Source organism: Mytilus galloprovincialis, chromosome 14 (assembly GCF_965363235.1).
Source record: "Mytilus galloprovincialis chromosome 14, xbMytGall1.hap1.1, whole genome shotgun sequence".
NCBI classification, from domain to species: Eukaryota; Metazoa; Mollusca; class Bivalvia; order Mytilida; family Mytilidae; genus Mytilus; species Mytilus galloprovincialis.
In genome coordinates, this window is record NC_134851.1 from 37,531,716 (window position 1) to 37,603,804 (window position 72,089).

At 31.2% G+C, this 72,089-nt stretch overlaps 2 protein-coding genes across 2 annotated transcripts; one reads left to right on the forward strand and one right to left on the reverse strand.

Annotated features, from left to right (window-relative positions):
• Positions 1-11,973: 11,973 nt before the first annotated feature.
• LOC143058211 (green-sensitive opsin-like) lies at positions 11,974-20,206 on the forward strand. The gene is made up of 2 exons (XM_076231670.1): positions 11,974-12,067; positions 19,544-20,206. Exons 1-2 carry the CDS (start codon positions 12,028-12,030, stop codon positions 20,074-20,076), a joined length of 573 nt encoding a protein of 190 aa, XP_076087785.1. The 5' UTR covers positions 11,974-12,027; the 3' UTR covers positions 20,077-20,206.
• A 17,611-nt stretch (positions 20,207-37,817) lies between these two features.
• On the reverse strand, positions 37,818-49,270 carry LOC143059135 (uncharacterized). Its single transcript, XM_076232622.1, has 12 exons — positions 49,133-49,270; positions 48,873-48,981; positions 47,406-47,534; positions 46,729-46,847; positions 45,864-45,915; positions 44,917-45,234; positions 44,220-44,534; positions 43,305-43,379; positions 40,107-42,098; positions 39,273-39,378; positions 38,875-38,994; positions 37,818-38,472 (listed from the first exon to the last, which is right to left on the reverse strand). The coding sequence occupies exons 2-12, from the start codon at positions 48,970-48,972 to the stop codon at positions 38,289-38,291; spliced, it is 3,510 nt and encodes a 1,169-aa protein (XP_076088737.1). The 5' UTR covers positions 48,973-48,981; positions 49,133-49,270; the 3' UTR covers positions 37,818-38,288.
• Between the last annotated feature and the right edge of the window lie 22,819 nt (positions 49,271-72,089).

The window sequence follows — 72,089 nt, forward strand, 5'->3', positions numbered from 1 at the left end:
CGTACTTAGAAACTTTTTTAACGTTTTATCATAACTTACATTGGATTATACATCCCTTGTGAAGTTGCTTGAAAGTATAAAAATTGAAATTTTTGACTGTTTTACCGGCATTTTGAAACCGGAAGTCACCTTTAGTTTCATTAATGTATTGTCTAGTCGTAATTTAGGAACTGTCATTTACTTTTTATCAAATCTAACATTGGATTTTCATATAACACACCTTTTAAAAGATTAACGAATTATTGTCAATTTGTAATGACGCCATTTCCGAAATGTGTGGTGGCCATCTTGAAAAAATGATTTTTTTTCCTGGCCAGCAGCTGATTTTTTTTAAGTATCATTTAGTCAACCTTTATACCAAATTTCATGCTTGTATCACGATTTGCACAATTATGTCCATAATATCTCCCACTATAACATGAAATTATGTGAATTATAAAGATATTGAGATATTCATTCAACAAAAGGAATACCCTGACGAAATTCACAATTCCACAATTTAGCCTGACCTTCAATGCAGTGTTAAAAAAGTTCTAGCATTAAGATACATATATAACATAAGCCAATTCGTAGAGAGACAATTCAGACATTGGGATAGATGTATGACCTAAGGAAGTCTCTGACGGAATTATATATGCCACACTTTAGCTTGACTTTCAATATTGTGTTGAAACAACGCAGAAATTGAGATACATGTACGACACAAGGCACCCATTGACGAGATGATTCCTTAATCCACAATTTATGTTGACCTTGCATGTAGTGTCGAAATAAATAAATTGATTGATTGTCGTCCAGTGGCAAATATTTCATGCATATTCAGGACGAGAACAAATTAATGATAAATACAATAGGTAGGTTGTTATAATAGAGGATGGTGGTCGGGGAAATTTGGACTGCCACTGGAAAATGAGGGTATATTGGATAGGGACAGAAATTTTGCCTTGCAACAGGTCACCTACGGACCCCTCAAAGAGTTGTTGCAAGGGTTCCTAACGTGCAAAGAGCGTGGCACTCTCTTTACACGAAACATCGGATTTAACGTCCCCAATCTGACCGGACGTGACTGCGATACATCCCGCACAGCCAACGGACGCCCCACTTCGGCAAGCGTTTTACTGCCGGTTGGAAGAAGACCAAGTGACCATATTTCTATCCCCATTCACCCTTGGGGTCGAAATAAATAAAGACGTTACGCTAGATGTTGGTGTTACTTTTGGTAACGTCAAAATTACGTTATATTGACGTTTTGTTATATTTACGTCAATTATATTTGTTAAACACTTGGTTTTCTTTTAATAAAAGGAGGTATGGGTGTATGCCAGGTGGCCTCTAGACAAATAGAAATATAAGGAATACGTATGGCGTTCTGTGAAAGAACGGAAATGTGGAATATACACTACATTCAAGTCCACGCGTATGCATTCATGCACAATTTGTTTTAAAATAATGTTTTAACGGTCGAAAAAAAGCAAGATTGTTTTTTTTTATGAAAATCGTACTGATGAGGAGAAACGCCTTACACTTTTTAGATTTTTCTAATACTTGTACTTTTTCTTTTTAACTTTAAATATGGCTGTAGGAGGCCTGGTATATTTTTTTATGTCAACCTTTAACATATCATTTTTTGAGTACTTTCAATGATTGTAAGATTTTAAATGTCTGTCAAAATTCTATGATGACAATATATAATTGCCAAATTTGATTTTTTTGGGGAATGGGATGGTTGTAAAAGGCTCGCCTCAGGTTGAAAGAATTTCTCGCTGTATTGGCCTTCGGCTGTAGACTTCTCTTTAATTTGGTCGGGTTGTTGTCTTTTTGACACATTCCCCATTTCCATTCTCAATTTTATATTTTACGTTTTACTTTGTTCTGTATTTGTTTCGCTGTTATTTATTTTGTCATTTACCTGTTTTTGTCGTTGATGGTATCTTATTTAATTGTTTTTATTTCGTCGCATTTTTTATTTCTCAACGAAATGATTTTCTGTTCCTTAGAATACAATTTTAGTGATAAGTAATGATGTACTTTAGTGTCATTTGATTTTCTCCCGAGTAAAGTTTCTTAATTTTGCATTTCTCTACAATATCACAAACAAAATACTCATTGTATAATGCAAGATTTATCTAACAATTAACGTGTCATACATTTCTAAATCACTTTATTTAATATCAATTGGAGAAAGAAAATAATATTAAAAAAAAGAATCTTCACTGTAATAGATATCATTGCTATGGACAATATTGAATATCACTCCTAGTTTTTGGTGGGGTTCGTGTTGATTATTCTTTAGTTTTCTATGTTGTGTCATGTGTACTATTGTTTGTCTGTTTGTCGTTTTCATTTTTAGCCATGGCGTTGTCAGTTCATTTTCGATTTATAAGTTTGACTGTCCCTCTGGTATCTTTCGGCCCTCTTCTATATAGAAAAGCCATGTCAAATACAACCTGAAAGCATATTTAAATCTTATCAAGTCTGTGCAAATATGTAGACTACAATGTACATGAAAATTGAATTATTTATCTTCAAAGAGTAGAAGAGTCATATATATTTCTTCTCTATAAGACTCGTCAGTGACCAGACATACATTTCTTCTCCCTAAAACTTATCAGCGACACTTGAATCAAATCAGTTGGAAGGCTATATCAAAACGTCTACCAGGCAATAGAGCTCTTTCAATCAGCAAGGTATTAACCACCCTGAAGCAATTTTAAAAAGTGTTGAGCATGAAAAAAAAAATGACACTATTGTGTTATATAAATAGGCAGACAATTATTCTCTTAAAAATTGATATACACCAAATAATCACAAAATAAATTTCATCAAAGCTTATGGTTGTGTATGTCAGACATGCAGTTATTCCCTGTAAGACTTATCAACGACACTTGAATCAAATCATTAGAAGGTCAATTCTAAACGTCTACCACATATATTCCACAGGTCATCCAATCAGCATGGCATTCACCATCTTGAAGCAATTTAAAAAGTATTGTTACCTGAAAATAAATGACATGATTGTGTTAAATAAATAATCAGAAAATTAGTCTCTTAAAAATTGAAATTCACTAAATAATCACTTTGATTCTATTTAGTTTATAATCGAACATACGCCGTTTATAAATGACCTTAGTTCAGAATTTCCTATTAGAGTATAATTCACATTCACTATGTTGCTGATTTAAGTCCCATTTACCTGATTGACTTTTGATGAAATGTTCACAAAAGAAATGATAGATATAAGAAGATGTGTTATGAGTGCCAATTAGACATCTCTCCATCCAAGTCAAAATTTGTAAAAGTAAAACATTATAGGCCAAAGTACGGTCTTCAACACTGATCATTTGCTCAAACCGAACAGCAAGCTTTAAAGGGCCTCACTCATGACTAGTGTACAACCATTCAAAGGGGAAAACCAACGTTCTTACCTATAGTGAAAACGATGAACGAGAAACACTTATGAACCACATCAACAAATGACAATTACTGAACATCAGATTTCTGACGTAGAACAATGCAAACAAATGCAGCGGGTTTAAACGTTTTAACAGGTACATGTACCAATCGGCATCCTTATCTGAAACATTAGTGTAACAAACACAACATAGAAAATCACACTATAAAGTATCAATTGAAAGTGCTTTACTCAATCAAAATTCACTTTAACACTAGTGAACATTATTTTGCAAGGTTGTGAAGTTACACTTTTGTTTCAGAAAAAGCGAGAATCCCGCTGCAAATTGAATATGATGTACAGTAGTTGTCGTTTGTTTATGTCATTTATACCTGTTTTTCAATTCTCGTTTTTTTACATAGGTTAGACCGTTGGTTTTCCCGTTTGAATGGTTTTACACTAGTAATTTTGGGACCCTTTATAGCTTGTTGTTCGGTGTGAGCCAAGGCTCCGTGTTGAAGGCCATACATTGACCTATAATGGTTTGCTTTTATAAATTGTGACTTGGATGGAGAGTTGTCTCATTGGCACACATAACACATCTTCTTTTATCTATTAATAGGTACCCATGAAACGTCAATCAAAATTGATTCATTCATAATTGTTAGTAACATTTCCATGATTACCGTGTTGAACATTGTTAAAACAAACATCAATGTCAGTATTAGGTGCAGAAAAATGTAATGATAAGACGTGTTATCCCATTAACTGGAAAATTATGATTTTGTTAGTTTAAATGTCAACATGATCTTTCCTATTAATTCTGGTTACATCCTTGTATTTCGGATGACTTACAAGCAACCTTGACCTTTTCAGAAAAGTTCATGTCAATTTTATTCATAAAAATTCTCATTATTACTAGTACTATGGCATCATTTGCTTTAACCACTTGGGTTTTGTAGCGTTATCTCTTCTGATGAAGGCAAATCTAGAAATCGATTCCGACACAGGAAATTTATAAAATGTTATTTCCAGTATATATAGCGAAGGCATGCTACACCAAAAGTATTTGGGGGGAAAAATAAACTATCCATTATGAAATTTGTTATCGTTTTCCACTGACTCCTTGTTCAAGTTAGTTTGATTTTGAAGAGAATGCGAAAATATTTCATAGCTTTAAAGTTATTTGTGTAATACCAATTCAAAACACTACTTTTTGTCATAAAAACTTATAGAACGATCAAGGCTAAAACCGTCTTCTTATAGAGTATCATTATATTTTGTCACTCAAATCTACCTAATAAGTTGTTCTTCTTGACATGATTTTTGCGCATGGCCAAGACGTGTTCGTTGTTTAAGTTACAGCTAATAATTTTCAAAAGTTGAGGAAAACTAAACGCAAACAAAGAGACACTACAATTAACATGATTAACATGAAATGATGTGAGTTATTTAGATATTTAGATATTCATTCGACATAAGGCATATTCTTATGATATTCACAATTCCACAATTTAGCCCGATTCAGTGTTGACAAAGTTTGAGCATTAAGATACTTATACAAAATAAGACATTTCGTGGAGAGATTCCTCAATCCACATTTTAGATTGACCTTCAATATAGTATTGACACAATGCAGACATTGAGATACATATACGACACAAGACACCCAATGACGAGATTTATGTTGACCTTGCATGTAGTGTCGAAATAAATACTACATTGAAATACAAGTACGACATAAGACACCCACTCACGATTCCTTAATCCACAATTTATGTTGACCTTGAATGAAGTGTCGAAATAAATATAACATTGAGATACAAGTACGACATAAGACAGCCACTGACCAGTTTCCGTAATCCACAATTTAGCTAAACCTTCAATGTAGTGCCAAAATATTTAAAACATTTAGAAACATGTGTACTAATAGACAGTTCCTGACTTGATTACTTAATCCATAATTTAGTATAACCTTGAATGCATCCTGAAATATTTGAGACATTGGAATACATGTTCGACACATTACAGAACCTGTCAAGATTCATCAATACATAATTTAGATTGACACTTAATGTAGTGCTGAAATATTTAAGACATTGATATATATGTACGACACAAGACAGTTCTTGACGAGATTTGTTAATCCACAATTTATCTTGACCTTTAATGTAGTACTGAAATATATAAAACATTGCAATACATAACGACACGAAATAGTATCAGACGAGATTCCTAAATCCACAATTACGCTTGACCTTAAATTTATTGCTGAATATTTCAGTCATTTAAATGCATATACGACACATAACATGACCTGTCAAGACTCCTCAATACACAGTTTAGCTTGCCAAAGAATGTGGTAGTAGACTTTGATATTAATATTTGACATAAAAACAGTACCTTACTTTCCTCAATCACCAATTTAGCTTTACCTTGAATGTCGCGACGAAATCATTAAGACATTAAAATGCAGGTAAGACAAAAGACAGTTCTTGGTGAAATTGACTATTCCACAATTGAGCAAGGTCTCCAATGTAGTGTTTGAAAACTTCAAACATAAAGACTTGGGATTCATATACGACACACAACAGTACCTGACGAGATTCCTTAATCCACAATTTAATTTGACCTTGAATGTACATGTAGTGCTGAAATAATTTTTAGATTCAAGTTATTTATGATAGACCCACTGATCAGTAAAATTATTCTTTTCAACTATATGGCTAATTTAACGTTTTGGGTGCTGAAGAGTCTTTTGTGAACTAAAAAAGAGTCTTGCATACGAAATCTTTATTATGATTTCTATGATAAGTTTATCGGCCTTAGGTCTTCGAGAAAAATCAAGGACAAGGTATTGGCGGTATATAAAACATTATTATCTTCTGTCAACCATCGAGTTTTTAAGTTGTCAATATTTGAAATTTCATTATTTATCAATGTCATGATGAATTGCTAGAAATATAAAATGCGATAAGTATCTTGAAATAGCTTAATAAATTGTTTTGATGTTTGAGAATAAATAAAAAATGGAAATTGACTAAACATTAAGTTACAAATATATAAGAAGATGTGATATGAGTACCAATGAGACAACTTTCCATCGAAATTATAATTTGTAAAAGTAACTTATTTTAGGTCAAAGTACGGTCAAAAACACAACATAGAAAACACACTGTAAAATATCAATTGTAATTGTCTAACTTAATCAAAAGACATATTAGCACAAGTGGAGATGCCTATTTATTTATATATTTCAGTTTAAATGCTTGATTATAAAAAGGTAACACAAGCTTCCCCAAGGCAAAATAATGCGTCATACTTGTAGAAGTAAAAAAGTATCTGTAAATTCTGTACCAGATAACCCCCTCTCTAAGGCCCAGCCTCAAACGCGTAAATCCGCCTTAATCCGCAGAGACAATGTAACCAATTTTAACCTAGTAACGAGCAAAGTTCAAGTCACTTGAAATTTGACCTGAATTCCGCTTAAATAATGGTCTTTTATGATTCCATAAGCTCTCTCAGACTTCAATTTTTTATCAAATTATTATTGCGTATACGAATAATATAGGTTCAGGTGAAAGTTATCATGCTTGCATTAAAAAAGGCATGCCATCAAAACAGGATTTGTATCAGACCAAATCTAGTTCAATAGTTGGAAAATTGTGTTGTTCTTTGGAATACCATAGGTAAATTAGTTTAGATCTTGTAAAGAGATTTTTGTCTAATGTACAAATCAAGCGGCTCTTCATAGCTGTTTGGTGTGAGGGTCTAATTCAGGGGTTCTTTATTTTTATGTTAGGGTATTTTTATGTTTCTTTGATATAACGGTAGTTCTGTAAAATTCTTATGAAAACTACTTTACTATCAAATTGTTTTTTTTGTTATACGATTCTTTATACTGAGTATTTGATTTTGCAATTTGATAAGTGACTTTCCGTTTTGGATTTCTTGCAGTTTAATAATTTTGTTGTTAACTATATGTCTTCATGACAAAACTACTCCCATAAGAGTTATTACAATATAATATTAAATACACCTATAAATGACTACAGCAAATGAACAATATTGTGATACATATAAATCAAAGTTTCTACATAAGAGTGATAAACCTGTCTGACATGGGTATGTTGCTTCCTGTTCCAAAGACGGTTTAATAAAGACTCAAATATGACAAACAAGTTCAGGGGTGAGACTAAGGATGCGAATACATGTAATAAATGAATCAAGATATTTAAACAATGACGCGTTTATAAATGCTAGTTTTTTATTTATATTTTTTTGGAGGGAGGGGATCATTCATAAGTTTCTGAGCCACGGCTCCGTGTTGTAGACCGTACTTTGCCCTATAATGGTTTGCTGTTACAAATTGTGACTTGGATAGAGAGTTGTGGCATCTTCGTATATCTACAAATGTATATACTATAGAACCTTGCTTAACTGTCATAAAGATCAATTTCGTAAGCACAATGGTCGGGAGTACATATGAACTGCAATACGTGTGATCAACGTTTAACATGTCATCATTAGATCATTTAGCTATTGAAACACAATCATTTTAAGCCGATATTGACGACATTTGACCACATCTGAATTGTAACCTTACACCCGATTGAGGTATATAAAGTAGATTGAGAAGTATCGTTGTTTTAGATCCCAAAATTAGATTCTTTTATAACTGATATAAAGTCACCCCAAGACGACGGTCCGGGCACACAGTTATAGTTTTTTGATTCTCGATGCCTACAAATAGTGTCCTTAGAGTGAACATGGAATAATTTGCAATTTTTTCTCATAATCCCTCCAAATTAATTAATTAATACTTTAAACATAACATAGTAAATAGGGGGATAAAATTACAGGTAAATAACATTTGGGATATGCCTTTTAAGGTAAAGTAGTGATCTTTTTCTAATTTGAAAAAAAATAAACAATTAGCATGTTTTAAGCTGTCCAACTGAATAGCAGACCTCTTAACATAAACATGATAAAGTGATTCATATTTTGAGTTAGAACCAATACACTTTTCTATAATATTGATATAATGTTCCCTAAAATTGTACAGTACATAGTAAACAATCTTAGAGTAGATGCGATATTTTTAGTTATCATTTTTTGTCTAAATGAAATGCACTTGTAAATAACTGTGTTCTAGGGCCATTTTTCAGTATTTGAGAACAGCTGTATTACATGGTCGAACTTTAACCTTATTGACATACATAGTGTAGATGGAAAAATATCATTGTTTCATGTTCAAATTAAACATTTGATTCTTTAATAATTAAAAAACTATTTCTAACCAGTATAGCCAGTATTGAGCCACAGAGTTATTACGAAACTTCCAAATCATTACCAGATATAACTATATTGATGATTAAGATTATATATGGTAGTTTAATGATAAATTACAACTGAATTTAAAGTCAGTTGAAAATTAGCACCTTAGGCTAAATCAATGTGACGATTCGACAAGTTCTTCTAGATAAACAATCAATGAACTATCAAAAATGTTTGTGTATAGAAATAAGATAAGTTGATGTGAAAAACATCCGTTTAAAGTTAAATAGATTATGACAACACTAAAGAATGTTCATCAACCCAAATGAAGATTATTATTAAAAATTGTAGAGTTATTAGAGATCTGTTTTGCAGGTTAGATGAGATCCCATATAGGTAATTGATTGTTTAGACAAATTTATAATATTGTTCTCGGCTTTTTATCATGTGTCGCAATATTTATGGTTTTCTCTTTTTCGTATCAGTAAAACAGTCCCTGGAAGTCTTTGTTTAGCAACGTCTTTATTGCTATAGTAACTTCTGGATACTAAATAATTTTATCAAGCGGAAAAAAAATTATTAACAAATTTATTGAAACTTAGAATGTAAATGGTGAATATTTCAACAAGCCAACATCCCTGACAAGAAGCAAAACACAACGAAAGGCCATTGATATGTCTTCAAAACAGCGAGAAAATCCCGCACACTGAGTCAGGGTGCACTACTTGTATCGATGTTAAATCTGCAATTTATCTAAAATATTCAAATAAAGATACACAAAAATTTGAAAAACACATGGTGGAAACCAAGTTCGTCGACAGGAGAGTGTTTTCCTGCTTTGGATGCATCACTAGCTATGCAATGAAATGGGCTTATGAGACATCCAGGTGAAAGTATATCTGAAGTCAATAAAAGCATCGACTCACAAACAGTACGAGATTCGTACAAAAAAAGAAACAAATAGTTTTCAATCACACATTTTGATAAAAAGGCACTTTTTGGACATACTACAGAGTTTGGACTAATGTCATGTGCATTTATATAAATTTTACATTATATTTCTTTTGTTTCACGGATTTAAATGAATATTTCATACTTGCATGGAAGCAATCAATGTATGCCGTCATTGGAATCCTATCAAAAGCTATTACTGAATAACTATCTCATTGCGTTTCCACAATGCCACAATGTTTGACAGTTAATGTGAACTGTAATAAATATTATCATTGTTTCATAGGTCATCCATGTCATTATCAGATCCTTATTAATTGATGCGCAATGATCTCAACCCTATATTGACAGTTTTTGACCACTGCTTTTATTACTATGATTACGAAACCAATAATATCTAGATTGAAAGTAGAATATATATATATATATATATATATATATATATATATATATATTTCGATGAGTATATTTGTTTCATATTCCAACATTAGATCTGAAAATAATCGATGCGCAAATGATCTCCAAACTTCATTTTCAGTATTTGACATCCGCTGTATTACGAAACTACGCAATTTTCATTACCAATAGCAAATATATCAATATTTGGATAAGTTTCATTGTTTCATATTGCAATATTAGATTATAATCGAAAATAATCGATACGCAAATGATCTCAAAACGTTATTTTAAGTATTTAACCACAGTTTTATTACACACTAACACACTTATAAACACATATAACTAGATATTAAACTATGTATAGCAGATAATTAAATGGTTATGGTCAAACTAATTATGACAAACAATTTAAAGATAAATAATTATCTAGATAACAAACTGTATTACATTACAATAAATGATTATCAAGTTAAGTCAGCAGTTCTATGTTGACACGAATTCTCATTGGTACAGTTATATTTGTATCTTAACTGTTTACAACACTTTTAACTGTTTGAAATACTGCGGTTCCTACCCCATAAATAGATTACATAAGCTGCATTTGAAAATGACCTTAATTTTTTGTTCAACTTTTTTTATTTAAGAGTCCATTTTTAGTGTTTGTTTATGCTTACAAAACTTTTTGAAATTAACCCTGGCATAATGCGATTTTTAAACGAGACCATCGATGTCGAATGTTTCAGATGATAAATGAGGAAATACACAAACCTATCTTCTATCAATCGTAAAACCGAAATTGTTCCGTTTGATGAATAGCAGCTATCGGACTACTACAGCATTATTAAAACGACTAGAAGTTAAAAGATAAATGTATTATATAGACTATATAACTTAATGAATATACAATTAAGGTTGACACGAATCATCACCGATTGTGTCATAATAATTTATGAAGTGTTAAAAAAACTTAGAAATATTTGAAATACTGCGGTTCTATCCCATACATAGATAACCGGAGCTGTATTTGTATTTTTTTCTCTTTCAGAAATACGGATCTTTAATGCTATTTTTCTTCGTACCTTATTCTTAATTCATCTTTTTTAATTCGAACGTCCCAGGTAAGTCTTTTGAAAAAAGAATTACTGGAAACTTTGATAAGTTTTTAAAATAAACCATTGATAAAGATATTTGTACATGCGGTGTTTATGGTCCTGACATACAGAAATGTTGGAGATGCTAAACAAAGTACATGTATGACGACAATCCTATCTTATATCAATCATAAAATGATATTTGGTCCGTTTAAGGGGGTAGACCTTGGTTCAGGGAGATAACTCTTTAAATCATCTGTACGTTTGTAAAAGTCAAGTTCATCAAAGTATTTTAAGCATTTACCTGAAACAGATTGAAAATAATCTATGTAACCTAGAAGCTTAGAATATATTTAAAAAAATGGTTGACACAAACGTACTGATGATTTAAAGAGTTATTTCCCTTAACCTAGGTCTACCTCCTTAAGTTTGTATGAAGTAAATGTGACCACATGGCAGTGACCAGATTAGTAGGCATTTCTATGTTTCCTTTTGAATGGCAGGTATTCTATACTTGTCTATATTCCTTTCGATTTGCGATTTAAAAGAGACAATAATACCCAGACTGTCAACGCCATGACAAAAATTAATCAAAGTATAACAAAGAGTATACTAACCACTGTATAAAAAAAGAAAAGTGGAGCAATAAGAACCCGTAACAAAAACTGGGGGTGATCTCAGGAAATGTGAACATATCTTTCTCTAATATTGTGTCATTTTTTCTTCTTCCTTCAGATACGAGGCCATGATTTCTTGCATATAATTCTTCAGATACGAGGCCATGATTTCTTGCATATAATCCTTCAGTTCTATAAGATAATATTTTTTTTTTGTTTTTCTTTATTCGTGTAGATACGAAATGACTCCTTACAACGACGATATCGGTTGACAAGGCAATGCTGGAATAGAAGATCACACATGGAAAAAACAATTACTTTCACAATCATATTAATGATCGGTGAGTTTGATTTTAATTAAAGTTGTTGCATGTATAATATATGTTTACTCTCAATGCTTGAATGGTCGGTAGGTCAGATTAGATTTAAGTCTTTGCATGCTTAATATAGGAATCCATATAATATATGTCATCCTCATTGCTTGAATAGTTGGTAATTTAGAATTTATTTTAAGTTATTGAATGCATTACATCTGTTCCCTTTCAATTCTTAAATTATCGTTTAGTCAAATTTAAATTAAAGTAACAGCATGCATGATATTGGTCCTCAAAATTGCTTTACTAGTCGGTAATTATCATTTTTAAGTGGTTGTATACATTTCTTCTTTCATTTCTATTGCCGAGTTGGTTGGTTAGTAAGATTTAAATTATAGTGGTTGCATGATTATTATCCGCCCTCACAATTGCTTCAATAGTCGGTACTGACCATTTTAATCAATGTGGTTATATGTATTAATACTTTCCTTTCAATTGCTGAAACGGTCTGTAACTTCCGATTTTTATACGCCCTTCAAAATTTTGACGGGACGTATCATGGTATACAAATGTCCGGTGTCTGTCCGTCTGTCTGTCTGTCTGTCTGTCCGGCGTAAACATGTCGCACCGTAACTTGAGAACGACTTATCCGAATTTCATGAAACTTAATACAGTTGTTTCTTATGATGGTCAAATGATCTGTATACTTTTTGGTGAAAATAAGATTAATACTTTTTGAGTTACGACACTTTGTAACTAAAACAGGGGGGTGTTTTTTTTCACATGTCGTACTGCATCTCAAAAACGATTCGGGATTATGGCTTAAAACTTTAAACACTTCTTGGTTATATTAATCTTAATATCTGTATACTTTTTGGTGATGATTCAAAGTTCATTTTTGAGTTATTGAGTATTTTGTAAAAAAGGGGGAGGGTTTTTTTTTACATGTCGCGCCATATCTCAAAAACGATTGATGATTATTGCTTTAAACTTTACACATGTCTTTGTTATATTAATCTAAAGATCTGTATACTTTTTGGTGATGATTAAAAATTTCATTTTTGAGCTATTGAGTATTTTATAAAAAAGAGGGAGGGATTTTTTACATGTTGTGCCGTATCTCAAAAACAATTTATGATTATTGCTTAAAACTTTACACACTTCTTTGTTATATTAATATTAAGATCTGTATACTTTTTGGTTTTGATTCAAAATTTTATTTTAGTGATATTTAGGTTTTTGTAAAAAAAAAAACAGGGTGGGGGGTTTCACATGTCCCGCCGTGTCTCAAAAAGAATATATGGTTATTGCTTAAAACTTTCTCAGAAACTATTTATGATTATTGCATAAATATTCCACACAAGACGTCGGGCGTATCATGCGCTCATGGCGCAGTTGTTTATTATTTAAGTGGATGCAAGCATTTGTCTTCACAATTGCTTCAATGGTCAGTAGTCAGATTCCTATTTAGTGGTTGTATGCATTATATCTGTTCTTGCAATTGTTTAAATGGTCTGTTTTCAGATTTTATTTCAAATGGTTGCATGCATTAATTCTTTCCTTGAAATTGCTTAAATGGTCTGTAAGTCAGATTTTAATTTTAATGGTTGTCTGCATTAAAACGGTACTAGCAACTAATTAAGAAGTCGGTTATTCTGATTTTAATTCAATTGGTTGCATGTATTAATTCTTTCCTTGCACTTACATACATTATTTGTAAGTCAGATTTTAATTTTAGTGGTTGAATACATTATATCTGTCCTCGCAATTACTTAAAAAGTGAATTATTCAGATTTTGATATAAGTTGTTGCATGTATTAATTCTTTCCTTGCAATTACGTAAATGGTATGTAAGTCAGATTTTGATTTAAGTGGTTTGGTACATAATGTGTGCTTTCTTTTTTAATAATAATTGTTAATGGACATTTTAATTTAAGTTACTGTAGGCATACTATTTCGATAGTGGACAATGCGTTGGGAACCCATCTTAAATGGCTAGGATTGCCAGTTTACTCAGCGGTTCTTCCCGATGCTCTTCTATTAAACATGCCCCAATATATGATATACATATATATAGATTAAAATGACATTTAACACCAACTATCACACAATATGACAGTCATCAATTCGAAAGTTTGATTAAACTATTAGACGAAATAACGTTTCATTGTTTAGATGTATGAAATATTTAGTGTTGTAACACTATTTATTAAAAATTTGTAAATGGTCGCATCACTTTATAAATAAACTCATCATAGATACCAGGACTAAATTTTGTATATACGCCAGACGCGCGTTTCGTCTACAAAAGACTCATCAGTTGAAGAGCATTGAGGACCAAAATTCCAAAAAGTTTTGCAAAATACAGCTAACTTAAAGGTAATTTTCTTCTATCCTTAATAACTTTCTATATCTACCTTTATAAGAGACGATCACACCAAAACATTGGAATGTCAGGAATGTATTCAAAAGTAAGTTTAATCTAGTAGACTTCAAAAATAAAATTCCGTCAACGCTTTATGTTTATGTTAATATGTATATTCACATTCCTGATTTTAAGGTACTAATGACTAACTTTTCAAAACAATTATTTGTTATGAGTCAGTTCCTTTCTTGACTGAATAGTAACACCAAAGCACCACAAAAATGTTTCTTGATTCATTATTATTGTATGTCTCTTTTTTGTCATTGTACAGATGATAAATATGAAAATTTGTGTTTAAACCGGTGGGAACTAGTATCCCTGCTGAAGATTAATTCAAGTGAAAGTTTGTGCAAACAAGATGATATTTCTGAGATAAAAAAAACTTTGTTAAGAGTTTAGTATGACTTCCATTATTATTAAACTAGTATACTTATTTTCTTAGAGGCAAGCTGAAGAACGCCACCGGGTGCGGAAGTTTCTCACTGCATTGAAAACCTATCGGTGGCCTTCGGCTGTTGTCTGCTCTTTGTCGGTTGTTGTCTCTTTGACACATTCCCCATTTCCATTCTCAATTTGATTTGTTCTAGTAGAAAATATTCTAAAGCCATCAGACATATGTCTTTTCTAAAATATTATGATGTTGTCATGATTCCGTATATTAACTGGATATCCTGTCATTGGTTTCAATTCAACGTGTCCAAACCAATTTTATTTCGAATTAAGACTATACAGTCGTGACACTGTAGTAGTGTATGTGTTGTTCGTATAACATAATATTACCTTGTCATTGATTTTATGACAATATGATTTGAGGTGTTCGAGCTTCACCTCGCTTTAAGATGTTCTACAGTAGACAATCTATTTCTAACTAATGAATGTTCGTCTCGCCTCTATATATTATTTGGCACCCTATTAACCATGTATTCATTTGAGGTTATGTCGGGTGCACATACAGATAATGAAAGATGGTATTCTCGATCAGCTTCCATCTTCTACTCTATGTATTTTGTCAGATATCTTGTGTAATCTTTAAATGTAACCTTTACTGATTTTTCTTACCTTTTAAACATTTTTTTATTCGAGAGTCAGGAGGAGTTTTTTGTAGACGAAATGCGCTTCTTACGTAATTATGAAATTCCAGTCCTGGTATATATGATGAGTTTATTTGAATGTCACTTGCACAGGTGTGATAAATAAAGTGTCTGTGTAAAAAATTAAACTTGTGATACATTTGCAATTCTAATAAAGTCGATAAACTTACAGATAGATCATTTTTTAAGTTTGTTAAGTAGAATGTCTTAAAATGTGACACACGACATAGAACAGTATTGCTACATCACCAATAAACACTTTTATAACTGAAACAATTAGATATATCAACAATAGCTATTAAAACATTTTTGAATAATCAAAAGCAAGGTTCTTCATAAGACCTCATTATTATGTAGGCGTGGCAGTCTATCACTCTTATTCAACCAACTGTTATATATAACAAACATTGAAGTTTGATTGTAGTTATAAGACATATACATTTATGTATCAATGTTAACAGGAAATATACTTTAACGTGGAAATTGTGGACTATGTCTGTTTGGGTTTTTCACACATCGTTATCAATATAGTGGAATTTGATGAGACTGTCATACAAGTGAAAGGTCTCGCTAGTTGTAAGACCAGGTTTAAATTACCATTTTCTACATAAGAAAATACCTGCACCTAGTCAGGAATATAAGATTTGTTATCCATTCGTTTGATGTGTTCGTGCTTTTGATTTTGCCATTTGATAAGGGACTTTCCTATTTGAATTTTCCTTGGAGTTCAGGACTTACGTGATTTTACTTTCTACTGCTTTAATATAATGCTGATTACGACGAAGTATTATCTAACAACTGACACAAAGTCCTGAAAACATGTAAAGTGACTATGTGGAAATAGTTTTAGACAAAAGTAGTATACCGCTGTTCGAAAATCACAAATAGAAGAGGAACAAACCCGAGTTTCAAACTAAAACTGAGGAAATGTTTGTCTATAGGAAAAGTATTTTAACCGAGTATGTTCAGACTATCTAATTAAATTCCTTATCTAAAGGTATTTGTTCTGGTGCCGAATACTCTAGAACCATTAGTCATATGTCTTTCTTAGTCGTATAAGGTTGACGCACTTCCTTATCTAATTGACTTCTAATACACTTGACTCTGATTAAGTATATCTTTAGGCTAAACAGTTTAGATATATTCTCTCATTTTTCTTTTCGGTCAGTTTTGGTCGTGTATTCAAGGTCAACGAAACTAATTATTTTTTATTTATTGATGATTGCTAAACGTCCTCCATCATGACCAGTTAACCATATAAAAACACTTGTCATTATGTCGGTACAAATTTTCTGTAGTACTGGTACACCAAGGTCCAGAAGAGGTTTACATAATAAAACATAAAACAGTGCAGAATAAATGACAAAACGGTTTAATAATAAATAGATAAATATAAGGCCACCGAAAAAATATGATCTTAACCACAACATCCATTTTAAATATACAAATCAAGAGAAGGGCCATATGTAGATTGAACGATGGTAAAAAGTGGCTGACGATGCTAGGAGACATAAATGATAAGAAGAAGGCAAGACAAATAAGCAATGACAATGTTAACAAAAGTAATAGCAAATGACAGTAAAACAATCCAGTCCACCAAATATGTGTGCTACACAGAAAGTTATAACTACATGTATACACACCCAAACAAAGAATGGGGTGATATAATGTTTTTAAGCAAGTCCTGTTCCTATAATGTAACTCGTGATGTTTCGTATTGTAAATACACACTTATACTCATTCGTAGTGTCAAACAATCACAACTGAAGAAAAAAAGAAGAACGGATTGTGACAATTGACACTATATTGGTCATCTGTGACATACAGACTATTAGGGGAAATGTTTTGGTCAGTAAATTTTAAGATCTGATGACTACTCTTGCTGCTCTTCCTTTTTGAAAATTTTGTCAAAAATTCGGAATTATTTGTTATATAAATGTAAATCAAACATGATAAACGCTAACCCATACTTTTCTTTTCATTATTCAATGGCATATAAAGCAGGATCTTCGTATTGTTCCGTAGCACCTGGGATCACCCTCATTTTTAGATGGGGTTCCTTAATGTAATGTTGTGTTTTATGGGATGTTATTTTCTCCTATTTAATCCTAAGCATTGTCAATTTATTCTCGCCTTATGCGTTTGATAATTCGCCTCTCCCTATATGGTTAAAAAACTATATTTTCAAATTTGTTCGAATCTTTGATATTTTTTTTCATTGTTTTAAAGATAAAGAAAATAGGTGCTACTGTTAATTGCAAGATCAATCTGGAAAAATCTTGTCCACCCAAATGTTTAGTGTCGTGTTTCTCTGTGTTTTTTTTATTTCCGTTATTGAAATATACCCTATTAATGTATAGCAATCTTTTGAAAAACATGTTATTTGAAACAAAAACAGCAATAAAATGACTGGCTCTCATTACATATAATTAAGTCTTTCCACTTTTCGTGGAAAGACCTTTTGTTTTTCTTCTGATTATTTGTTTTTCTTCTGCCGTCTGAGATGCGTTTTTGTCTTACAACATATCGAATGGATTTTTTCGCCAATGATGCTGTACAGTAATGGGGGTTTCAAAACTCACCCTGTGTGACCGAACACTTATTCTTATAGGAGTTATCTCCCCTTTTATTTGTTATCGCTATATCTCTAAAACCGTAAAAGATTTTAACAAACTGTTTTCACCAAATTGTTCGTCTACTCTTTAGAATGATTTTGTTTATTTTGACTTGCATGATCGGAAGACATCTTATGGGAGTTATTTCCCTTTGAAAATTTAAGATAGCCGATTTGTTGAATAAATTCATACGTTATAAGTCGTAGAGGCCTACAGTCTTTTGATATGAAGTCCTTGGTCCATTTGAAGGAAATTGAGGTCAAGGTCAAAGGTCAAGGTTATGCTCTAAATTTTGAATTTTGCTTGTTATAGTTATTCCACAGAAACTGTGACAGTAAATAATATGATGTGTTTGCCAAATAACTGTTTACAATAAGGCTCAACTTCTACCTATTTCAGTCAAAGTGTTTTGGTTTACCCTTATAGGAGTTTCCTCCCCTTATGTATTTCAAATCAGTATTTCTCCACAACCATACAAGTGATTGACCTCCCGTCTTCCGTTTTGAGTTCACTGACCTATGACCTTGAAATTGAGATCAAGGTCGAAGGTCAAGGTCATGTTATAAATTTAGAATTTTGCTTGTTATCATTATTCAAAAGAAACTGTTACAGTTAATGATATGATTTGTTTGCCAAATTACTGATTACAGAAAAGCGCAACTTCAACCTATTTCAGTCGAAGTGTTTTGGTTAACCCTTATAGGAGTTGTCTCACCTTATATATTTGAAATCAGTATTTCTCCACAACCATACAAATGATTGACCTGGGGTCTTTTGATTGAGATCACTGACCTATGACCTTGAAATTGAGGTCAAGGTCAAAGGTCAATTTGACGTTCTAGATTTTGACCTTTGCTAAAAATTATTTTCTGTTCATAATAAAACAATTAAGTCTTCTTCATATACCTATTAATCTTATTTTTTTTATATCAATTTGAAGAATCAAATTACATCAACAAGGAGTGACATTTTCTAACATAGTTTTTTTAAATTTCATTCTTATTATCGAGGTGGACAGACCTTCAATTGTTCCCTGAAGAATTGGGTTTTAATTGTTTTTATATTACTGCCAGGTAGAGTGTTATTTTAAATGTCATTGTACATGTTACATGTAGTGTGTTTAAGGAATGCGTAGCAGGTTATTTCAAAGTATGCACCATATTTTTATGCTTTTTGGAATAGGCAGAAAAAATGTTACAGTCTTTTCTTATAATTTAATTTTAAATAAACCATGATAATGATGTCACATGACAAAATGATATATATGAGCTGATAAACATAACAACGTCAGCCAATCAGAAGACGCGTTACATCTAAAATTAAATTATGTAATGATATTTTTGCACTTTTAACATAATATTTGATATTTCAGGTGCGTTTTCCCTATCATGGTTTCCATACGCTATCGTCTGTCTTTGGAGTATTTTACAAAGTTCGGAAGACATTCCTGTTGGTCTTGCTGTTTTTCCAGCAATTATAGCTAAAGCATCCGTCGTGTGGAACCCATTGATCTATATTGCTAGAACAGATCAATTCAGATGTGCCATGGTGAACACAATTCCATGTTTGAGAGTCGTCTCTAATATTGTTTGTGATAACAATAACTTCGCAATAGAAGATATAGAAATACCAGCGAATAATGAAAACCGGATTACAGTTGTTAAATATTCGAATCAGTTTTCACCAGGAAAGGATATGCTAGAATATAAACTTGAACAACCTGGTCCTCCAAAAGTTGAAGTAAGAAGAAAAAATCAGAATGACTCAAAAAGTCCTAATTGTAGCCAAAACAATGGCGGCATGTCATTTTGCTCTCAATCAAATAATTCAGCAGACCAAAATAATGATGCCATTTCACAGTCGATTGAAAATTGTAATAAGGACAGGGACATCAAATCTGAATGAGGCACAGACAATTTTATAGTGTTTCATGTCAGTCATGTGTCTAACGAGAAAACGTCAACGATTGAAAGTTGTTTGTAGTAGAGTGAATGTAATTGTTTGTCTGAAGTTGTTCTGAAAAGTCATTACAATGAAAGCGATATTATCTTTAGAAAATTCTAAATTATATTAGTAGATAGAAAATTATAATTGGCGTAGGTAAATTTATTGAACTACATACTGTAAATTCAGAAATGATTGCATGCATTTTTTTTTTTGCGATTTTGTTATTTTACACTTAAAAGCAATTCTAATTTTTGAGAATTTGAGAAAAATCCTGTTTAATTAATGTATACAATTTCATAATGCGAGTTTAAATAATTGCGATTGCAACCCTGTCTCATGTGACGCCCAGATATAAAAATTCGAAAGTCAAAAAAAGGGGTACAAAGTTGTACAGCTCTGAGATTCAAAAGTTCAAAAAGGTTGTGCCAAATACGGCTAGGGTTTTCTGCTTGTGATAATAACATCCTTATTATTTAGAACAATTTATGCTATTGCAAAGAGAACAAAGGAAAATTACAACAATTATACAAAATCAACTCAAACCAAATCGACATAAAAGAGTCATCATAAAGAGACCAGGTTTGAAATGGGGTCTGCAGACGTGTGCATAAATATGAATTATACTTCACAAACCTTCAATTCGAGCAGTTAAAAGACTTATTCCAACTCCATTAACAATAAGCTGAGATATTTGCACAACTTCGTTTGATCGTGCCATTCAATTTCTTATTAACGAAATTAACGAAATGAAAATCATTATCAAATAATGCGGGTTATCTTTGAGGGTTACAAGAAAACAATGCTCTCGTGCAACTACAATGAAATCATGACTTTAAGTACAGAAAAGGAAATTCTTAATTGCTGACTGTTTAATAAAACGAATCTAAATATGGATATTCTTCAGGTCCATTTCATCAATATGCAAACTTTTGAATTAGATATTATAAAATTTGGGCTTGAGAATCACTGATGAGATTTTTATCCTGCATATTTTCAAATTAATACCGGTAATGTAATCGATTGTAGTATGATATTAAATTTACAATGTTTCGAAATGATTTCATACTATTATTATTTATTACCGTTATCATGTGCTCACTGTATATATCGTATGGACTTCGAAAAAGAATTTATTAAATCCCATCTTCAAGATAAATTCTAAAAATTGGATTTCATAAACTTACCATTCAAACACTCTCCTGTATAAATCAACAGAACAAACGTACGTATAATTGTTTGACTTGGTACATACAAGTTTTAAGAACTGAGACTAAGACGAGCTAATACTGGTTTAATATCGAGGTTAAACTCTAACTTGTATAAAAAAAAAAGACACGAAAGATGCCAAAGCTAAAATCAAACTCATCAGTCGAAGCCAAGGCGAAAAAATAAAAAAAAGATCAAGATACATATAACAGCACATAAAACATGTTAAACAAAGCAAACTCAAAAAGACATACTTGGTTAACATGGCATCATAACTGTGAAAAGAAACATCACAGACATACAAACTGTTTGAAAAATTAAAAACAAATCCAAAAATATATAACAAATATGAAACTATTCAACTTGTTTGAATTTTAAAGTACACTAGGTTTCGTTAAACTAATTTCCTTTTCTGTAGGTCAGAATGTCGTATGTTGATTGCTAAATTCAAGGCAGACAATTTACTTCATCGTATGGCAAGTACTCTTTTACCCTTCACGGAAATGCTTGATCAAATTATTAAACACGGGAAGTTGTTTTGTACAAAATAATATAGTTTATTACTTTGAATTTGAAATTTGAAATTTGACAGACAGTAATTAGAGAACATTCAGTTTAATAAATTAAATAACACATATTAGAGAGTGCGATCCCGTACGAAATATTTAGTAGGATTCCACCAAGACACTAGTAGGAATGAAGTAGGAATCTACCTAGAATCAAAGATTTCATATAGAAAGTAGGCGGACATGGAAAATGAAAAAAATTCTGATTGGATATTTTTATATTCCTACTACCAAAATCCTACTACCTAGGTGGAATCTTAAAAGTCTGTATGGATTTTTGTCTGTTTTGAAAATCTAATTAAATCATTTATTTTCCTACTACTTGTACAAGATTCCTACCAGAATCAATTTATAGATTCCTACCAGATAATCTTTTTACCTGGAATTATCTTGAACTGGATTCCTGTTTGCTATGTACACACATATTGCAGTGTTAAATGCAAGCAAGTTCAAATTCACAAATTCAAAAGTTGGAGGGGAAAAGAATGAAAAGTTGTGTTGGAACACAATGCTGCAAGCTAGGGTCACACAACTACAATATAGAAATGTAAGAACATATGGCTTATGAAGACTGAAGGTAATTCTTTTACATTCAAAATAAAAAAAATTATCTGCCTGCCAAAAATATTTAGTAATCAATTAATTCAACAAAAGTGCATAATTTTATACATTATTTATTCACTCTTAATTTCAACTAGGCATATTTTGGGCTTATCTTCATGTTTATGTATTACACAATTTCTAGCTTGCATATATTGCAGTTTCCTTATACATTTCAAAAGTCCATTTTTTCAAAATGAATTTATTCCATGAATTTCCTTAGTTCTTTGTTCATGTTTTGTTGAGATTCAAACTTAAATCATTGACCCAGTTGTGTATTTGTGAATAAACACTTACATTTTGTATATTTTTAGATTCCTACCAGAAAATATTTTTCTGGGTTGAATTTTGAAAAATTCATACTAGGTTTTCTAGTAGGAATTTTATTTTCATACCAAATTATTCCTGCAAATTTGCATATTCCAGGTAGGAATATATACAATATTCCTACTTAGAAATTCCTGCTAATTTAAATTTTTCGGCTATTTTCCGTGTGGATTCCTACTACTGTCTGACTGGAATATCACTATTTTCTGGTAGGAATTCAGAGCAATATTCCTACTATATTCCGTGTACATTCCACCTGGAATATTTCATACAGGAATTAAAACAGATTGATACTTCGCCTTACTTTGCAACACTTTGCCAATAAATTAGGAATTTCAAGTACAAGGACAAACAAGATAAAAACAAAACTATAAAAACCTCAATGTAGACATAGCTAGATTATCTATTTATCATAACCTCTTCCTTTCATGTTTTTTTCTTATTTTGAAAATCGTGCAATAATATTGGGTAATCCTGTCTGTTTATTTGTTTTATCAACTATACATGTAGCACGTGATTAAAAGGGAATCAGTAAATTGCAAAAATGTAAAGCAGTTTAATATTGATCAAGTGTTAATTCATAAATGTCTTCATTTTTTTTCAAATTCCAAAAATCTGTTTCATGTATTGAACACTTTCATTTGAAAATATTATTCTTACGTCATTTGGTCAGTGATAGATATTTGTCTCATTGAGATTCATAACATATATTCTTGTTTTTATCTTGTTGTCAATTACAGACACATTTCGGAACCATAAATCTAAAGCTTTAATTTGATAAGTGAATTCAATGGTTTTTTTTTATCTATAGACACTATTATTTGTATTTCATTGCCTTAAATTACTAACATCACGACACACTTTTATATTACAATTTTATTTAGTTCGACCATTGAAATGAAATCAAATTAATACAAGCAAAATGAATATTTAAAAAAGAAGATGTGGTGTGAATGCCGATGAGACAACTCTCCACAAAATACCGAATGTTATAGCAATTAACAGCTATGGGTAACCGTATAGCCTTTAACAATGAGCAAAGCCCATACCGCAAAGTCAAAAAAAGTCTTCTTTTACTCTGTATTTAGATTATTCTATACAAAAAAATAAAATATGGTTTGTTATTTCTGTTAAACAATAAATATATGTCAACTAACCAGCAACCTATCGAACAGATATGTAGTATCATCATATTATTGTCAGTAAGACGACTCTCTATTCAAAATGAAATTGCTATTAAGACCAAAGGAACTCAAAACATCCAGTGAAAACAATTCAAAAGAGAAAAATAACAACCCCTGATTTAAATACAAATACAATAAAGGAACAGCAAATATGAAATGAACCAACAAATGACTACTACTAAATTCCTGACAATTTTAAAATGCAATGTAAGTATTACATTTTGTGGACAATTATTGTACTTTGCATAAAAAAATTAAGATGTAGTATGAAATATCCATCCAACCCTAAATGTCGTGCATGTATTGAACTACTAGTAATAAGCATACGACCCTCAATGTAAAGCCTTTGCCCCCTTCGGTATGACACGCTATATAGGGTTATGCAATGACCAGCGTAAACACATTCTAAAGAGTTAGACTATGGCTTGCTGTATAAATAAAACAATGAAACGAAAGAAATATTGGAACTCCCTACAAAACGAAAACCACATTCCCGTTACACCATCAGATTTTAGCGTGTCATACCATCAAACTTTATCGTGTTATCTGATCGCACATAAAAAAAACCATCACACTTTAGTGTTTGCCACCATCGCACTTTAGTGCCTGACATTTTGGCACTTTAGTGTCTGACACCATCTCACTTTCGTGTCTGACACCATCGCACTTTACTGGAGACCAGCGCAATTAACTCTATACCGTTCTTATGACCCAAACTCGGGTCATAAGCACTGTTTTGCGTAAAATTTGGATTCAAACCTTAAGTTCTTTGCCATTTGACTATCAACAAATTTCAACAAGAGCTTCAATGAAACCTGTGAGTTTCAGCTTCACGTTAAAATGCCAGTTGTATAATTTTGGGTTGATCTTTGTGGTTAAATAAAGCAATTAAGCTATCATTGTTTTAAAAAAGATCAGCTAACTTTAACAGAAAAAACTTAAGAATTGTGTAAATCTCGAATTATGAAAATATTGTGTTTGGTTTCTATAAACCGCAAAAATCGGTCACTTATAAAAAAGAAGATGTGGTATGATTGCCGATGAGACAACTATCCACAAAAGACCAAAATGACACAGACATTAACAACTATAGGTCACCGTACGGCCTTCAACAATAAGCAAAGCCCATACCGCATTGTGAGCTATAAAAGGCCCGGATAAGACAATGTAAAACAATTCAAACGAGAAAACTAACGGCCTTTTTTTGTAAAAAAATGAACGAAAAACAAATATGTAACACACAAACAAACGACAACCACTGAATTACATACAGGCTCCTGACTTGGGACTTATGTTGTTTTTTTTCTTTCAGTTTTGTGTTGAGCTTTATAAGATGAAGGTTCATTAGGTTATTTTTTTATCAATTTTCTTCGAAAAACGAAGCAGTGAACATTGTCAACATGTCAATAATTTTCAGCAACTATTTCTTAGAATTCCTGCCCATACCAGTTAAAACGTGCATATTGTGGTTCCAGAGGCCAAATATTATAAATAAAATGCATTTCTTACTACAGTTTTGTACTTGTGTAACTTGTTTTTTTAATTAAAATCATAATTACCCTCCCCCCTTTTCCACTATTTCCCCCTAGTGTACACACCGTCTCACATTATGTGTTCTTTTAAAGATGTAAAAAAGTGCAGTTTTTACGTCTTTCTGAATATAATATTTGTATGTGAAATGTCAACTTAAAAAAATTTATTACAAATCACATTGAAAATAAGTATATGTTATGATGGTATGATACTAAACCCCTAACGGGAAGGATTGTGCCTGATATGCATATGACGAAGACATAATCTTTCAATCAGTTTAATTAAAGTCTGGAGCTAGCATGTCAGTTAACTGCTAGTAGTCTGTTGTTATTTATGTATTTTTATTGTCATTTTGTTTATTTTCTTTGGTTACATCTTCTGACATCAGACTCGGACTTCTGTTGAACTGAATTTTAATGTGCGTATTGTTATGCGTTTACTTTTCTGCATTGGCTAGAGGTATAGGGGGAGGGTTGAGATCTCATGAACATGTTTAACCCCGTCGCATTTTTGCGCCTGTCCCAAGTCAGGGGCCTCTGGCCTTTGTTAGTCTTGTATTATTTTTAATTTTAGTTTCTTGTGTACAACATGTATGTACAATTTGGAGTTTAGTATGGCGTTCATTATCACTGAACTAGTATATATATTTGTTTAGGGGCCAGCTGAAGGACGCCTCCGGTGCGGGAATTTCTCGCTGCATTGAAGACTTGTTGGTAACCTTCTGCTGTTGTCTTCTCTATGGTCGGGTTGTTGTCTCTTTGGCACATTCCCCATTTTCATTCTCAATTTTATGAATTTAATCAATTTTAACCGTATGATTCTGTAGCTAAGGGGATGTATCTCAGGCTAGTAATCAAGCGATCCGGGTTCGTATACTGCAATGGTGAATGTCCGGTTTAAAAAAAAAACAATAACAATATTAAATAACTTGACCTGACTTGAAGTTAATTCTTATTTCAAATTGAAAATATTTTTTTCCTTGTGACAAAGTTAATTTTCTGTCTTCTGTCTATAGTCGTTTATAGAATGATAGAGACATACATGTTAAGATAATCTATTACAAATCGGTAACTAAGGGATGATGAAGGTGTAAGAATTAAGTTTTTCTGTCTTTAAAATGATTGTAGGCATTTAAGTGTTGATTCACTTCAGTTGCACAGTTTGGCTACGGTTTTTACTCAGAAAGCTCGAAAATAACAATTTTGACCCAGATCACCCACATCATGCACATAGGATGTTTGGCTATAAAAAATGCTGTTTCTCACATAAATAGACCATGCAGGGTTCATTTTCGTTGAGATGTTATTCCTAACATTGTATATGAATGCTCTGTTGGTACTTTTTCCATAAATAAACTTCAAAAGGGACATTTTTAATCAAAGTTTTACAATTTTCTGAGTGTTTTGTTGTTGTCACCTGACATTGGACTGTATATCACGTGATCAAATATGATAATTTGTTTTTCAAATCTGTCATTAATATTACTGAAAAACTATGTTTTATATTAAAAGTCTTAGATTATAAGTCTACCAACAGTAATAAGAAGTTTATGATTGCTTTACATTTGATCGTTCCTCTGCGGCACAAAATGTGCAATTTATGCCGAATGGTAAAGAGTTAAGCGTGATCATCGCACTTTAGAATACCGTCGCATATATTGAACATATATGTATATAAATTATAATGTTTGTAATTATATTTTCGTTTTTCCACCTAGAATTTCTTTTGTACCAAATTTATATTATCCTCAAGTGAATACGAAACACTTAGTTGATCCTTTATCATGTCTGGTTTGTAATATGATCAGATATTTGATCTAGTTTTTATTGTTCTGGTTTGAGATATTATTAATCTGTGATTGAATGTTTCACACATTGGTTTTATCTTGTGCTGTATATGATTATCTTAACCTTTACATCTATACATGCTATACATTGATTGTGGTTGCAGTTTATGTTAGAGTACGTTTCCTCCATGATCTCCTTGTACTCATATATTATGATTAAAAAAATATGTAAACACTATAAAAGTTCTTATTGATTTAAAATGTAACAAACAAGTTGATCGTTAGTCTTGCGCTGATGTGTTTACTCTAAAATCTAACAAGGAAACTGTCTGTAAAATATACTTGGAATTGTCATTATTTCCAGATTACAATAAACATATTTGTTTCGAATAAAAATCTTTTATGTTAAACATTTTCAAAGATTTGTAATAGCATATGTATTATGCAAACTTGTTTGATTATATGTCTTCAACATGTTATTGTAATGGTCATATAACTTATGAAAATATAAAAATCTTAGCTGTGATTTCCCGGGGATGAAACAATCACCAACAGTGGTTATAAATTAACACATATAAACCAAGATTGAAGTTGTGTATCAGACCAGCATTTTCTCTATAAAAAATCATCAGTGGCCCTCAAATTGAAACAACTTAGAAGGCACTTAAATAAGTTAAGATGTCACAAAAATAATTTAAGTGATCAACTGATCAACTGAAATTGCAACCCGTTTACGTTTTGTTTGTGTTAGCGCTGTCTTCAGTTTTTTTAGTTACGTTCTGTATAGCATTCTTTTTTACGATTTGTTTGCCATGTCATGAATGCCCTGGTCCGTTTGCTTTACGAGCGATTGTCTTAGATCTCACAATTAGCATTTTCTATGTTGTAAACAAAAAATAACTGATTTTACATCTGATATTGTTTCCTTTAAAGCAAAAGAGGTTGTAATTTAATTACAATTCATCATAATCAATATCATTACAATTACATTCGAAATCAAATGTAATCGATTACATTAAATTTGCTTTCAAGTTATTATGATGACATTTGATTCGTTATCGATAACACTAAAGTAGGGGTTATCTGTGACATTTTGTTTATGCCACTCCATGGATAAAACCCGAGGATGCCCAATTTCTGGCAAAATTTCAAGAACAAAAAGACCATACTTAGGATTCCATTGCATTTTAAATTATTTGCACATAATTTTGCTTTGACTTTATAAGAATAACACCGGCTTTGTAATCGATTACATGCAATTTTAACTAATAAAATGGCATTGGATTACATATAATATATTGCATGGTGTTATATAAACAAACTTGTTTCATATATCTATCCCGACCTAACAAGATAAAATAATGTGAAAAAATGGTTTTTCAAAAATGTTGAGATATACATGCTTTAAAGAATTAGCCAAGTTACAGTATAAATAAACTCATCATAGATACCAGGACTAAATTTTTTTATATATACGCCAGACGCGCGTTTCGTCTACAAAAGACTCATCAGTAACGCTCGAATCCAAAACAGTTAAAAAGGACAAATAAAGTACGAAGTTGAATAGCATTGAGGACCAAAAATGCCTAAAAGTTTTGCTAAATCCAGCTAAGGTAATCTATGCCTGAGGTAGAAAAGCCTTAGTATTTCAAAAATTCAAAATTTTGGTTGTACAAACAAGTTCCATTTCTCTATAAAAGAAATAACAAAGTTTGTATAAATATTTGAGCCTGGTGCAAATTTTCAATAATCAAAAGGTGTAACTAATGAATGAATACACAGTTTTATTGTAAGAAGGAAACTTAACGGACACTGACCCATATCTCGAAAACAATATGTACACGTTAAATATAAATCAGAAACTTTAAATTTTATGACCAACATAACGTGGACTTTGGAAATATTACTAATTGTATTAACTGCAATGATCAATAAGCTTTATTTCATTATGTACATGATTCTATGAAAGAAAATAATGTTAGATATTTAGAAAACACATTTGAAAATGTTTATGGAGAACTTAATTTAAACTAATTCTTTAAAAAAAATAAATTGGTTCGTGTTAGTATGTTTAATCGTCACCAATCATCATCTATGGAAAAGAAAAGATTCATTTATAGATAATTAGGAGAATCGTACGCGATTAGAAAGATCTATTATTTCCGATAATTTCAAAACATACACATTATACTTCGGAGTTAATTATCCTATCAAATCAATGAATGAACTTAAGAAACATATTTGTTTGAGAAACGTCTTATTCGTGTTATTAGCTGTTTCTAATTGAAATAACGTGTTGGCAGCAGAAATCATGACTTCTAGATTAGTTAATATTATATACAAAGAGAGAATCAAAAAAGGAAATGCGGTGGAACTATTTTTGTTTTCATTTTTAATTGATAACTGCACGACTTAGTACTAATGATATCACTAACATATTAGACTGTCTGTAGTCATTTCTAAAGACTTGAAATTAAAAAAAAATGTAGTCGTCAAGCTCAATACAATGTGTCTCATCACAAAGACTATACGGTAAAAATTACAATACTGCCAGGGAAACTCCACTATGAAATCAAATCATTATCTAGACTATCGCAATATTGTGACAAAACAAAGGGACCCTTTCATGAATTACCAAAACAAAACATGGTTAGTTAAACAGACCATTGCAAAATACAACACCCTTCTCCTAAAGAAAAAGACAGCAACTTATAACACACGTTCAGGATACTGTGACTCAATATGAGGGTCCGGGGGAGAGTTAAGAAGAGAGAATAATGAACAATAAAAGGTCAGAAAAATGGACAAAACAAATAAAGAATAAAGAAACAAAGACACAATCAAATTTGATGATTTATTTTCCAAAATTTATAAATGTCGAGGTTTAAACTACCATTTTCTACATAACCATTTTTTTTAAATGCCTTTACTAGGTCAGGAAAATGACAGTTGTTATCCATTCGTTTGATGAATTTCAGCTTTTGATACTGCCATTTGATAAAGTACTTCGCTTGTTTAAATTTTCATCGGAGTTCAGTATTTTTGTAAATTTACTTTTTTCATTTAACGAATTTGCAATCAAAAAATCTACAATGAAAACTTTTAAACCACAATTTAAGTGTTTAAAAGAAATTGGAGAACATGAAACGAGTTGCATTGCACTGAGCGCCTGTTTCTGAATGATCTTGATCAGGTATGATTGCGACGAAATGTTTGGAAAAATAATTATTACAATATATCTTAGAACATTAACAACCTACATTTGCCAAAAAGGAATCGTCTAAAAATCCTTTTTATTTTGTGTTGGGCTACCCCTGTCAGACAATTATTAAAAAATGACAATGACTCTGCATTTATAATCAATAGCACTATTTTTTATGGAGTAATTAGGATGACACTGGATTTGTAATCGACTAAAAATAAAGTAGTGAGTTGACACTGGATTACATATGATACCTACCGTATTATATGGTGTAATATAAACAATCATGTTTAATATTTCTATCCCGACCTAAAGAGATAAATTATGTGAAAAATTGGGTTCACTTAATGTTGATATACAGGATGTTAAAAATTAGACAAGTGACAGTATAATATGCGTATTGTTTAATGGTTTACACAAGTCAGATTTCTCTTTAAAAGAGAAATAACACAGTTGTTTATTAATATTTTAGTCTGGTGCAAATTTTCAATTAATAAAATGTGTAACTAATAAATGATTAAACAGCTTTTATTGTCTGAGGGGACATAGCTGACATAAATATAAAACAAGACACTGAGCCCTATCTAGAAAACAATATTTACACAAGTGTTAATCAGACACTTTAAATTTTACGACCAACATTACGTGAACTTGGGAAATAAAATTAATTGTATTAATTGCAATAATCAATAAGCCATATTTCCGTATGTACATGATTCTATAAAAAAATCAATGTTAGATATTTAGAAAACACATATTCATATGTTTATGGAGAACTTTATTTAAACTTATTGTTTAAAAAAAAGAAATTGTTTCCTGAAAGTATGTTTAATGAGTTTTTATCACCAAATATCATCTATATTTGGAAAATAAAAGATTATCCGCGGATCTTTGGAGATAATTTGGAGAATCGAAAGCGATAAGAAAGATTTATTACATCAGATAATTTCATAGCATACATATTATACATAGGAGTCAGTAATCCTAACAAATCATTGAATATACCTAAAAACATATATTGTTTGAGAAACGTCCTATTTGTGTTATTAACTTTCCTAATTGAAATAACGTGTTTGCAGGAGAAATCATGACTTTTAGCTAGTTTTAGCTTCTACACAAGGTATTAATAGGAGTATCTAAACAAGAAATGCGGTGGCACTATTATTGTTTACTTTCTAATTAATATTTGCACGACTTAATACTGGTGGTATCTCTAACCTCTCAGACTGTCTTTATTTCTGAAAACTTTAAATAAGTCGTCATGGTTAAATACTATGTGTCTCATCACAATTTATATACTGTAAAAATCACAATACTGCCAGAGCACTACATTATGAAATTAAATAATTGCGTAGACTTTCGCAATATTTTGACAATAAACAGGGAGCATTCAGGAATAACCAAACCAAACCATTGTAAGTTAAACAGACCATAGCAAAATAAAACACACTACCCTTCCGAAAAAAGTCAATTACCTATAATATATGTTCCAGATAGTAGGACTTAGTATGAGAGTCGGTGGAAGGGGAAGGGCGGTAAGAAGAGAGAATGATGGAAAATAAAAGGGTAGAAATACGGAAAAAAACAAATAAAGAATGAAGAAACACAGGCCAAATTAATTTTGATGATTCATTATCCAAAACTTATTGATGTCGAGGTTTTAACCAACATTTTCTACATAAGAAAATGCTTATACCAAGTTAGGAATATGACAGTTGTCATCCCTTCGTTTGATGTACTTCAGCATTTTATACTGCCATTTGATCTGGGACTTTCTGTGATTTTCCTCGGAGTTAGGTATTTTTGTGATTTATTTGTATGGAGAATTTAATTTAAACTAATTGCTAAAAAAAGAATTTGGTTCGTGTCAATATGTATTCAATATGTTTAATGAGTCTGAATCACCTGTAATCATCATCTGTATTTCGAAAATTAAAGATTCAACCAAGGATCCTCAGTGAAAATAAGGAGAATCGTTAGCATTTAAAAAGATTTACTGTTTCCGATAATTTCATAGCATAGACATTTTACATAGTTCGTAAAAAATATGAATGTATTTTTTAAACATATACTGTTTGAGAAACATCCTATTCGTGTTCTTAGCTGTTTCTAATTGAATTAACGTGTTTGCAGAAGAAATCATGACTTTTAGCTAATTTTAGCTTATACACAAGGTAATATTGGGATCATCAAACTAAGAAATGCGATGGAACTATTCTTGTTCTCTTTCTAATGTTTAACTACAAGACTTAATACTATTGGTATCACTAACCTTTTTTTACTGTCTTAGATTGCTTCTGAACACTTTAAATTATGATAACCTTGACTATAGGAATATTTTGACAATACACATTACAATACCCTACTCCTTCAAAGACGGACAACAACTTGTAATACAGTCATGTTCCAGATGGTCTGACTAAGTATGAGGGTCTACAATCCATCTGTTTAAAATAAACTGGAGAACATGAAACGAAGTTCATTGCACTGAGCGCCTGTTTCTGTAATGAACTTTATCTGGAATGATTGCGACCAAAGTTTTACAAACAAAATGCTTACAATATATTTAGATAAAGCAACAGTAGTATACCGCTGTTTAAAACTCGTAAATCTATAGACAAAAAACAAAATTGGGGTAACAAACTAAAGCTGAGGGAAGCGTATTAATTATAAGAGGAGAACAACGACACAACATTAAAATGTAACACACATAGAAACGGACTCAGCATAATCCAAAATCTAAGAAAAAATTTAAGAGCATTAACCACCTACATTTACCAAGACAGGAATCTCCTTAAATCAATTTTGGGGTCAATTTACATCTGTTAGACGGATATTCAAACTTTAGAATGACTCCGGAGGATAACTTGACGTTTGGTCTATAACTACTCACTCATTAACATAATTTTTAGATTACCAATAAATGGTTAAGGTAGTAGCCAAATCAGCAAGTAGGGCTCTGGGTTTATTAATTGTAAAACGTTAAACATACTGTGTTTTCCAACACAATAAATTTTCAAAATTATATAACACTATGGTCTGGTCTGTAATTGATTATGGGTCGTGTATTTGGGGTACACGTGATTAATCATGTATCAATGCTGGCTAAAATAGAGCCATACGATTATTTCATGGGTGTCGGTGAATATACCCCAAAGGATGTCATACATGGAGAAGTGGGTTGGAAACCACCATCTGTAAAACAATGAACAAGTGTATTTAGACATTAGAAAAGATGTTCAAATATGACTCATGATAGAATAAATTTTAAGGTTTTCAAATGGTTCATTAAAAAAGCTAGAGATAGAAATAAGAAATAGAGCCATAGAGTTATGGAAATGTTAAAAATCATAACTTTTATAGCTATTGTAACTATGAAACTAATGTATTAAATAAGAGTATAATTGTTCAGTTATTATATGTACAAATAATAATGTTTGATAAATATAAAATAGGTTGGAGTAGTATAGTATCTGCGTATGCTCAAGGTAATAAATTAAGAACTAATAAGTTATTGAAATATGATTATTGTACTGAACCTAAAACGTACTTAAAATGTAAAATTTCCCTTCAATTTATAAGTTATTTTGATAAATTTAGATGTGGAGTTGCTCCCCTTAGAATAGAAACGGGTAGATATGAAAAAAAAAGAAATATTGTAATAATAGTATTTGAACTACATGTTTTATTGAAATGTCCACTATATGAAGATCTTAGACATATTGTTTACTGAAGTTGCAAATTTAAATGTTGATTTTTACATTTTATCAGATAATGAAAAGTAGACTTTTTTTCAATAATGATACACTTTTTGAAAGTGTGGCCAGAAACTGCTATAGCATTTTAATCAGAAGAAATGTTTTTTTTAATATAATTAATTATGCTGTATTTTAATGATATTCATAAGCAAATATATATTATATATAATATGTACACTATTTATTGTTTTCTTAATAGTATTGCTTGTACAGTCTATCATAAATCTTTTAAGATTGGCACATACAATTTGAATTTAAAGTGTTTTGTTATTCATGTATGATTTATATACCTGTATGAATATTTTATTGTGTAAATATATATAATTGTAAATGGTGAGACTTTAAAATATTGAATCTGAAATCACATTTCTGATTGTTCTAAGAATGATAATGAGTTCATAGACTGTCTACTCACTCGGAGGCAGTCATAACCGAATCTTTAAATACATTGTCTAGCTCTTACGATGTAATCATGTTAAGGGAATTCGAATGAATCTCTATAAATAGTTATCTAAGGTACCATGATTATAATTTAGTACGCCAGACGCGCGTTTCGTCTACATAAGACTCATCAGTGACGGTCATATCAAAATAATTGTAAAGCCAAACAAGTAAGAAGTTGAAGAGCATTGAGGACCCACAATTCCAAAAAGTTGTGCTAAATACGTCTAAAGTAATCTATTCCTGGGATAAGAAACTCCTTAGTTATAAAGTACGTTCATACTGCCTGTTTAGGACACATTTGTTTCGTATTCAAACACCCTTAGCATTAGAGGGAAGAAACGAGAAGCAATTCATCATCATTTTATTTGTTTCTGTTGGAAGACACTCAGACAGATATTGATATGAAATAGGTCATTCTCAATAACATATATAACAACAGATTTTTTTTCTCAATTGAAAACTGAAATCTTTTCTTTTAAGAAAAAAAACTATTTTCGTAAAGAATATTGACAATTTCTTATACATTTATTAGTGATAGTACCTTAATTCTGAATGTACCATAAGTTATAATGTTATGGTACATCTGTACTTCTATCGTATATCGTTTTTGACAATTGAATAAAAAGGGAACTATCAATATTTATTCACATTTCTTCGTCGTTTTGTATATCAAGCAATATATTTACAAAAAAGAGATGTAAATATTTTAGACATAAATCGATCTGGAAAGGTAATAAGATTGACGCGTCAATTTGTTCTACAAAAATATTATAGAAGTAAATTTGTAAAGGTAAAACTAAACCGGTCTCTCAATTTGTGTTACCAAATTTGTGCGTGTTTTACATATTAAAGAGAACCTTAGTATAAATAAATTATACTTTTTATATTTCATTATTAAGAAGAGAATAAGTTAAAAGTATATAGATGGAAACTTTTAAAATTAATATTACCATCAAAATATTGCGACATAAGTATTATCACATGAAATATACGTCATATAATGACATTTTTAGAAAAAAGAAATAAAGAAGGATCGGTTCTTTAAGTATCTTGCATTTCAAAAATATGTAAACACCCTATTAATCTCATGGTAGCTTATGACTTTATTATAATATCATTATCAGACAAATGCAAACATTGTTGTTTTTCAGTTTTAATGTAACAGCAATATCTGTTAACCAGGCACCAAATTCTTCTTTTGTGATTGCTGAGTATAAATTTATATGAAATTTGGACTAAAATATTCCTTTCCTAAGCTAGTTTGAATGTATACTTTACACACTCCGTCTGACAAATATTAAAGTTTTTAGAATACACTTTTCAACTTGGTCATTTAAGAGTATTTTTTTAATGGAATGATAGTGAAACTTATATTTTTTACTTGAATAATTAGCAAACAAACAGGAGACAGTAATTAGGAGAACTGATAATATTTTGCCTAACATCGGTAACAAAATAACAACATAATTGATAATTTATTATTTAACATGTTTAAGACAGAATACCTTGATATCGTAAAAGTGTGATGCAATTTTTCATTTTAGAACTGTATCAAAGTGAAACTGTTTGCTGGGATCCTCAGATATTGGAGTCGAGTATTTCTCAAATATCTATGGAGGAGTCGAGTATTTCTCAAATATATATGGAGGAGTCGAGTATTTCTCAAATATCTATGGAGGAGTCGAGTATTTCTCAAATATCTATGGAGGAGTGAGTGTGAATTTCAATAGATAAGATACTGTAAAAAATGAATATGCCATGATTTTTTTTTTTAATGTACCCTTAAACAGCCATAACAAAGAACCGAGGTTAATGTGTTCTGAATTTTGAATCAACTCTTTGAATTTGAATCGAAAAGGATGTTTTCATTTTAATTTTGAAATGTAATGATAACTAGTGCACAACAATTTAATAAACTCATCATAAATATCAGGCTTAACTTGTTTACGCTAGAAAAAAGTAAAATCACAAAAATACTGAACTCAGAGGAAAATCAATTCGGAAAGTCCATAATCACATGGCAAAATCAAATAACAAAACGCATCAAAAACGAACGGACAAGAACTGTCATATTCCTGACTTGGTACACAGAAGCACGTTCGATCTACAAAAAAAAACAACAAATCATTAACTCTTGAAAGACGAATGTACTTATAGGTGAGGTTTTAGAATTTGTGTTAGATGTTCAGACTCCTTTTTTTTTTCTCTTGGATACTTTGCATCAATTTTTCTTTTCATAAAAGACCATAAACCAGTTTTGGAATGACACGGGTTATGTTCTTCTCATATATGTTATGATGGTATAATACATACTAAACCCCCACGGGGAGGATTGTGCCTGATATTAATATGATGAAGACATAATTTTTCAATCAGTTTAATTGAAGTCTGGAGCTGGCATGTCAGTTAATTGCTAGTACGTAGCTATATAGTCTGGTGTTGTTTATGTATTATTGTCATTTTGTTTATTTTCTTTGGTTACATCTTCTGACATCAGACTTCCCTTGAACTGAATTTTAATGTGCGTATTGTTATGCGTTTACTTTCTGCACTGGCTAGAGGTATAGAGGGAGGGTTGAGATCTCACAAACATGTTTAACCCCGCCGCATTTTTGCGCCTGTCCCAGGTCAGGAGCCTATGGCCTTTGTTAGTCTTGTATTATTTTAACTTTTAGTTTCTTGTGTACAATTTGGAGTTTAGTATGGCGTTCATTATCACTGAACTAGTATATATATATATATGTGTTTAGGGGCCAGCTGAAGGACGACTCCGGGTGCGGGAATTGCACGCTGCATTAAAGACCTGTTGGTGACCTGCTGTTGTCTGCTCTACGGTCGGGTTGTTGTGTCTTTGACACATTCCCCATTTCCATTCTCAATGTTAATTCTATATATAAAGCACATTCTTGATTTCATTTCTTTTGATTTGAGACTCAAAAATACCAATACAAATATAAGGTATAAGTCCGAATATGAGCTTCAAGATCAAACAAAAAGTCTTAATAAGCCTAACAATCTCGAATTTAAAATATTATACTGCAATGCAATATATGGAAAGACTACATAGTAACAATGTTAATCGTTTTGTGTTTATATAGTTTTTAAATTTGAGTTATAGGCCTTTATACATCATTCAGATTTGTATTATTTTGGATTTACTATATACAAAAAGAAAAGACTTCTTTACATTTAAATCATTGTATGATCACCTTCTAACATAGAAAACTGAGATACTCTGACAATCTCATTATATACATATAGGTGAGATTTTGTCCTTCTGATGAAATTTGCATTCATCCTACACCGTAATATTCACACAATTACTAAAATAATATGAATAATTTCTTGATGTTAGTGTGAACTTGACATATTGCCTCTGATTGAGAGTCTCATTAACAATCATAACGTATCTTCTTATATTGAAGTCGAAGAGCATTTAAACTTGTATCAAATTACTGGTTGATTTGAATAAATAACATTTCCTACAACAGTTTTGGTACCAGTGATATTATAACAATACTAAAAATAAATCATTAGAATAAATCTTGCCTTAAATGTGTCATATTACTTTAATCGGGGTATTGGCCAAATCAGTTTGATACGCCCAACTGTTGACACCTCTATTGTTTGTTTTGTATAGTGATAAATGAGTGCCGGAACTGATTGAAACCGAAGACACGTCTCTCCAATAATATACATCCCGTCTTTCATACTTATTCTCAGGTGTATTGGTAGTCCTTTAGGTCCCCTGAAAATAAAGCAAAATGATATCAACACATAACACAAAAGCTGATCAGTAGCGTTTGTTGTATGTCTGTTGGGTGTTTTAACTACACCCATTCGATAATCTCCTAAAAATGTGCTCACTTTTCTTCATCATCATCATCATCATCATCATCATCATCATCATCATCATCATCATCATCATCATCATCATCATCATCATCATCATCATCATCATCATCATCATCATCGTCGATGGGGTTTTTGAAACAAAATATATTGTTATTTTGGTTTATATTTCTCAAATTGTATTTCTTTTTTATGATTAAGAAATTAATGTGTGTTTTTCTTTTTTACCTTTTTATATATATATATAGTTATATACAGTCTTACATTTAACGCACGTTACTGCCATTATAATACATACTTAACTGTCAAAGAGTATGGTGCATCAGAAGACTGGCTTAATCGTAATAAAAAACTCCCCTCTTTACAAGCAGGCAAAAGCTGTTCTGCTTGCTCTCTACTTGCGGCAAAATGATAAAAGCTGAAAATAGTGAGTGGTTGGTGTATAAACATGTACCCTTAAGATTTATGTTGGTTTTTTAAACAAATAGTATAAATTCCTAACAAATACAGGATGTGTTTACCTATTAACAATATTCCTATTAATAATTCACATTTCACAACTACATTCAAGTATTTTGAATATAACTAACTAATTAAAGTATTAACATTTTCAGCCTTTCAAACCATTCAATGAATTCGCATGAATGTTTTACAAAATTGTGAACAATAAATATATTTTCAACAACTTCATCTTACTTTTGCATTGCTAATGGTAAATGTATATCAATGACATCTTTTGCTTCTGAATTGCATAAGGCCTGTTCTATTCCAATGGGTTGGTCCAGTTCGTTAAAAACGTAATCTAAAAGGATAAAAAAAATCGATATGAATTTTTCAGTATATGATTATGTTTATTAAAGATTAAGTTAATTGTACATGCTGTAAGATAATGCACATACTTAAGCTAAACAAAATCTTAATGTTTATTTGTGTCACGATGTTAACTATAACATGTATTATATATTGCCAAGTGGCTTATGAGATATAACTTATTTGAATAAAATACAATTCTACATGTATTTCTACGTAAGAAAATGCCTTTACAAGTCCGGATTTTGGCAGTTGTCGTTTATTTGTTTTACTGTGTTTGAGCTTTCTATTTTGCAATTTGATCAGGGACTTTCGTTTCCATATTTTGTCGGAGTTTGGTATTTTTGTGGTTCTACTTTTGATATAAACATGATAAACCATGTTAGCTTACTTACATGAATATATAGCAGTCTCAGATAAGAAAAATATTTTGTTATTCAGTTGCCTTTATGTTTGCCAAACTAGTTGTTATATATTTGAATACAATTATATATATATATATATATATATATATATATATATATATATATATATATATATATATATATATATATATATATATATATATATATATATATATATATATATATATATATATATATATATATATATATATATATATATATACTTAATAAGTATGTCTTCTCTAACAATAAAACATAACATCTGTGTTCGCTAAAACAAAACGCTCAAAAAAGTTGTTATAATGAAAATACTTACAGACCCCATCTTTAGTATTAGATTTGGTTCGACTTTCAGCATTATTACAACTCGATTGTTTGCTGCGAGGAGTCACCTTTTGACTGAATTCCAGATTTTCATATTTCTTTTTAAGTGCCTCTGTTCTGCTTAGGTGATTATTATCTTTCAAACTGGTTGATATTCTATTCTTACTGTATCCGTACATACCAGTCGCGGTATCAGTGTGTTCATGTAAGCCTATGCTTTTGCTCTGATTAAAAGATCCTCCACCCACTTTTCTAGGACTTATTTTATTCGTTTCGTGTTTTAATAGATATTTTGTGAGTTCTATGGCAACATCTGTATAACCCTGCTTTTCTGCTATTGACAACGGTGACAATCCTTTAATTGTGCACTTGTTTAAATCTAATTCTTTATGCTTCAAGAGTTCTCTTACCACAGATAGATGGTTATTCTGACAAGCACTATATATAGCAGTTTTGCCTTTGACATCGTGGTGGTTTAAATCAGGATGGTGTTTCAGCAGTTCGCGCACAGCAGATATATGTCCGTTTTGACAAGCTATATGCAATGGGGATTCACCATTCCGATTACAAAGATTAACATCAGCATTATGTGTTATGAGTTCTTTGATTATATGCACTTGACCATCGGAACTTGCAACAAACAATGCAGAAGAACCATCTAAACTGACTTTGTTGACGTTGGCGTTTTGTGTCAGCGCCCAACGGAGGAAGTCAATATCGTCAATAATGCAACACAGAAACACACAGTTTATTTGAAATTCTTTATCTACCACGTTCACCAGGCATTGTTGATCATGCTGTGGAATATGTTGTAAATTCGAAAGAAAACGCTGGCGAAAAGAATGATATTTCATATTTGTATTCGAAAACGAAGCAATCAACTCCCCATTCTTCCAATCTTTGATAATACGTTGTATAAAACCATTGTGATACTTTTCAGGAACGATTATAAAAAAATCGTTGTTTTCCCTATGGTCGTGAATTTCTGTCAGAAGAAAACGTTCGCTTATAAATTTTGTAGCTGAATTCTCAATAAATAACTGAATCATCTTCTCGCCAAATTGTTTTGATAAAAAATCAAATAATTTGTCATGAACTATTTTGAATGTGTTGTCTTGCATAGTTAAAAGCCATCCTTCCAGGGTTCGCAAAGACGATTTAAGTCGATGCTCAGACGTACCTCTATTTAGCCCACATTCTGTTAAGACCTCTTCTATAACCCTCTTAATGTGTTTGTCTTTGGCTACCAGTCTTTCTTCGCTCAGGTTATTGTCAAAAAGTACAACAAGAACCAAACCACAGTACTTTAACTTGCCCTCTTTACCTTCCGACATGAACGTATTGATCTCGACTTTGAAAACATCAAATGGGTTATTTAAAAAGTTATTAAAACTGGTGGATTTGTTCAAGTGATAAGAACTACAGAGCCAAGGGAAAAAGTCATATTTCGTTGATAGTTCCTTTTCATAATTATCAATGCCATATCGTTTAGCTATATCTGACCTTTCCTTTGATGTTAATAGCAAGTTTTCTGAACTGAGGTTGCATTCACATAACTTGAAAATTGTCAAATGGGAAAATTTGTCATCATTAAAAACCTGTAATCTACAAGAAGAGATTATCTTGCAACATTTGTCTGTTACAAAAGATTTGATAACGCTAATCATTTGCTTCCATGCAATTAAAATGTGTTGATCGAGACAAAATCTACCACATATGTCATCAATAACAAATATTGTCTTCATACCCAGCTTGTAATAATTTCGAATATCTTCTGGTTTGCTTACAGGTATTATAAAATACCCTCTCTTTTTCATTTGGAGCGCAACATGTCTCGCAGTAAATGATTTTCCGGTACCTGGATTTCCTGTCATCGTTACAACGTTTTCCTTTAAAATCAATTCAAGTGCATACTCTCCAGCTTTGGTTGATACAAAGTTTTTATCATCCTTTTCCCATTCTTCAAGTCGAAATTTCATTTGCTCTGAAAAATCAAATAATCAACGTTTGCGTGATTATTGGCGAAACAAAAAGGATGTAGAAAAAAATAGTTTTTGAAGTTGTAGACAGTATAGTATGGCAATTTAAATTCTTTTTCAATAAATAATTAGACGAGTGTTAATAGTTATAACCATCTAATGGTATGCATTTACGTATATAATACAAGTATAAAAAAGTGGTATAAAAACAACACATTTATTTATGGCTAAAGTATGTGTCAAAAATACCAAGGTATTTTTTCTTCTTTAAATAACGACGGATTGAAAGAATTGGAACGATCTTTTTACAAAATGATGATAAGTCTGTACAGTCTATTTGTTAATTGTTTGTTTTGCGTTGTTGAAGTCTGGTAGGTTAAGCACTTTTGGTCGGATGTTACAGTGTTTTCCAATACTGTGCTGTTACACGACTTTTCATGGTTTAGGGATGGTATTATATAAAGATGCACGTAACATATATAATCCCAAGGCACGAACTTCTAATTCAGTAGTAGCTGTTTTTTTACTGTATATACTATTTGTTCTGTTATTATTTTTAGCATCAATCTTACCGTTTGATTTCTCACTTGAATTGTTAAGAATTTTGTTTTGTCTGAGTCTTTCATAATTGTCCATAAGTATTGGGTTATGCTCATCAATTACGGTAGTACGTGGATCTATAATTTTTATATTCTTCTTCACTTGGTATGTGATACACATATCTCTCACTAGCAATTTAAAATATTCAGTTAAGGTGGTACCTAACACTACAGGGAGATAACTCTGTAAAACCAGCTAAACGTTTTAATTACGTTGTGTTGTTAAGGGAATATTAAGCTTCTCAATGATCAAAATAAGTGTTTGTCAAACTGTATATAACCAGTGTAATTTTTCTGATAAAACGGTTGGTTCAAATTTTTTGAAATTTTTATATTTTTGTAAAAGGGTCAAAGAAAATACTTTGTCAAAATTTTAAGAAAATTAAACGAGCCAAATTAATTTTAGTTAAAGTGTTGGGTACCACCTTAAGAAACAAAATGTATGTATTTAGAAGCCATTTTTGGTGTATTAAATCACTCGCCGGTCCTTATTCTTTCAATGATTAAGAATTAACTCCACTTCTAAGTGTTGCAGGAAAAAGACAAGATGTAATCAGATCTAATCAAAAAGTTTAAACAGGTAATTTAAGTAGCATTTATAAATTATATTACCTTTGATATGTTGTGGAATAACGTCGTACACGCTGTAAGCTTTCATTTGTAATCTTTTGTGTATCATAGTAGCACCTAAATAGAAAAATAAATTAGAAAAGTCACCTGTTTGTTGTTTTATTTTATATCATATAAATCATATATAACTAGGTATGAAAGCTCATTAAAACTATAACGTTTTAAAATTATAATGACAATTATAACCACATATATAACCACATGTTTTGTTTGTATTTCGATAGTCATTCCAAAACGATTGAACACAATGCAAATATTTTTCCTGATTGTTTCATCATGTTCATTGCGGATAAACTTTTCATAGAATATGATATATATATTACAACATTAGATAATAAAACGGAAAAAGATTTGCTATAACCATCTGACAGACGAATATACAAATGCCAAATTACTAAGCAAAGTTTTTGCTTGTATCAATATTAAATCAGACCAATTCAGGTATATGACAATTGGGCTTTTGATTTTGTCATTTCATTACGGACTTTCCTTTTTAAATTTTCTTCAGATTTCGATTATTTTATTTTTACTTTTTGAACAAGATGTGAGTCGAGTTTGATTTTTTCTAACATTAAATGTATCTGAACCCTTTCATAAATGTGACCTACCGAATTAGACTATTTACCGGATTTGTTATCTCATAAGCAACACGACGGGTGCCACACGTGAAGCAGGATCTGCTTACCCTTCCGGAGCACCTGAGATCGCCACTAATTTTTGGCGGGGTTCGTGTTGTTTATTCTTTAGATTTCTATGTTGTGTCATGTGTACTATTGTTTGTCTGTTTGTCCTTTTCATTTTTAGCCATGGCGTTGTCAGTTTATTTTCGATTTATGAGTTTGACTGTCCCTCTGGTACCTCACGTCCCTCTTTTACTAACAATAAGATGTACCATACCTATGGTATACATAACTCTCTCTTCTCGGGTTATTATTGTTTCGTCGATCTGCTTTGCTAGTTCTTTATTTGAAATGTCTTGCTTGAGTGCTTGTATAAAAATTGCATAAGCTAGTCTGTCTTTACGTAACATTTTTGCCAATAAACGTCTATTACTTTCGTGTGTAGTAAGACCTGAGCAATTGATTTCTTGGACGTCTTCTAAATTTAGAACTTCACGTTCTACTAGATAGTCAGATACTGATCCGGTACAACTCATGTGTAATGTTAATGCTCTGAAATTCTTTTGCAGTCTAATTTTGTATTCGTTTTCCTCTGAAAAAGCAAAAGGGCAACTAAAATGTATTGAATATTAATGAAAAGCGATGTAGGTTTTATCAATTTTTTCCTAGCGACACAAAAAAACCAAAAAAATGCGTTCAACTTCTAAAACAATCTACAACAAAAGACAAATAATTTCCAAACAATACGTCAAACCATGCATTTCCTTGAAAAGTGATTATACTTTTAGCAGAGACAATGAAAGAATGCATATAATCTCTGATTGCCCAAGGACATGATGGATAAGATTTATAATAAAAATAGCATTATGTCAATACGTTTTTACACGATAAATTGAAACTTCTTGTTTAAAAGAAAAATTCAGATGAAAACTCCAGCTTATTTCGTTTTATTAGATTGACCCAAATACACTTACCAGTTACAGTTTCCGTTTGTTTTAGAGTCAAGTTATGCCCGTCAGGAGTAGACATTTTACTGACAAGAGCTTGTACATTACTGTTATCCGGGTCGGATTGCTTTAAAATTACCATAAACAAATTCAACACATCATATGGACGGCTGATTAGTAAGTCTAGCAAAATCTTATTACGTTCCGTCTGTGTTGCTGGTTTTATTATCTCTTCCCTATCGTCAATTGTTAAAATACATCTTGATATCAATTCATCTAAGACATTCTTGTCGAGAATGGTACAAGTAAGTATGTCACTATAGAAATGTTTCAATCTGTTATTGCCTAAAATTGAATAAAAAATGTTTATCGGCTTTTAAGTAATCTAAAAAAGCATGATGAAAGAAAAAGTTAAGGGTTAACGTAATATCTAAATGTTTTTATTTCATTTTAACAAGGAATAATGGAAGGACTACAGACTCATTAGTAACTCTCGAATAAACATAGTAAAAAGGTCAAAATTAAGTTCGAGGTTTAATAAGTTTAACATCTGATAAAAATTGTATGACAGAATATTCAATATGTCTCAAACCTATGAAGATACTATGAAGATACCGGTAATAAATATGGAATCAATAAAACACTTAAACCCTCCGGAATATTTGAGCTAGCCTCTATTTATATGTTTGTATATTCTCCATTTCGTAGATTTTACGACATACTATGTCTTATTTACTTTTTCTTTCGAGTGTTCTATTCATATTTATTCTTGTTTTAACATAGTTTTTCTGGTAGTAGACCATCTCCGTTATTCTACTCACAAGGAACATTCGTCAATTAAAAAATATTAATTTGACAAACCTGAAAAATATTGTCACCCACTCAGCCATGTGATAGAGTAAAATCGCACCCTAGTATTGGCCAATCAAAGTATGTCATTTTAAGGTGAAGTATAATAATTGAATTTAATAAACCTGAAACATGTTCATCTACGTTGTAGTCTTCTATCTTCTTCTGTATAGGTATCTAAAAATACATAAAATGGAAACAAATAAACAAAGTCTTATCAGAGTTTAAAAGGGCAAAAACATTCACTGTATTTGGGTTTGGAATTTTTATTGTGTATATCTCGTTTTTAGGTCTGTGGACACATATGGAGTCCCTTGGATTAATTTTGTTTAATTTGCTAAAATTTCCATACAACTTCAAGATAATTTTTTGTACTTATATTACATACATAAACTAGTAGGTAAGGGTGGTAAAAGATGTACAAGAGATTTGAGGCATGAATATAAAGGTAAAAACGAGATTTTATCCAGTTGAAAAAGGTCAAAAATTATAACGTCTGAAGCTGTCAAACTGAATTTCAGACCCCAATATAATAATTGTCCAAAGTTTAAGCCGATAAACGTTTCTTAGATTTTTTAAGAATTTGACTCTAAAGAAGTATATTGCTCTTTAATAAACCGTTTTTAAAAAGAGCAGGGTTTTTTTGTGTGTTTTTCGTTTTGTTTTTTGTTTCAAAGAAATGCACTACAAAATTACTGTGTTCTCGGGCCATTGCATTTGATTTGATAGCTTAATTGTAAACGCGTTAAAAATATATCAACAGCAATTATACATTTTTAAAACAAATTGAATTTATATAAGAAAGGAATTACTTCATATTTACTGATGAGTAATCCAAGAAGAAATTTTCACGTTAGGAACAGTTCGAAAAGTAATAAAAAAAACATTTTCCTTAAGTCATTGCATATTCTCACGCTTTAAAGTTTTGAATATAAAATCATATCAATTTGATCCAAAGCAAACTGCTACACCTAAGTTAACGATTCTTACCGACGCAGATAATGTTTGCATGACAATCTTCTGATTTGATGGTTGTGAAATCTGACTTTGTGGTTGATTCCTTATACCAGAAGACGTTTTCAACCAGCTAGGAACTTCCTTTAGTAAATCTGTAATATACGTATCATGTTGCCTTCATGAGTAAATGTCCATGTTTTCAAATAAAAATGATTAACTATTCCGAGGTTTCGAATCGATTTCAAATTTAAACATATACAGATAATCGGCCAGTTAAACTATGGGAAGAACAACAAGTGTTTTCAATTATTCAACATTCACAACCATATAGGTTCAGGAAAATTGTCGTTTAACAATGTTTAATAGGAATTTTGTTTCAAGACATAGCTGCTGACTATTGAACAGGAGATTATCTATACGTTCAGTATTTGCATTGATAATAAGATGATGTAATAGCGGTAACAGATTGTTCCTGGCTATTCCCTGTGATATATTTTAAGCAATTATCAGTATAGTGATATATATATAGGTAATTTGGGATTGAAATGTGTTTTACACCTTTTTTATTTGTTTTGTCGTCATTTTTAGGGTTTACCCATTGCATTTTCAGTTTGTTTTCGATTGTACATATCCATTTTATATTTTTCGCTTCCGTTTTATAAACCTTTCGTATATGATTTGCCATTATTTGCTATGGTTGCAATTAATACCTGGATCACTCATTGCTTCTTCTAATGCTGTTGTAAATATTTGAACATGCAATTTCTTCATTCGAACACTGTCGATAGCTTCCTTTAAGAAGCCACTTACTTTGGACATTCTTTCAACGTCACATTTACCTACAAAAACAAAAAATTGATCAATATATATCTAAAAGATAATCCGTTACAATAATAATATCTATTTTCGCATATCAATGTTTTAGCTCTTGCACACAACATTTTTTTTTTTTTATCTTTTATGGTAGTTGAGTGAAAAGCTACAATTTGGCATCATCATTTTTTTAAGTTTTTGTATTGAATTTGTGTTACGTTTGGGGGATAAAAATTTCAACCTTTCACAATTTCTTCTGTACTTCTTCTCTTTTTGTTCCTTTATTCATACAAAAAAGATTATAAACAGAAGTCTCTAGTACATTATGGGGTGTGTTTTTAACAAATGATAGTCATTCCTTTTGGAAAAATGTGAGCCCCTCGTCTTATTTAAATGATCCTTTGTTATTAATATGAGACAGATCTTAGTCAGAAACTTCAAATCACGAAAGTTATATTATCCATTAATTCACATTCTGATATATGGAAGTCCCATCAATAAAAATCAAAAAAGAAATAGCATGTTAAGTAACTTCATTGAACTACAAATAAATGATATCATGGATACAGATAAGTCAGCCCCATATCTTAAAGTTGACTGATCGGTTGATCGGTTTCGATCACAACTTTACCACAAAAAGGATACGTTCAGCAAAAAATCCAGGAACGCCTATATATTGAATACATTTGTATATATATAAAAACATATGTCTTCAAGTTGATACGATTCTGTGTTTACACGTACCTTAAGCTATCAGATGTGGTTACATGCCAAACATGTGTATCCTGTTACTCGCCTATTGTGGACCATGAGAAAGTCACTGACAAACAATAGTAGATATACTCATAAAAATATCATCAATGTTGTGTTTATGGTGAATATATACGCAAAACTTATTCATATTGACAACTATACACATGGTCACAATTTGGATACCACACATGTCAGCATAGGTGTTCCCATGGTAACGTGTTCGTCTCGATTGCGAAAGGTCATGAGTAAACCGAAGACTTTGGACCTGTTTCTTGCTTCTTCTCCACTTAGCACACGGAATTATGGAGTAAGAACAAATACTGTCGGATCGGAGTCTGAAGAATGTGTCGCAGAAAGATGTTCTCACTTCCTGTGGATTGTAGCCGTGTGAACTACCATGTTAAAAATCAGGTTCTTTTTACTCGATTTGTTGAGAACATGAGCTCTATATTTTCTCTGTGAGAACATGAGCTCTATATTGTCTCTGTGTACAATTTTCGCTGAATAGGTAGTAAAACAACATAAACATAGTATAATTATTCTCAGTATTGCTTTTGTTATTTTTTTCAATATTCTTAAAACGTTCCCGGCTCTTTAAATATTTGAATTACCTTGCCGGATGAAATTATCATAATACTGGATAAGATTCGCCCTCTGTAATATATTCAGGAGCTTCCATTCTACTATGGTTTTTGGTTGATTGTCTGCCATTTTAATGTCCTGCAAAAAAGGGTAAAATAACATTTTTAATATCATTTTGCTTTTGAAACAGATGATGAAACATCTAAATACTATTGTAATATAACAGATTATTAACACATATATTACTAAAGATGAATATTATTTAACATCTAAACAAAAAACAACTTACAGCTCAAATCCAATATCAGTGTTCCATTATTATGCAAGCAAGTACTAAAATCCCCCAAAAATGAAACCGTATTCAAGTGTATAATGTAGCTCTATTTAGACATTGAATATGAAATTCCACATTTTTTTTTTAACTGCACAGGTACATTATTTCATGTTTTAGTATTAAACAAAATACCGATTGTAAGGGTACTTTGTGTTTATTATCGCAGTGAACCGTTACAAACATGTACACAATGAGAAGAATTTGACGTTTTGAAATTGTAAAAACCCTACGAAACATCTTACATTTGTAACTCTTAACAAAAGATATTTTATAATAGAAATGAGGACATGAGGAAACAAATGAATTTCATAGGCAAATTTATCTATTTTTTTGCACGTATCCGTGTTAATAGTTTTTTAAAGTGTAAATATCTTAAAATACACCGCCGAGGAATAGGTAACATCAAAATATCTCCCTCTCTCTAAAAGGATATTTTTTTACATGTAAAAAGAAGACATAATATAACTGTAAAAGGAGAGGACACACATAGTGAGTGACAAAACAAATTGCAAATATAAATATAAATATGGGTATTTTTTCCGCAAGTTAGCAAATAATTGTTCTCATTAAGAATATGTTGTTAGTACAATATAATCATTAACAATGATCGTATAAATTTGGGTTCTCGACCTTTTACTTTTATTGGGTCAGTTTTTACTCCTTTGTTTGGACTGTCACTGATGAAACTTTTGAGATTAGACGTGCGTCTGGCGTTTAAAATATTTAGCCTGGTATTGTGAATAATACTAAAGCAGCATTTGATTCGAATGTGATTAAATATTATAGTTTACTTTTTAGAATCAACTAATTGAATATGAATTAAATGTCATAAATATTAAATGAGAGAAGGAAATTAAAAAAAAAAACGCAATACCTTTTTGTCAAATTACCAATTGTGTGATAAATTGAAACATGAGAGAATTTTTAAAAACAAATGTATTTGTACATGTAACATGCAAAGCATACCTGAATGATGTTAGTCTTTGCCTGTAAGATGTAGGTGTCATGAATCGGTGTCAATAGTTATTGAGATGGTCTACAATTTGTACTTCGTATACATATATAAAATTCAATAGCCCAAGTTTTCAAAATAGAGAAAAATTACACTGTTGATTTCAAATTTTCATTTTGAGGTCCTCGTCGACGTCTGCATTCAAGTCAAAGACCTGTGTTACGTTTCGAATGGAAAACATATAATACGTTTAAGCTCATTGCTAAATTATATTATTCAACATGTTCAAGCATCACTGAAGGGACTTTGATTGTAAAATTAGCTGTTACAAAATTTTGGATATCATTTTAATTAATGGAATATATCTCTCTCATGCAACGTTCTTATCAATTGCCTGGATTGTGTATACCTTTTTGTTTTTGCTATAGACCTTTATCTTTTGAATAAGCTTTTGATTTTCAAATATGTTTGCCTCAGGCATCAGTAATGTAAATAAGTTTGTTTTATCAAAATAGCACTGGTAAAAGTAATTAATACCTTATATTTCCCCCTTTTTTTTCCCTTTTTTTAAAAAGAAAAACGTACATGTTTACATTATATACGCAAACTATACCTTTGTGCTACGTTTTATTGTTATGAAGTTGATCTGAAATTCGATTTACTAAACTAGAGGCATAAAACCGGACTATGAGACTAAATAATTGTTATAATAGGAATGCTTATCGATCACATTCATGTTCTTAGCTTATGATTCAAAGTGTCAAAATAAAAGATGAGATGCGCAAGGACAAATATTTTAAGTTATATGTATACAAATTGTGGGTGTGCGTATGGTTTTCAAAATAGTATGGACAAATATCAGTCTATGTAAGAAGCGATTCGATAAAAAGTTTTCTTATATCAAAGAGCGATATTGTCTCATTTCAACGAGTTGCATTGTGGGAAAACCCAGACGAATGTTTACATTTTTTATGAAGAAAGGCAGATTTCTCGGTATAAAGTAATGACTCTTTTCTTTAAAAAGGGTGACATTTAACACGACATACGTCTGCTGTATAATTTCCATGAAATAATTTATATAATAACAAGCAAGTGTATTTAAACGAGAAAATTGAATTGTTGAATAAATGAAACATAAATGCACAATTTATCATTTGTAGATGTACACATTCAATAAATATCATGTAGCAAATTCAGTGGAATGCAATTGAGATGAATTCAATTGTTTGCTAAGCCAAAATCACCTATAAGTCAAAGATACTGCTATATTTCAATATATCAATGCGATGTTTGTCTTATATCATAGCGATGTATTTTTAATATCAAAAATTTATGAATGCGATACTTTTCTAATAAAACTGCTATAGTTTTCTAATATAAAATTATTACGATGACACGTCACAATGCATGTCAAGAAAACTGCAAATATAATTCACAAACTTAGTTCATGAACGGCTTAATGTTTGAGGATCAATATCACTAAAATTTCGTATCTGTAACAAAATTAACGCTTACATGAACTTATCATTTCGAAAATGTTGCTTGACCCTATTGATAGTTGAAAGTGATGAACAACCTGTTCAGTCTATTGTTTTCAATCACATGGTTTAACCGACTAATTTTATTTGAAGTGATGATGCAATGGCGGAATCTAGATGCGGTTGTAAATAGTCTACAGACCTATTAGATTCTAATATAGGTCCAGTGGCGGATCCAAGGGGGGGGGGGGGTCCCGGGGGTTGGAAACCCCCTTTTTTATCAATGCATTTGAATAGGGACATATGGTTGGACTCCCCCTTTTATCCTGGGTTTGGAAACCCCCTTTTGAAAACGGCTGGATCCGCACTTGAGGTCACACTGCTATAGCCTATCCACATGGGTAATATCGAAATAGCCGACAAAAAATATCATTACTTAAAAGAAAAAAATAACATTCATTCAAACAATCCAATCCAATACAGTTCCAAATTACAATGAATATTCAAATGGTAAAATAAATATTCAAAACAAATTGAAATGTATAAATGTCCCGAAATTTGAAGATACCTACTGAATAGCCTCAGACTATAAATTGAACAACTTCAGATACAACGAGAATCAAAAATCTTGTCAAACAGAAAATGTATTTATTATTAACATAGAAAAAAAATTGAGAAGCAAAACAGTTCTTTTTGGATATCAAAGACTTTTCCCGTTGGTAAATCAATATCTCTACGAACATAACCAGCTCGCCGTTTGGACGCTCTTTTACATCGCGAGTGCATAAGGGCATTCCGATGTATTGTTGCCATAGAGATTTGACTTTCGTTTTTGACTAGTAACCGATCGTATAAATACGCGAACATTTCTTAGTGCAAAATAACAATCCGTATCGCTTGTCATAAATTCGTTTCTGCAATGAATACTTAACAAAAATGTTTAGAAAACAAATAAATAAGATATAAATGTCTGTTGACGTTAGAAATGTGTATACATCTTTTCTATATTTATCAATTTAGATCGTTTAGGGCTGTTTATTTGGTGTTTTTATTGACGTAATCGTTCTTGTACAATCATAACTGTCGTTATCGTTAAAACTTTAGACGAGTGCTAGTTCATGTTGCACTTTACAAAAGATTTAGCACCCAAATGACGTTTTTGGAGGACTGGAAAGCAATTATTTATAAGGGGAAATTTGAAAGATTTATAGATATAAGAAGATGGTGCATGAGTTCGAATGAGACAACTCTCCATCAAAGTAATAATTTGTTTCAAGTAAACCATTATAGATCAAAGTAGGGCCTTACAAACGGAGCCTTGGCTCACAGCGAACACCACGCTATATAGGAACCAAACAATTACTAGTGTTAAACCATTCAAACAGAAAAACCAAAGGTCTAATTTGTATAAAAAAAAAGGAGTTTAAAAAGTACAGGTCAGATTTTGTAGAATCAATCTGTAAGAGGACAGTATGATTCCTCTTTGTCACAAGTTAGTTTCATTGTTATCAATAATGTTAAAGAAAGTCTTCCATGCGTGCGTTGCGAGCATATCAGATATATATTAATATTATTTCGGTGCGTTCATTATAAAATTTGCTAAATGTTATATATTATGTGAACAATAATTTATACTTAGCTATTCGATTACGACATTGTTTTTTAAACCCCATCGGTACTGGCATTTTCAAATTTTGAAAATGGTGGATTGAACGTGGTTTTATAGCGCTAAACTTCTCACGTGTATGACAGTCTCATCAAATTCTGTCATATTTACAACGATGCGTGAACAACACAGACATAATAGGTAATATTTTCAAAATATTGGTACAGCAGACAAATATTAATACTAATAAGTACTAATATTGATATAACAAAAACACCGCTATGATATTTTAAAAGTATCGCATTGATATAAGAACTAATAGCATTTGTATATTTATGTATATAAGAAAAACACAGCACTTCAAATTTTACACGGACATAAAAGTTTGCTTCTAACTAATTTCTGAATGTATATTTAGATTCATTTGTTGTTTATATTTGGACAATAAGTTTCAAAATTAGTATTTTCTTAATTTTTCGTTGCCGAAAACAACATTTACCGCATGGAATGTCTGCATATTTACAATTGATATTAAACAATATCGCTATGTGATATAAGAAAAGTTTATATCGATACGCTTCTTCCATAGACTGAATATTGCATCAACATACATGAATCATAATAACAACACTACTTACAGTGTTTGTAGATTTAATACCTTCATCATGTAACATAAAATTTTGTGTGGTTTAATTGTGAAAATGGTAAAACATTTGAGAGCATAACTTATATAGCATATAGGCTTTAACGCAATAGCCTAACAATTCTTACGTAGTTTCATTGTTTCTTTCAATCCAACGATATGAATAGCATGCTTTCTATGAAATGTTCACCTAGTGAATAAATTAGAAGCAATATCAAAGATGCAGTGAAAAGATAAAATAACGAAATAAAAAAGAAGGATGTAATGAACCTTCGATTACATGGGCGTTTTTGTATTCCGAAAATTGCAAAACTTCCAAGTTAATATGATAATTAATTTACTATTTTGAATTAATCACCATTGTTGAATAGATTTGTTTTTGTCTGAAATGATGTTGCAAATGTCAAACCGAACATATGATGTCAGATATAAAGAGCACACAAGATAGCCATATTATCTGATAAAGGTGAAACTTTTGTTTATGATCAAAAGACATTTGTCTTATTTTGACATTTTAGAGTGTAATACAAATGTATATGACGTCAATCCAGTATTCACATGATTCATTTGAAATATTTACGTAGAGTTTCGGTTTAGTGTGGTGACTTTGACTCAGACAGCAAAATTTACAGGGGTCGTCTCAAAAGATTATTAAGTGGTGCACTTGATTAATAAGTAGTCTATAAACTAATCATACTAATGCTCCACCGACAACAAGAATCAAATTTAAATCCAGATTTTTCATATCACACATTTAAATTGGATGTGTCGTCAAGGTACGCTATTTTTCGATGATTTATTTTCCTGCATCTATAATGTCATAGTTATATGCAGATGTATGTAAACAAATGTACGTTAACATATCCCGTTTTCTGATATGAATATTTTTCTGTTTTACAGATACAAAAATAAAGGGAACATCAAGGTGAGGTTGTGATCTTAATCAGAGATAACAGATAGGGTATTGTAAAGGAAACAAAAGTTGTTAGCTGTATATTTGGATTGCAGTAGCCATATTCAGGTATAGAGTAATAACAACAAAAGAATGACGTTACAATAAAATTTCCTTACCGACGTTCGCAGGACGTCACGCTTAATTTTTTGGGTTTCTCAACATTGGGTATACAAGAAGAAAAAAAAAATGAAGTACTACTAGTAATGTATAAATGAAGTAACAAATTAAGGACCAGTTCAAGTAAGAAAAAACGTCAGACACTATATTAGTTAAATGAAAAAACAATGGAGGACCTTTACTACATAAAAAATCAAAACAAACAACTAAAAGGTAGTTCAAGTTAACAAAAGATGTGAAAAAAGTGATATTATGTAATTAGTGCTGACCACATTACTTGAAAATAGGCGCCAACAAATAAAAAAACTGTTTCTGTTTTATGAATTTTGTTTGCTTCATAAAGTTGACTATCAACCAATCCATTCATTAATCCAACTATAATTTTGGGCAAAAATTTTAACGCTTTAAAGCTGTGATGGGATTTTTGAAATATGAAAGGGTTGTGCAGGATTTTTAAACATAATAAAAAGCTTTTTTGATTAAATAAATTTGTTGTAAAACAATATTGTTTAAGTGTTATTTGCCAATTTTACCTTGAAAAGTTTATAATTTAGTATGTTGATTTTTTGTTGAGACGACCCTCTTCATGATACTTTTCGTAAATGTCTAATAGAAAATTATTATCTTTGAAAAAAAAATCCAAATAAAGATCAGTTTCTATCAGAGATTGAACTGAATAACAAATTCACAGTCCAGTTAATGGACTACAAAGAATTAAGAAATTGGGACGGATATATCTCGCTCATGACCAATAGTGTAAAATAATAGAAAGGTAGTTAGTTGGAATAAGAGACAAACTGGTGAATATTTACATAAAAAAATCATAGAATCATAGAGTACAAAAAAAAACAAGTTTCAAGAAAGGTATCAAAAAATGTAACTTGTTCTGGGCATGTGGTTCTGGGCAAGACAGGGAAATTGAAAACACTTAATAGTATTATAGATGTGTCACTCATGAATTAAACAGACAACGTCTTCGTGTTAACGGAATATTAACATACTGTCACATCGTGGACAGAATTGTATTGTGTGACAGTATACACTTACAATGGTAATACTTTTTTTCTTGTTTTTATATTTTATGCAAATACAATGCCTTAGTGTTACATTCAAGATAAAATAGTATGCAATAAGTATCAACAGACAAATCATCAATTTAATATGCAATGTATTTAGGAGTATGTCTTTCGAAAACGCAAAAAAACATTACATTAGAAAAGCTGATTACGTGGAGAATTTCAGAACCAATCAATTCTAATTAATTGCATTCCGATACTGTAGACAATTAAGCATCCCTTTCTTAATCTAGAACTCAGGCATTAACGTCCATTTTTCATTCAGTAAAATTCAAGCTTAGTGTTAATAATCAACTACTTATAAAAAACAACAAAACGTGAGTAACAAACAGATTCTGAAGGTGACTGTTCTAGCTAAATATAAAACGTCCAGATCCATAAAAGCAGACAGACCAACCTGTATGAAACATATATACCTATAAGAAAGACAAAAACAACAATTCCGAAACATAAACGCAATAAATATGTCGTTAGAAATATTTAAAACAAACAATCTTTGTTCTAAATTTTACATATCTGTATTTCATTATAAAAATTGATTTATAATTAATACAAAAAAAAAACAATACGTGTGATATAATACAGGTTGGAAGCATTCAGTGACGAGTTTTCTGACACCATCAATATTTTATTTGAAAAAGTTCAAAATATCAGAATCTAAACATTCAAATACAAATACATGAACAAAACATTCTTGCCATAACTGTTACGTACTGTTCAAAATACAAGACAGGAAATTATATAAAATATATCTATAGAAAATCGCATGTTGAAGTGACAATCAGGTCAGATCAAATTCAGTTCAATTATGGTATGACAAATAGACTTGGTCACACAAAGTTGAGTTTAATGAACGTTTCAATTATTTGTATACAATTATTGTCCATCTCTGTATCACGATAGTTTGTCAGCTGAAAAAAGAAAAATATACGTGCTTCCTATATTTATAAATCAACTGTTTACCAAATTTAGAATTTTTGAAATACTAAGGCTTTTCTACCTCAGGCATATATAACCTTAGCTGTATTTGGCAAAACTTTTTAGGAATTTTGGTCTTCAATGCTCTTCAACTTCGGACTTTATTTGGCCTTTTTAACTTTTTTTGGATTCGAGCGTCACTGATGAGTCTTTTCTAGACGAAACGCGCGTCTGGCGTATATACAAAAGTTAGTCTTGGTCTCTATAATGATTTTATTTTGAACCAACAGCTCATGCTTTCAAAAACAATATTGTTCATTTAAAGTTGTTTATATAGATCAATCTATAAAATGATAATACTATACCCAAAACAAAATAGAAACAAACAACTTTCTTTTGCTCTTTATCACTTGTAGAATTTAATGTATGTTGGCACACGAAGCATATTAGTTCATATATAAAACAAAATCATTATGGATACAAGCAATAAGTCATTGATCAAGATTGAAATATTACAGAAAGTTTAATCAGATGCAAGATACTACAAATTATATTGCTAATTTTTTTAGATAAAAAATATAATATATTAAACTTCGCCGTATTTGGCACAACTTTTTGGAATTTTGGATCCTCAATGCTCTTCAACTTTGTACTTGTTTGGATTTATAAATGTTTTGATATGAGTGTCACTGATGAGTCTTATGTAGACGAAACGCGCGTCTGGCGTACTAAATTATAATACTGGTACCTTTGATAACTATTAACTTAAGAATATACAAGACATGCTAATGTCTCACATATCATGTATTGTATATGTATCACAAGAATACCTACAAAAAAGATATAGAACAAATTACAAAATAGCTTTTACCTTAATTATAAAACAAATATTGAGAACAAAGATAAAAAAATACGTAATTGGTTCACACTTATTTATTCGGGTTTTGTTTTCTGTAATTAGTTAAGACGTCAGTTTTGTCATGTAAATCTTTTATATTCATTTGATAAAATTTACTGTTTGCAATAGCATAAATTGTTCTATATAATAAGGATGTTCTCATCACAAGCAGAAAACCCTAGCCGTATTTGACATAACCTTTTTCAACTTTTGATTCTCAGAGCTGTACAACTTTGTACCCCTTTTTTTGACTTTCGAACTTTTATATCTGGGCGTCACTTGTAAGTCTTGTGTGGACGAGGCGCGTTTTTGACGTATTGAATTTTAAACCTGGTGCCTTTTGCTATATATTATACATGTGTTTCTTTGCCTAATACGTTCTCCTATTTATCTGTATTGTAGTCCTGTATTATTATGTTGTCACTTTAATGTTATATCCAACAATGCCATCAAAGTGTGAGGATTTGCATGCCACAAAACCAGGTTCAACCCACAATTTTTTTCTTTAAAAATGTCCTGTATCAAGTCAGGAAAATGGCCATTTTTATATCATAGTTCGTTTCTGTGTGTTTAACATTTTGACGTTGTGTCGTTTGTTTTCTCCTATATTTGAGTGTGAATTCACATTACTATAAGACGTGTCACGGTACTTTTCCATTCCAAATTCATGTATTTGGTTATGATGTTATATTGGTTATTCTCATCGGATTTTGTCTAATGCTTAGTCCGTTGCTGTGTGTGTTACATTTTAATGTTGTGTCGTTGTTCTCCTCTAATATTTAAGGCGTATCCCTCAGTTTCAGTTTGTTACCCTGATTTTGTTTTTTGTCCATAGATTGATGAGTTTTGAACAGCGGTATACTACTGTTGCCTTTATGTAACACAAAATACATCGAAACTTTGCAAATGAAACTTCAAAAACTTCTCGGCAACATTCTTTCGAAGCAACGGAACAGTTTAATTTTCTCAAAATAAATAAATGTATCATATGAAAGAGCATGATCCTTTGTATTACATGACGCTACCTTGATACGTTTTCGGAAGGACTATGCTTTATCAAAATTCCGTTTATTATTCAATCTTTAACAGTTCATAGAAAAGACATATCTAAATGTTTATGTAGAACTTAATTTAGACTAATTGATTAAACTGTACCCAACACTTTCACTAATATTAATAGTTTAATTTTCATAAAATTTTGACAACGTATTTACTTTGACCCTTTTTTCGTGTTGTTTATTCTTTAGTTTTCTATGTTGTGGAGTGTGTGCTGTTGTTTGTTTGTCTTTTTCATTTTTAGCCATGGTGTGTCAGTTTGTTTTAGATTGATGAGTTTGACTGTCCCTTTGGTATCTTTCGTCCCTGTTTTGACAAAAATATAAAAAAAATAACCAACTGATCAGAAAAAGTACACTGGTTATATAGCAGTTGACAAACACTAATTTTGATCATTGAGAGGCTTAAGATTCCCTTAAAAACATAACGTAATTAAAACATTTAGCTGATTTTAAAGAGTTGTCTCCCTGTAGTGTTCGGTACCACCTTAAACAAGAAAATGGTTTACCTTAGTATTTGTAATGAGGCTTTATCACCTATCATCATCTTTATTTGGAAAGTAACAGATTCAACCGAGGATCTTTAAAGATAATTAGGAGCATCGCACGCGATTAAAAAGATTTATTTTATCCGATAATTTCATAACATAAACATTGAACATAGGAGTCATTAATCCAGTCAAATCAATGAATGAACTTAAGAATCATATATTGTTTGAGAAACGTCCTATTCGTGTTATTAGCTGCTTCTTATTGAAATAACGTGTTCGCAGAAGAAATCATGACTCCTATCCAATTTATACAAGGTACTAATAGGAGTATCAAAATAAGAAAAAACGGTGGAACTATTCTTGTTCTCATTTCTTATAATAACTACACGACTTAGTACAACTGGTTTCACTTGCATCTTAGAATGTCTGTGTCATTTCTGAACACTTGAAATTAGTCGTCAGGTTCAATGCAATGTGTCTCATCACAAATACTATACAGTAAAAATTACAATACTGCCAAGGGGACTTCGCTATAAAATCAAATAATTACCTAGACTATCACAATATTTTGACAATACACAGTGGGGGTATTGTTGTGCTTCTCTGTCCTGAATGTTCTCCCATTTATTTGTCTTGTAGTCCTGTCATGTAATGTCATTTTAAGATTATATTTAGCATTGTCATAAAAGGTTAGCCTGTACTTATTCAGGAAAAAGGCCATTATTATATTATAGTTCGTTTCTGTGAGAGTTGCATTTTAGTAGTGTTTTTCTGTTGTGTTGTTGTTCTCCTCTTATATTTGATGTGTTTCCCTCAGTTGTTGATTGTAACCTGGATTTGTTTGTTTCTCAATCGATTTATGAATTTCATTCAGCGATACACTACGGTTGCCCTTTTTTTCGGGAATAACCAAAACAAAACATTAGCTAGAGGTATAGGGGGAGTGTTGAAGTCTCAAAACAATGTTTAACTCCTCTGAAATTTTGCGCCTGTTCCAAGTCAGGAGCCTCTGGCCTTTGTTAGTCTGGTATGATTTGTAATTTTAGTTTCTTGTGTATACTTCGGAATAGTATGACTTCAATAATCACTGAACTAGTATGCATATTTGTTTATGGGCCATCTGTAGGACGCCTTCGGATGCAGGAGTTTCTTGCTACATTGAAGACCCATTGATGGCCTTCGGCTGTTGTCTGCTCTATGGTCGGGTTGTTGTCGCTTTGACACATTCCCCATTTCCATTATGATGATTTAAACAGACTAAAGCAAAATACAGTCTACACCTCCAAAGACGAACACCAACGTATAACACATGTTTAGTATGAGGGTCCCTTGGGACAGGGTGAGAAGAAAGTATAATGGACAATAAAAGAATGAAGAAACATAGGCCCAATTAATTCTAATGATGTATTATCCAAATTTTATAGATGTCGAGGTTTGCCATTTCATTAGGGACTTTTCTTTTCAGAATTTTCCTCGAAGTTCAGTATTTTGTTTTTTATTTTACTTTTTCATTTAACGAATTTGCAATAAAACATGTAAAACAATCGTCAGTGATAACTTGTAAACCACACTTACAATGTTTAAAAAAAAACAGGAGACCATTAGACGAGTTTCGTTGCACGAAGCGCCTGTTCCTGAAGTGACCTTTATCAGTTATGATTGTGAAGTCTGCTCACTTGAAGGCAGTCATATTGAATCTTTAAATACATTGTCTAGCTCTTAAGACATAACCATGTTAAGGGAATTCGAATGTACGTTCATACCGCCTACTCAGGACACAATTGTCTTATTTCCAAACATCCTCCGCATCGGAATGACAATACAAGAAGCCATTCATCATCATTTCTTTCTGTTGGAAGACACTCAGACAGATATTGATATAAAATAGGTCATTATCAATAACATATATAACAAAGGATTTTTCTCCCATTTAAAAATTGAAAGATTTCATTTTTGGAAGAAAAGCTATTTTTCTAAAGAATATTGGCAATTTCGGATACTTTTATACATTTATTAGAGCATGAAGGAATGAAATAACTTCCTTCTGAATACTTTGTTTGTACAACAAGTTATAAAACTGTGGTACATCTGTACTTCTATCGTATAGTGTTTTTTACAATTGAATAAAATGGGTAATTATCACCAATATATATTCGCCAGATTGATTAGAACACCTTGATGAGTCATATCAATACGATTATTAATTAAATAATATATTGTATATTTGATTAGTTTGTTTTTCGTCCAATTATTATACATATCAAAGAGAACACCATAAAGAAAGATAATTATATTTATATTTATCGGCATTCTATGACTTTTTTTTTGCATTTTATCAAGCAATGAAAAAAATATAAACTGAAAAACAAAATATCATCGGTTTCATCAATGCAACTCATATTATACATCCCTGACTTAAAAGGGAAACCCATATTTATCCACGATAACAAATCTAGATCTAATATATATTATGGGGACTTCATTACAGTAGAAAATTCAATAAAAAAAAATAAAAAAATCGGGAAATTTTTTATTGTACTAATAAACTCAAAATCGTTAAAAAAATGTCGGATCCGGAATGTCGCGTTTTTGAATTTTTGGATCTGCTCAGAAATCTACTTCCGTTTGCGGTCTTGTTTGCATGAGACTTTGAATAAAATGTATATTTATCAGTCTAAGAAAGGAACTCAATAAAAATTCATTTTTAAAAATTTTTTGTTATAAAAAAGACGTTACCTAATGACAGCGTTTCTTTGTTTACATTGAATATGACGTCATAACGTTACAACTAAATCCCTAACAACAGAACCAAAATCGGAAACGTTACGGTATTTCCGTTTCTCTTTTGAACATGTTTGATTAAAAAAAAAACCATACAGACATCGTTCCCATTTCACAGGTAATGCCTGCCTCATATTATGAAGATATGAAATTACAATTTAATACATAATAGCCGTTCCTGAAATAAGAATCTGTCAATGTTTAACACGACTTGTCTGGTACAAATTTAAACATGCGTCTCTTGATAAAATATTCATTCGTTGTTATAGTATTGGTTGTTTTCCTAATGTCTATCATTGTCTATTAAACAAATGTTTTTGAACTTTTGAAGGACTGTTTGCAAATAGATATGTTCTCTTTATTTATAGTAATTTTGATATGTGATCATACAAAAACACATGTATAAAACAACATCGTGCTTATTATTTTTTCCAATTGATCTTTATTTTCTTACATGGCTATACCATTCCAAGATTGTGTGTCATATTCCTTCTGCTGCCTTAGTAACCTTAAGTGCAATTTTTTTTTTTTATTCTGTTTTAACAAAACAAAAAAATCATAATTGCTAGTTTATAATTTGGTACGCAATACGCGTGTCTCGTCCTTTTAAAAGTCATCGGTAATTTTGCCTGGTTAAGCATCCTTTTATTTGTTTTTTTACTTACCAAAAAATCTGCTGATCACGTTTTCTAATGTTGTAAAAAGAAAAGAAACACCAGTTCTTAGTACACCGCTTTTCAAAATTCCTAAATCGAATGAGAGAAAGTGACTCCAGATTACACACTTAAACTTTTGGAAACACATGAACTGTTTAAGGAGAACAGCAGAACAACAGAAACACTGTAGTGCAACAAAATCAAACGCCAACATACATAGTAACGGACTGTTTAATAACAACTGCTATATTCCTGACTTTGTAAGGGACATTTTTAAGAACAAATGATAGGAGGTTGATCCTAGTTTTATGGCTAGCAAAAACCTCTTGCTTATATGGCAATGTTAAAAATATTGCAAAAATTATAATAAAACTTGACAAGAATACAGTACAAACAAACACCAGAAAACTGAGCTTAGTGAAACGCATAAATAAATATTATAAAATCCTCATTTCACAACAGTAAAGCACACCACATAAGTGGCATATGAAGTAAAGTAATTAATTCATTTTAAATTAAGTACACGAAATAAACACATAATATAACACTAACTACTTTGAGAAAATGGATTGTTTGGACCTTAGTTTATCTATCTTTTGAACACACTTTTTCTCGAAGGTGATCAATTGAACAATATCACTAATTTTATGCTGTCGATATGTATTCTGTTGATTTGGTCAAGTATTTCTAAACTGATTTTGACACTAAGTCAAATTGATACATATTGATGATATTTGGTTTTGATACATTTTTATTTCTTTTTTTGAAAGTAAATGGCTTTAATAACTGCAAGTTCTCTAATAGAGAGGCGGAAGATATCAAAGTGAATTCAAACTGATAAGTCGAAAATAAACTGACAACGGTCTGGCTAATAAAAGACAAAAAAAAACATTACAAAAATCAAACTTAGAAAACTTAAGACTAAGCAAAATAACCCCCCAAACAAACTGGGGGTCTCATGTTCACTGAAAGGGTAGGCAGGTCCTGATCAAAATTTTGCATCCGTCATATTGCTTTTGTAAGGACAGAAAAAGTATAATTTTGTAGGTCAAATTCGGAGAAAAGGGGATTGGTAAGTTGTGTCTTCAATGAAAAATCTAAATATAGCAACCCCTTATGACATTAATTGAATAGTTTTTTTTTTTACTTTGCTGCATGTTACACCACCCATTCGAGATGAGTATTGGGATACAAAATAAAAAAAAAATACTGAACTCTGAAAAAATCAAAAAGGAAAGTACCTAATCAACTGGCAAAATCAAAAGCTCAAACACATCAAACGAATGGGTGACAACTGTCATATTCCTGACTTGGTACAGGCATTTACTTATGTAAACCTGGTCTTAAAGCTGGCTAAACATCTCCGAACATGTTTACCGTGTAAGCTCTTTATGTACATGTGGCAAGTACGGAGCCTCAAATCAGTGGATGTAAATCTAACATTTACGTTATTTGGTCTCTGATGTGCTATCACTCTATTTTCTTTTATGTAATTTTGGACTGGTACGTAAGCAAAAACTAATAAGTGGTTCATCAACAACTACATTGATTGATGTTAGTTATTTTGATAAAGAAGATTAAAAATCAAGTTCACGTAACTGTTTTGAAATTTGAGTTATAGCTCTTTGATTGTGAATCGAATTGGTATTACCATTGTAATTGCATGTGAGAAATATATAAACAATATCTGTCAATATATAAACAGCTTCTGATCCACTGCTAATAAGCCTTATATATGAAAACGAAGTATAGCTTTGAAGTTAAAAGTGTGGTGAAATTGATAGCGTTTGTCATTTTAGATAAAAAATGAAACCACTTTGAAAAAAGAGATATGTAATACTTCTGAAAGATTTACACAAAACGTTGGTGAAATTTACTTGACCTTACACTATGTTTGTTTATATCATTCACATAACATCTTGAAGAATTAAGTTATCTATTTAATATTGTTTTAATATTTCGATAGTTTTTCAAGTGTAACATTGCCAAATTACTTGTTTTTTTTTTAATTTATGAAGTTTTGAATACGCTCAACATGTTCACTAATGGATAGGTAAAAGATACCAGAGGGACATTCAAACTCATAGATCGAAAATAAACTGACAACTTCATGGCTTAAAAAGGAAAGACAAACAGACAAATAGTTGTACACAAAATACAACATATTAAACTAAAGACTACACATCATGAACGCTATCACAAACTAGAGCTTATATTAGGTGCCCCAGAACGGTAAGCAGATCGTGGTCCTCTATCACAGAAATCATGATATGAATACAAGCACGGGTAGATCGTTTCAATTGGGAGATATAGACTCCGTATGCAGGCGCTGCTAGAATGTTGCTACATTGAAATGGAAAATTTACATCATCTCTTTTGTATTAAAGTTTTGTTTAAACCGACCATTGTTATCAATTTCTAGGTGAAAGTTAAGATATTAAGGGGGTACCCAACACTATACCCCCAAAAAATCCTGTCGTTTAATTTTTCTTAAATTTTTTTCATTGATAAACTAGGCCAACCTTAACATCTTGTAAAAATTTTAAAAGATTTGAACCATAGGTTTAAAAGATTTGGCAACTCAAATATGGCAAAAATTGGAAGTTTCTGAAATATGGGTGTAGGGTTAAATATGTAAAAAAAAAATCTAGTCCTAAATTGACATTAGCATAGCAAATAATGATAGCTGAGGTGAATATTAGGTCACTGATACCCTTTTCTTGTAAGTTTTTTATGCCGGATTTCAAATTTTGCTTGAACTTTAATAGGGTATATCAGAATCAGCCCCGAAAAATGAGTGCTGTGCTTCTGGTGTTTGAAGAAGAATTTTTTTTTTTTAAAATGTGTCGTTTAATTTTTTTAAAAAACTAAGCATTTTCAGCAAAATCTTTTTAAAATTTAACCGTTAGATTTTTTGGTTTTTAAAATACCCTAAAATTGGTTCATTAAATAAGAGCAAAATCTATTCAAAAAGTACATAATGGCCATATTTTTTTTCGTCGTTTGAACTAGGCCTTAGATATTTGGCATGTAGATGTATTATCACGGGGTTAAGTGTCTTGCATGACTTTTTTGTGACCTTCAAATGTGAAATCAAGGTCATCTTTATGTTGTTTTTTTTTTCGTGAAAAAACACAACCATGTAGGCCATAACTTCTTCGCCTTTTGACCTAGGCCTTACATCTTTGGTATGTGGATGTATCATCATAAGGTGGTGGGCTTTCTTGAAATTTTGACCTTCATGTGACCTTGAACTTTGACCTTGAGGGCGATAATTGGTAAGAAACACTTGTACGGGCCATGACTTTTATGTAGTTATGAATTCATATTTATTTTTAAAAAATCATATTCCACAAGCTTCAATCAACCGTACAACAATATAGACACATTTTATGACATGTCAACCCATTCTAGCACACGGAATACATAATGGACATGTAGACCGTACAATAGTTTGGAAAAGAAATAGTTTCTATTGAAGCGCAGTGTACGTACTAACTACTCAACAGACAGCAAAGTGGACACTTCCTAGGAATCAAACAAAAGGAGGAGTTATGCCAAATAACTATAAACCAATAATGGGACGGACGGAAGGACAGACGGACAGGGGTAAAACAATACCCCCCCCCCCAAAAAAAAACCCCAAAAGGATGTGAGATACGAGCTGTTGAAATTAAAAGCATGACACGCCAAAAATACATATGATTCATAGAAAGAAGCTTTAAAGTTGGCATTTGCTGTACATGATTAAGATTTTCATTTTATTGGTCTACAGATTCAAAAATGTACAATTCAAAATTTAAGAACAAAACTATTGTGGAAAGAACCACGGCTCATGAGAGATGAAATAGACTTTGTAAAATCCTTATACTGTGAAATCAAGTTCGTTAAACGTAGAACTTTTTTAGTATTTCTGCAGAGGTTATGAAAATTAGATACAACTGTTTTTTAGTTAAAAGCACGGCAGTTACAAGTTTCACATTATTTTGGGGTCCCTTATTAATATAGAGTATGATAACTAATTCGGTGATAATCTTGAAGTGAGACTTGAGAAGAAACATTTTCACTTGTCACTTGCAATAACACCACACTTTCTTTTTTATATTTATTTCAAAATTGTATTTGATTAAAAAATTCGGAAAGAAACACAAACATGACAAAAGCACAACAAAAGAAAAATAAAAAATTTTGCTATCCTTTCGAAATTTAAATTTAATAAAGCAAAAATAGCATGCTCTATTTATATCATACATGAGTAGTTTCAGTTTCAACCATGATTCTAAATATAGACTTTACTTCCCTAAAATTGCAGACGGAATAGAGGATACCCGTTTATTTTCTACACCTGTCAGAATAAAGGTTGAATAAAGATACTAGAAAGATGTAGTTTATTTTTTATTCAGATGAATGTGAGAGTGCATAAATATGTGTAGTGTTTTGTGGACTGAATCGAATGGTTTTTTTTTCTTCTTTTTGTCTTGGTTCCGTGACTAATAAATAATGCAGTGTTGGTTGATTATCCCCCTTGGTATCTTCTAATTGCACGTTAACAAAATATGCCAGAAATTTTAAAATTATAAATTATTCATAATCTATTAACATTACTACGTGTAGTACTAAGTCAAAAGTGTATTTCATTATAAACTATGTTTTAAAAAAAAGTATTGTGGAGTCCATTCAGTTTTGATTTTAATCAATTTGGTACGAAGATCTACGAATAGATGCATTGTGTAGTTTTCCATGGTTAATTCATTTATTTGGTTAAAATTTTATTGTTAGATGGAGTTACCATTTGAGGAGGGAGGCTTGGATGAATTATGAAGACAGGTTTTTGAGCAAACATAGGCAGGAACAGTAATTTGGCATAACAAGCAGATTACTATTTATGTGAACAAATTTCAGGATAAACTAATGAAAATTACAGGTACTTAATGTCAGATAAGGGAGGGTACATTGTAAGAGGGGTCCTAATCCTGAAATCCAGGGATTAAAACACGAAATCCCGAGTTTAAAATTAATTTAAATCCCGACATCCCGAAATTCGAAAAAAAGAATTTCCGGATCCCGAAATCCTGAGCTTAAAAAAAATCCCGGTTCAAACCCCCCTCCCCGTATGATTAAAAAAAAATGCAGGACAACATTTTTAATTCTTTCCCTCCCCAACCCACCCATAAAATCAAATTGTAGCATCCTTAGACTGTTGACTTTTTGTACTTTATTTCATTGTATGTAAGACCTAGGCATTGGCAGGTAAAAAACGAAAACAGTTATGGTCCTTTGACCTTTCTGTTTCCCTCCTTTTCTAACGTCCTGGTTTTCTTTTGGTAAATTTATTTCACTCTGAAATTTCCCTATTCTCTTTGAAGATTCATTCATAGAAAATGAGTAACTTGAAATGGATTAAAAGATTAAAGGAATAACAATGGGTGTACACCTGCTCTTAGTAATAATGTAAACATTCTAATCATGATCTTTTAAAAGCTTGCATATTGCACATGATTTTAAAACGTAGCAATGAATCAGACCACGAGTAAGAGTTATCGTTTCTTAGGTGTTATGTACCCCCTTAAGCAGACTCAACTGTATCAGTTGTATTATGTATCTCTATTTCGATGGGATAAATGCGTTTAACATAGTCACAAAATCATAAATTATTTAGTGAGCGAACATTATCTGTATAGCGGAAAGAATAATTAAAGGATATTGATAACTTCTTATCTTTATTCCTAAGAACTTCGTGTGTGAAATCAGCCTCATAAGAATAAAAGAACAAGTCGACAAGAAGATGGAAACTGTTGGTGCACAGGGGTATGCCGATAGTTTGTTGAAAACACGTCTTCCAGACGTAAAAATTATGTTGTCAAGCAATAAATCAAGCATCTTGATAATCATGATAAAGTCAGTTTCAGAGAATGTTTTTTTTAGAATCACAGTGATGTTTTACAATTAAGAATTTATCCTCCCTAAGACAAGATACTTGTATATACGTTTACCATTCTTTTTTTTTATATGAAACAACGCAATACCAACTCTTCAGTTTGTCATTTAGTTTGGAATAGGGAATACTTGTGTAAACTGTAAGAAAGATTGCATATATTTAATTTTTTATTATCCACATCTGATTCACGCCACCTCTGGACTAGGTAGTTTAACAATAACTTTGAGGCCCGGCTTTGATTGCTGATAAAATTAATGTTGATAATTTAGAAAGAGGTTTCGTGGAGCACTTGGAAGACCCAGCAATATACAATTGCTTGTAATGACACTTATGTAGTTTATGTGTCCAATACAGTGATGTAACAACCAGTTATGCATCTTTATATAATGAGTTGAAATTCCAAATTAACATATAACAGACCTATGACTATCCAGGTTTTCCTCTTTGGTTAGTGTGGTTGGGGTAGATGTTGAGTTTCCAAGTGAATGGTCAATATCTAATCAAATTATCAAGCAGTTTATGTAATGAGATTTACACACAAAAACGATGTTGTTAGGGGTTTTATCTGCGAGGAGACCGACATATTTGTCATGGAAGTAGGACAAGTGTTTTGCAACATTATGAAATAAAGATCTATCAAATAAGCTTAACTTTGTTTATAGCAATGAATTATTAAAAGCAAACGACTAAACATGGAAGTATTTACTACTCTTTGAACAACCTTTAACCTGTGTTTATATGTTTATATGTCTGTCATATTAGTTACATGTTTTGAGATACAAAGAAGATAAATATTTCTAACGTAGATAGACAGATTTCCGGTTTGTTTAAATTTAAAAAAAAAGTACATCTCATAGAAATAATATTTTGTGTGCACTATGTTAAAATTGACAATGACAAGATAAAGCTTCCTGGATGAAAAATTAAGAGAACAATCATAAGTTGAGAAAAACAGACATAGAATGGCCCTCAAAAACCAAAGGTTACTTACTTTTCAGGAGCACCTGAGCTCATCTCGGGTTTTAGGTTGGATCCATGATAACAAAAAGCGGGTCTGGTGTAATAGGTTGTGTGCCAGGAATCTTTTAAAAGTTTGTATCTCATTCCCATGCAGATAAAATATACAATGCAAATATCCCCTGTACATTAGTTTTAACGGAACTTTCAATAAATATGTTAACTGAGTTTTCAACTGTGTATGCTGTAGATAAAAAAAAATTTTGTTTGTTCTTGGTGTATTACACACCAAAGGGTGTCAAAATAGTTCAAATCAATGGCCGATCGTAGAGAGGTCTGTCGTTATGCAATTCATACCATAAAGGGTTTTTATTTTAAATGATAACCGTTCAAAACCTTTATATACCCTAAACAATTATCATTTTCTGCAAAATTTGCAAGACATTACATCACATTATACCTATCACATTAAAAACGGATATTCTTTCCGCCTGCGTTTATGTATAACAACGCTTAACGGTCAATATTTATCTATGATGAGTTTATTTGGAACCACTGGGTCGTTGCCACTGCTGATGGAGATTTATTTCCCCGAGGGTATCACCAGCCCAGTAGTCAGCACTCCTGTATTGACTTGAGTTGTCATTGATATGTTCATAATTATAAATTAACTGTTAACCAAACTTTTTAAAAAAACTAAAGCTTTTCTACTTCAAGAATAGATTACCTTAGCTGTTTTTGACAAAACTTTTAGGAACTTTTTGTCCTCAATGCTCTTCAAATTCGTACTTAATTTGGTCTTTTAAACATTTTTTGATTCGAGCGTCACTGATGAATCTTTTGTAGACACAACGCGTGTCTGGCGTAAATATAAAATTTTAATTCTGGTATCTATCTATGGTGAGTTTATTATCATACGTGGATATACAAGTTATTAATAAAACTATAAAATTTAGTAGAATAAGTAATAACTCTCCTTTTACATTTTACTTTAATTTCATGAAGCAAAAAAATATGACAAATACAAGTTACTCGGTCGTTAAATTTTTATATCAATTTTATAAAAGTTTTCCTCTGCTTTGATGATGTTTGTACCGCGAGAAAGCATTATTTGAAAACAACGATTCTAAAAATAAACTTATACTGTATGTTGCTTGGAAACTCATGATTTCTTAAATTTGTGAATCAGTCTAGAATATGTAGAATGTGTGTTATTGTTTTTCAGTTTATTTTTGGATCTATGAGTTTTAAATATCCATCTGGTATCTTCTGCCCCTCTTTTGTATAATTTTATCTCATACAGTTGTGTGTTAATAAATATTCTACATCTACCACTGCATCGAGTGTGATACGATATCTATCCACTCGAGATATTTAAAACGCGAGGCTCGGAGAGCGTTTTAAATATTCAAAATATAACTGTCGAGAGTGAATACATATCGTATTACACGAGATTTGGTGGTGGAATCTGTTTCTCTAATGATTTTTTAACAATATGCAGACAAATTCAATACTTCTTTTTAAATGATCTGCAAAAAGATGTCTTCTTTCTATGTGATGTTATCAGACATGGTCGCATTTTTTCGTGTGGTCACAATAGGAAATTCATTCAGAGGAAAGCAAGAAAATTCGACGTCATAATCTAATTTTGACCAATGAAAAACTGATATCAAACGATCCACACGTTGATTTTACAAAAATAATCAACATGTCAGGAAAGGGATAAATCGTGTAAGAATTAGAAAATACGTGTTCTTGTTAAGTTTAGGAAAATAACTACATGTAGACTCAAGTATATAGCATATATAAGTTATCAAAACAATCTTAACAATTAAAATGAAGAGAAATCGATCTTAACATCCTTTTCTCCAATATTTTTCAATCCACGTGATTAATTGTCAGGGTTTTTTTCATACACATGATGTGCAGCATATATGAGCGGGAAAATTCTTTAAACTAATAAGATAATTGCGAACGTGCAAAATAAACTTAATCTCTCTTTCTTGTAATTAGGAAACTAAATCTGCTTAGCTATTGACGTTTCCGAAAACTATATATTATCAGATATTTAACTATGTATAACAATATCCAAAGTCAATGAATTTTATTCCGGAAGAGACAATAAAATCTTTTTGAATATAATTTTAGTTTAGTGTGGATTCATTTATTTTCGAGGATACTATTTTTTGTGGGTTAACGAAAAATTTCTTTTTCGTGGATATTTGATTTCGTGATTATGCCTATGCACACAAAGCATATACTAGAAAAATGTACAATTCGTTGGGCAATTAAATGCGTGGTTTACCTGTACAAACGAAATCCACGAAAATGGTATCCAACGAATAGTAATGAATCCAAAGTAGTTATGATTGTCGAGAAAGATAACACAAA

Coding starts and splice junctions, on each gene's coding strand:
- LOC143058211 (XM_076231670.1), top strand. CDS start 12,028: ATGGAAAAAACAATTACTTTCACAATCATATTAATGATCG. Junction 12,068..19,543: donor CACAATCATATTAATGATCG/GTGAGTTTGATT, acceptor TTGATATTTCAG/GTGCGTTTTCCCTATCATGG.
- LOC143059135 (XM_076232622.1), bottom strand. CDS start 48,972: ATGGCAGACAATCAACCAAAAACCATAGTAGAATGGAAGCTCCTGAAT. Junction 44,535..44,916: donor ACAAACGGAAACTGTAACTG/GTAAGTGTATTT, acceptor TTGCTTTTTCAG/AGGAAAACGAATACAAAATT. Junction 42,099..43,304: donor TATTCCACAACATATCAAAG/GTAATATAATTT, acceptor TTGATTTTTCAG/AGCAAATGAAATTTCGACTT.